General features: G+C 49.9%; 4 protein-coding genes across 13 annotated transcripts in view; all 4 read right to left on the bottom strand.

Annotated features, from left to right (window-relative positions):
- Positions 1 to 3746, bottom strand: part of KRT2 (keratin 2) — a 7833-nt gene extending 4087 nt beyond the window's left edge. For 2 of the 7 annotated variants that reach the window (XM_044915402.1, XM_044915401.1), the window contains exons 1-4: positions 3110 to 3746; positions 1907 to 2121; positions 1501 to 1561; positions 612 to 707 (exon numbers count right to left, since the gene is read on the bottom strand). In XM_044915402.1, coding sequence (XP_044771337.1) covers positions 612 to 707; positions 1501 to 1561; positions 1907 to 2121; positions 3110 to 3667 — 930 coding nt within the window. In that variant the 5' untranslated portion in view covers positions 3668 to 3746. The remainder of the gene's footprint in view (positions 1 to 611; positions 708 to 1500; positions 1562 to 1906; positions 2122 to 3109) is intronic. The other 5 variants (XM_044915400.1, XM_044915403.1, XM_044915399.1 and 2 more) reach the window with 3 other exon arrangements.
- A 19717-nt stretch (positions 3747 to 23463) lies between these two features.
- KRT1 (keratin 1) lies at positions 23464 to 29091 on the bottom strand. Of its 4 annotated transcripts, none has more exons than XM_044915395.1 (10): positions 28434 to 29091; positions 27222 to 27436; positions 26832 to 26892; positions 26320 to 26415; positions 25990 to 26154; positions 25732 to 25857; positions 24942 to 25162; positions 24443 to 24477; positions 24177 to 24350; positions 23464 to 24146 (listed from the first exon to the last, which is right to left on the bottom strand). In XM_044915395.1, the coding sequence occupies exons 1-10, from the start codon at positions 29013 to 29015 to the stop codon at positions 23959 to 23961; spliced, it is 1863 nt and encodes a 620-aa protein (XP_044771330.1). In that variant the 5' UTR covers positions 29016 to 29091; the 3' UTR covers positions 23464 to 23958. The 4 variants fall into 4 exon arrangements, with proteins under 4 accessions (XP_044771330.1, XP_044771332.1, XP_044771331.1 ...); XM_044915397.1 differs by having other exon boundaries at positions 23464 to 24350; positions 28434 to 28633; positions 28709 to 29091; XM_044915396.1 differs by having other exon boundaries at positions 23464 to 24350; positions 28434 to 28693; positions 28742 to 29091.
- Positions 29092 to 37037: 7946 nt separating this feature from the next.
- KRT77 (keratin 77) lies at positions 37038 to 49558 on the bottom strand. Its single transcript, XM_021686756.1, has 9 exons — positions 48916 to 49558; positions 44223 to 44437; positions 43170 to 43230; positions 42551 to 42646; positions 41428 to 41592; positions 39967 to 40092; positions 39626 to 39846; positions 39176 to 39210; positions 37038 to 38595 (listed from the first exon to the last, which is right to left on the bottom strand). Exons 1-9 carry the CDS (start codon positions 49483 to 49485, stop codon positions 38312 to 38314), a joined length of 1773 nt encoding a protein of 590 aa, XP_021542431.1. The 5' UTR covers positions 49486 to 49558; the 3' UTR covers positions 37038 to 38311.
- Positions 49559 to 57165: 7607 nt separating this feature from the next.
- Positions 57166 to 65905, bottom strand: LOC110577408 (keratin, type II cytoskeletal 3-like). Its single transcript, XM_021686736.1, is given in 10 exon segments — positions 57166 to 57407; positions 57717 to 57751; positions 58435 to 58658; positions 59282 to 59404; positions 60918 to 61082; positions 61313 to 61408; positions 62038 to 62098; positions 63143 to 63363; positions 65036 to 65631; positions 65899 to 65905. Coding segments are annotated over 10 exon segments (1770 nt in total).
- Positions 65906 to 69569: the final 3664 nt, after the last annotated feature.

Raw genomic sequence — 69569 nt, 5'->3', positions numbered from 1 at the left:
GGTCTGGCCATGGCTTCCCTGACCATAGCCAAGGCGGTGCGGAGGCATTCCCCCTCCCCAGAGTTAGGGAAATACAGACTCTCAGACTAAGCTGAGTGGGATATGATGGGTGGGATGAAAGCGAGATAACCACCAATCCTCACCCTCTGCCAAGGGTGTCCAGAGAATTATGGGAGAGGAGTCTATTTCTGAGCCTCCTGCTGGATAGCCTTCACCAGGTAGACAGTGTTGATAAGTTTGATGCCCCCAGAAAGAAGCATGTGGATGACAAATGTTTTGGAAAATGTGTGTACACATGGGCACAGAGGGGAGGTCTGAAACACGTTAGACTTAGGGATGGGAAAAGGACAGCTCTTTGCCTAAGGGCAGCAGGACATTTGAGGAATGAAGTGAAGGGAATTTGTCCCGGGTTTCCTGAGCCTTCCTTCATCAGAGAAGATAGTTCTCTCCTCCAAGACCTACACCCCAGAAACCCCTAGTGGCCTGGAATGGTGGCAAGTGGGAGTCAGCCAGTCCATAAACCCCACTCATCCCACCTTTCACCCATTGGGAAGGACTGCTTTGATGGGAAGAGTGAGAAGCAGGGGTCTCACCAGGAGCAGCCTCCTTACCGCCTCAAAAAGGAATTTAATGAACTCAAGCTCCTGGGTCAGCACATCTGCCTTGGTCTGCAGCTCCACCTTGGTCATGTAAGTATTGTCCACGTCCTGCAGAAAATGTGAGGGGTTTCTGGCAAAACTCACCCACGGCTCAAGGTATGGGCCCCACCCTCTCTCTGTCTCTCTCTTCCACCCAGTCCCTGTCAGTGGCTCTCCAACATCGCAGGCACCTCAGGTGAGCCATGTCTCCACGGGGCATCATTTGGCACAGAGTCCACAATGCACCTCGACTACGGGCCGGGTGCCCTCGTTCACTGCTCACGTTCCTCAAGACCATCAGAGCTCAGGCGGGACGAGCTTTGTCAACCATTGTCTCCCTCCTGCTTGAGACACTGTGTGTTCCTACTATGGAACCTAATGGCCTCTGTGGCTTTTATCAGCCCTCAACTCTCCCTCCTGTCTGTCCATCCTACCTCACCTGAACTTCTCTGGATTTTACCCCAAAGCTTCTGCAGCAACTGGGCTGAGAAGCTACATTTCTGCCTTCTAGCCCAAACTCGTCAGCATAACTGACATCTTTAGGCATTCTAAGGGAGGTCCATCCCTTCCTCAGCTCTTTAGAAGACAACTGAAGTGCTTTCTGTGTTTGCATCTTGCAAGGCCCAATATAAGCTTGAAGGAGGTTATTGGTGAGAATGCTCCAGCAAATCTGCAGAGCAGCTCCAGAAGCTTGAACTGCAGACACTTTTGTTTTCAAGAGAACCAGCGGTGGACCTGCTTCACCCTTTTCCCTTAGTTACTGCTGTTTCCACTCAGAGTTCTTCTCCTGCTTGTCTGCCTGGACCCGGTGGGCTTCTGAAGCCTCCTCAGTCCCACCCAGCCATGACATTCCCTTGCTCACCTTTTTAAGGGTCACAAAATCATTCTCGGCAGATGTGCGCTTGTTGATTTCATCCTCATACCTGTGGGGACCCGGGGACACAGCTGTTAGATCAGTTCTACTTTGTTTACTTTTTTCTTTTCCTTTTCCTACTGGACTCACCCCCAAATCTTCCACTCTCTAAGAGTATAAAACACCTTCACTCTCCAAACGGTAACTATGATGTCCCAAATAAGGATGCTTTTCTATAAATTAACTCCCAAACATGTGAAGAAAACATGATCTCTAAAGCCCTCAATGTCTTCCTCACAAATAGTCGGCACACACAAATTATCACCACAAATGCAATGGGGACATGAGTGGCCTCCTGGGGGAACAACCGGATGGCTACGATCAATATTTATTTGGCATTTACTCAGTCACCTACTTCTTCTTAAAATCCTCAACAAGATCCTGCATGTTGTTCAGCTCTGAATCTTGGGATGTTCGTTCTGCAGAGAGCGTATCCACATATTTCTTCAGTTTGGCAATGTACGCTTGAAAGATGGGCTCCAGGTTGGTGGAGCGGGTGCTCACGTCCAGCTGCTGCAGCAGCTCCCACTTGGTCTGTAGCACCTGGTTCTGCTGCTCCAGGAACCGAACCTACGGGGACCAGAGGAAGAGCACAGGAGCTCTGGGTTGCCCTTCCCACCAGTGGGACTCATTTGTCAGAGTCAGCTCTGACCCTGCTTCGGGACATAAAGAAGTCTACTCGGCTTTGTGCTCACAAGTTGGATGCCGGATCCAGCTCGAGCTCCCTGCCTCCACACTTGGAAAGTTCTACAGACCCCTAATGTTACGTCTGGTACTTTCCACACAGAGAGCTCTTTTTCCTACTTCACCACCCACTATCTTGTTTGCAGCTGCTCCCGAGACTCCAGGCCATTTCCTTCTCCCATCCTAGTTGAATTCCCAGCAAAAGTCCCATAAAGTCTTGGGCAAACCAAAAATAAGCGTCCACTGGCACTGCTCCTAAAGGTGCTGAGTGTGAGAGCACCTCAGGGCAGGGCTCCTTGGTCTGGTTTTTAAGAGCCTCGTAAATTTCTTAGGCAAGTTCATCTGCCTTGAAATAGGACAAAACCCTGTAATGCTCAAAAGTGACACCAATAAAGACTTTACTGGTCACAAAACTGAGAATGCTTCTCTTGAAGGCAGGAATTTCATTCATCCCCAAGCAGGTTCAGCTTCCCAGAACTTAAGAGAGTAATAACTTCCAGGGAAGGAAAGACTATCTCAGAAGATGTCTTACCAACTTCTTCCAACACCTGCTGCCACTTGGCCTGAACTACTCAGTCCATTACTTGTCTATAACAGTTTCCCCATGATTTTCAGAATTTTCCATAAATCTTACTTATTTAGGCTGAAACAATAAAGCCAAAGGCATACATAATTCCTAACTGCAGACTGTCTCAGAAGACGCAGCCCAGGAAGCTAGCCTCTTTCCCATTTGGGAAATAAGCCAGGCTAGTTTGACGACACCAAGGGCTCCTAAAAGAAACAGGAGCTGTTTCCTATGTGCTGTTTCCTTTCCAGTGAGTAGTGGAAGTAGGGCATCCTGAGCATCAGATGGAGCCAACTTCTCATGACTCACCTTGTCAATGAAAGATGCAAATTTGTTGTTGAGCATTTTGATCTGTTCCCGTTCCTGAGACTTCACGTTCTGGATCTCTGGGTCAACTTTCACGTTGAGAGGCTGCAGGAGGCTCTGGTTGATGGAGACTTCGTGGATGCATCCACTAGGGAATCCTCCAGGCCCAAATCCGCCAGGACCCCCAAAACCTCCAAAGCCACCGCCACCTCCAAAGCGGCCTCCGCCAAAGCCGCCGCCTCCAAAGCTGCCTCCACCGAAGCTGCCGCCTCCTCCAAAGCCACCTCCTCTGCCACCAAATCCACCACCGGAGCCAAAGCTTCCACCTCCTCCAGCCACACTAATGGAGATGCTCTTGGTGCCTCCAAGGCCAACAAGACTCTGACTGCCAAAGCCACCACCGCAGTAGCCCCCTCCGCCACCACCATGGCGGCTCAAGCAGGAGAAGCCAGTGGCCGATCTCCGGCTCCCACCGGAGACCACGGCTGAGCCACTGCTAAAGCCCCGGAATCTTCCTCCTCCTCCTCCTCTTCGAGATCTGCACGAGATCTGACAACTCATGATGCCTCTGCCCAGCGAAGAAAATTGGGGTTTCCGAGACGAGTTAAGGCTGGAGAATACGCTCTGCTGTCGGGAGACAGTCAGGGTCCCCTTTTATACCTGCCAACTAGGTGTTGGTGTGCATGGGTGTGGGCACACTTATGCATGGGTTTGGTCTGCCTGGAAGCTATGCCTGGTTAGTGATTATCAAGCTAATAGCCATTAAAAGTCTACTAATCAGCTCTATCCCAAAACTTGCTTTGACTGCAAACTTCTCCTGTTTATCTGGGCATCTGTCATGCAATTCAATTTTTGTGAAATCATCGAAAGAGGAGATCAGGACATGGGTTTCTCAATCTGAAAAAAAAGACCTTCTGCAGAATGCCATTCCCTGCTCTGGACCAATCCAAAGGAGGGCAGCTACCACCAGGCCTGTGCTGGCTTGCCACCCGGTGAGGCTGATGAAAGAGGCGACAGGTTTATTAACTACAGGGGCCCCTCAGTAGCAGCTTCAGAGGCCTTGCTTGTCCCTCTGCTCCAGGAAGAGTGTCAACAAGTGCTTTGGGGGAGTACAAATGCAACGTGGGCAAGTATGCATACTCTTACAGAAAGAAGTTGGCCTAGGATGCTTCAAAAGAGTTGTCATTTTTCAAAATATCTTGACTCCTTCCCATATCACACCAGGAGAACACAAGAGCCAGTCACTGAGGAGAGGAGAATTCTCGTTCTTGTAACTAGAAGTCCTTACAGCTATCAACCCTGTCATTTTTCAACATGAAAACCCAGAGGCTGAGGGACTTAGGGAAAGCCTCTCTATTCCTGGGTCTGTCTGACTCTGGGCACTCAACAAAAGGTTGCCATCAAAGGCTTTCCATAACTCTGAGGTCCAAGTGTATATTGATGTAACCAGTCAGTAATCATGTATTATTGGGTGATTCTGCTAAGCAACCAGGAAGTCCGACTTTTCAAGATCACCAGGGAAGGATGAGTATCAGAAAACCCATCAAGTCACCAAATGCAGAGAGAGCATCCACTCCTAAACTCAGTCACAGTCCTTCCTTTGCCTGTGTGGCCAGACACGTGAGTATTGGAATGGAATTTAAGGTCACATGGTCTCCGTGTGAGCCCCAGTTTGTGATTTCCTGGCTCTGTGACTTTGAATTCAACGTTGAGGCTCTGTACTCTTAGCTATAAAATGAGAAATTCACACAAGGTGTTTTGAAAACCATGATATGATACAAATGTTAGGTATCACTACTATTTTGGGTGAAGCAAAGCTATCTCCTTCTCCTTCCTGGTGCTAAGGCCGTGCATTCCACGTAGGCCCATGAGTTACAGAACCAGGATTTCTCAGGGCCCAGGACAGAGAGAGCATAAAATAACATAAAAAAACATAAGTTTTGAGTTTAAGTCTCAGTTTCACCGTATTTTAGTTAAATGACCCTGGGTCATTCAAAATGCTTTTTGAGCCTGAATTTCCTCATTTCTAAAAGCGAATAAGAAGAAGAGTATGCCTATTGCAAAAACAGAACAGAACATGTACCCATGTGCCAAACACAGTTCCTAGGTAGTAGCAGAAACTCAAGAAGTGTCATTTCCCTTCTCCCATCCCCTCCCCGCAACCTCCAATCCTGTGTCTTAACTACATGGCCGGAGCAGGGATGAGGGTGAAGAACAGGGAGCTAGCTATTCATGCTACTTGGTTTGCAGTAAGAGAATGCTGAAGGAAGCAAACCCATGTGTCTCCTTGATTTTTTCCCCCCAATCTGGCTTATATAATCATAATCATGCAAATAAATCTTGAGGCTTAAAGCTTTGAGAGAACCTCAATCCAAAGTCAAACATGTCCTTATCTGTGGATATCTGAACAACGCCCTAATTGTCCAACGTCCTAATCTGTGCCCAGGCCACGTCAGCTTCAGGAGCATCTTAGTCCCTCTGTGAAGGAAAGGAAGGGACATTTATTGAGCGTCTGCTATGCCCCAGGCTTGTGCCGGGCACACAATCTGCATGTATTCTTACTCTGTGATTCTGCTTTTACTCCAAATCTCCCTTGCCATTCTCTCCACTGGGCACCTTCCCATTCTAGACCCAGTTTTTGAAAGTCAAGTTGAAGGAGGAGAGTCCTCCTTTTCCCTTGAAACGTGGAGGGTAGAATTAAGTCAACTTTGATGTCATATACCATTTTACTTCCATACTTTTCACTTTACCTTTTACATAATCTCCATGTGCTTAAATATTAGATAACACTTTACTTCCGTATTTTTAAACTTTTACCTTTTATATCATTTCAGTGTGCTCAGCCAGATAACATGTCCCACATTCTCTAAGGGAGTGCAGTGGGAGTGAAGACTCAGTTCTGGCTGTGATTTGGCAGCTGACTTCCCCTGTGATCCTCAATGCCTTCACCTATAAAATGGGAACAATATCCCCCACAGGGAGTGTAATGGGTTTTAAGCTTTGCTGCCTCTGATAACAGAAAAGGGATCACCCTATAGGACCAAATCCTTCTTTCAATAAGCTGCCGACAAGCACAGACCCCTAAATGCTTTCCCTCATAAGTTTTCAAAAGCCTCTAACCTGGCCAGTGGAGCAGAAAGGCAAGCCCCCAGTGTGAAGGGAACTGTTCAGCCAGTGAGAAATACACATGGATGCTGAGGGCAGACTCTCCCGGTAAGACTGAATCCCCTCTGCCCACACTCCCTTGTACCTCTCTCACAGCCCGTCATGTCCTCCTTGTGCTGCAAGGAGCCACATCCCTGGACGTGAGCCAGGGTCGCATTCATCTTTACCCCAAACCTACAACCCCTCAGCACAGAGCAGTCATTCAGAGAATGAGCCTAAGGATCCAAAAATCATGCTTAGGGTTTGGGATTGGGAATTGGCAGCCTTCCCTAACATGGAAATATGATGCGAGCAGTGCTTGAGTCTTCACAGCCTGCCCTGCACCTGTTCCCCAAAGATCCCACCTGGACCTTGTCTCAGGCTTCTGACTCAGCCCCATCAGGGAGGGGCTCCCCTCCACAGGCCAGCAAGGTGAGTGTCTCCTTCCAAGGACTCAAAGCATCGCTGAGACCACGTGCTTGGATTTCAAAAACAAAACCAACAACAAACCCTCCTCTTCCAGCCCGGCTGCTGAGTTCTCGGTGCTCTAGGGGCTAACAGCCATACAGAGCCCAGTAACATCAAAAAGTTCAGAAAGCCCTCAGGCTGGAAACAAGCCATCCACAGGCCAGCCTGCAGCAGAGACCTGGAAAGGCAGCAGATGTTCCGTCCCCGTCCCCGCACGGGTTGCTAAGCAGGGCATACTCCATCAGAGTGTCTAGATGGGGGCTCAGGGGCCAAAGGAAAGTGGGACAGGGGGCTTACAGGCTCCCAGCAGGAGCCACTTGGTCAATATCTCCCCTGGGATACTTCATTATCAATGAATATCTTAACTCTGCTCACTCAGTCACTAGTCCCAGGGTCATCCATTGCAGCCCAAACCCCTCCTTTCCTACCTTTTTCGTTGTTTTGGTTTTTGTTGTTGTTGTTGTTTTTGCCATGAACCCCATGGCTGTTTTTTTTTTTTATTTATTTATTTTTTATTCTTATGTTAATCCCCATACATTACATCATTAGTTTTAGATGTAGTGTTCCATGATTCATTGTTTGTGCATAACACCCAGTGCTCCATGCAGAATGTGCCCTCCTCAATACCCACCACCAGGCTAACCCATCCTCCCACCCCCCTCCCCTCTAGAACCCTCAGTTTGTTTTTCAGAGTCCATCGTCTCTCATGGTTCGTCTACCCCATGGCTATTGATTTGAAGGCATCCTGGCCAACCTGGTTGGAACTGAGAAGCCAAGCTGGTGGACAGCCAGGCACCCACAGCATGAAGTGCCTAACAGTCCACTGTGTGGACTCCATTTTGGAATGCAGAGTCCTTGGAACATACCACGTAACAGGCTTATCAGGAAATCAGAGTGTGCCCACTGCTCGGAAGTGGCACAGACCCCAGAAACAGTAGGGTAAGGGCAGGGACACTGCCCAGGACATGGCAGGGCCTCGTCGCATACTGCTGGGACTCCAGCACGCCAACCATCATGAAATGAAGCCTCCAGCATAGCACCTGACCCACATAGAGGTCATGTGTAGTTCTCATTTTTCTACTTGGGAATTTTCTAATTCCCAGGAGACCTACGCCAGACAGTGGGAGGTTACTCCTCCCTGCTTCGTTCTCCACCGGGTCAGTGCGCGGCCGCGTGAGCTCAGTTCTGTCATGGCTACCTGCACCTCGCGGGGACAGGTGTCCGGGGGCGTCCGTGCCGTCTGGTTAGTGATACCACTCCGACACGTCTGCCTGTGTGTCCTCACCTGCAACACATCTTCACTCACAACACAGAGAGCTGGAAAATGGGTCTTCATGGAAAGTGCTTGCTGTCCCCAGCCCCAACCCTCATTCCGGCCTGTTTCCCAGACAACGTTTTCCTCCCATGCTGGCACCAATGTTCTTATTCTTGCCCTTTAACCGTATAGCCACACCAGCATGGAAGGACAGACAGCCATCAGATAGTCCCTCCCACCTTGGCTGTGATTTCAGGAAAGCGGGGGCATCATCGATACACCACTCAGGCCTTCCTCACAGTTCAGAGATTCCTCCAGGCTTCCCCAGATTTAATGCTGCCTCCTTCTCCCCCTACCCCTCACTGTCGGGGTGCCTTCCTGCTAATTCGGTATTACACTGCTGTCATTCGCCCTCAGCACCTCTACCTGGATGCCTGCCCTTTCTTCAGCAGTGCCCCATCGAGCTGTCAGCCCACATATGTCCTCCCACCCCCAGCCCCCGCCTCACCCCTCCCCATCATTAAATCTGACCCCCCACCACGTGACCTCTTTTATTTCTTTCAAGGCTTCCTGTGTTGAGCTGGCTGGGGATAATGGTAGGAGGAGGCAGGTGAAGAAACCTCTCCCCTCTCAAAAAACGAGAGAGAGAGAAAAGCATGAAAACAGATAGAATTGTGGACCACCAAACAAATCACCTCTTATTTCAGGAGATTCCTGCTCCTCAGTGTGGCAACAAAGCTCGTCAAGATGCCTTCATACCTGCGGCTCTGGGATGCCTCATTTGGAAGGAATGGCCAAAGGGCTTGCTTCTGGATGATCTGCTTGCCACAGGAATTTTTATTAGGAAAACAAAAGATAACTGTTCAAAATTCTCAGGCCACCTTTTTTTTTCTTTCCACATCGGAAACCATGGGTCTTCCAAACTCTTCTTTAAGAACCTTTTAAACCTTAAGAAAAACAAGTGAAGTCATTGCTAATGAAACAGCAAACGTCTAAAGGACTATTCTTTCTGGATGTGTTACATTCGTGACACGAACTATATTTGTATGAGCCATGGGCACTCTTCTTAGCCTGTCAGGTAGTCAAAGCAGTATATTTGTTTCTATTTAGCAGTACTTTTATGAGGGAAGTTTTGTGACAAACTGGACAAGCCTGTTTGGTTGTAAAGGTCGAGTCCCTCTGGCTGGAAGTGACTGCATGACCATGGTATGTCACCCCTGCTACCGGTCTTCCCCTTCCTCACCTGTGGACTGAGGGGTTTGGAAACCAAGAGGACTAGGAAGAACGTTGAAAGTGGAGTCAGGGGACCTATATCCTCTTGGCAGCCCTGTGACCAACTGACCCTAGAACCTAGGAGCAGCCCTCAGCCTTTCTGAGCCTTGGTTTTCTCATCTGCAAAATGGAGTCATTGAAAATCAGACCCGGAAGGATCCCTTCAGTTCAGGAGTCAATCCGTGCTTCAAATGGACATGAAGGGGTAAAGCCCTGCAAGCTGAGGCAAACTCTGGGAGAACCTGGAGAACAAAACGTACAGACCTAGACCTTTCGCTGATTTTCTCACTGAAAATAAAGAAATGGCAGGGGGGGAGGGGGAGAAATGGCAATAGCAAGGCAGACAGAGGGAAGCCGGAGAGGAAGGAGAAGGTCAAACAGGTATGGCTTCAGCTGGAGAAGGAGAGCTTGGCCAACAGGCAGGACCCGAGACGCCCCTCCAGGCTTGGGCAGTTCGGATCTGAGAGGCGTGATTTCATTCCGTCTTGAGCACCACCCCCACCCCCCCACCCAGAAGCTCCTCCGGAGTTTATATCCCTGTTTTTCAAAGATGCCTAGAAATAGAGTTGATAATAAATAGCCGTGTCTTTGAAATAGCATTTCACCACCTCCAAACGCCAACCACAGCAGCTAAAACCCAGGTCTGCTACTTCTCCTTCCATTCCCTGTCCCGGGACTCAGAGCTCACCTGTAGCCCTGGGAGCAGCAGAGAACTTTGCCTCTTCTTCTGGGACCCCACATTAGCCAGTCAGAAAAATTTTAAGAAAAGTCCGTCTGTCTGAGATTTGGAGCCCTTGGGATGTGAAATCTCCAGGCTCTCTCTCTTCCCTTGGGTGGAAATACCTTTGCCGTTTCTGGCATTTATCTGCCTACCGACTGGTCTGGGTTTGCAGGCTTCAGTGCTGTATCTCTCCCACGCAGAGCAAGAGCCAGAGACCGGAATGTCACAGGACCTCTCAACAAAGATCCTTGGGGGGCGAAGGTGGCGGTGGAGAGTCTTTATGGACCCCATCTTCCCCACCAGGCCTCCAAGTCAGCATTTCAGCTGGCCCTTAGACACCAGAGGGTAATACGCTGACCGTTTCACGGGCCCCATCTTTCAGGGAGGCTCCCAGGCAGCCATGCCCTCTAGTCAAGGCCTGTCCCCTGGCGACCCTCGACTCTATCCATGGAGTTGGCTCACTGTCCGTACGATGAAGTCCCCAGAGGGTCGGGATGATGTCCATACTTCTCTCTGTAGGTTTAGCTCTGTGCTGTCACTATTAAGCAGAAACAATGCTTCTCTGGTAAGAAAGAGAGATGAAACTGACAGAATTTTATGATGGGGATGTTGTGGTGGAGTTGTCTCGGCAAGCCCATGACATTTTCCCTTGCCCCGTGCCATGCTGACGCTCACCAAGGGCACGTCCTCCCCTCCACAGACGGCAGAAAGGAGGGCAGGAACCACCAAGCAGGGCTTCCTCAGGAGCAGGAAACACACCAGCTGGAGGCACTGACCCATGGAGGGGACAGGGGTGGTGTGTCTGCCTGCTTTGGCCTCCTTGGCAGGACCTCAATGTCTCCTATCTGCACAGCACTTTGTTTGTCCTTTATTAGGGGGTTGCTTTCCCATCCCTCATTCTATTCCCCAGGGCATGGTATGAGACAAGGAAACTGAGGCACGGAAGGGTTTGCTGTAAGGACACAGGCCTTGTGCCCAGGACACATGCCGTTGTTCATCACAGGGATTCCCAGTGTCTCTCCAGACACCAGAGGGCCAATAGTTTGGACCGGCCACCCTCCTGGCTCCTCCCCACACATCCCACTTCCCCAAGGAGAGCCTGCTCCGAATCCGATGGACCCCAGGGGTGCCCGCCCCCCCAGCACCACGCTCCCGCTCTGCAGCACCTGTGTCTTGGTCCCCTCCCTTGTCTATGGCACCCCTGTCTCAAGTGGTCAAGCCATGTTTGCCTGTCTCAGCGCACAGACTCCCAAGCCGGGTTCTTGAGCATGAGTGTGGAGCTGAACATAGAGAGACCACGGCGAGGCTCTGGGCAGTTCTTGCAAAGCTGTGTTCTTACAAAATGCTTGTGTGGGGCTGTGCAGTGTCACTGAGGAGACGAGGTAAAGCTCTTCCCGGGTCTCTCTGGGGCCCATGACCCAAATATGTTGACACACCCCTGTCCTGAACTGATCTCACGTCCTTGTGTCTCTTGTCGCCTGCGCCAGGCCCTGACTCCCAGAATTGGATTCGGCGCACGATGATGCCTCAAATGTGCTGACTGACTCGTCTCTCTCAGGCCACTGCTTCGCCGCGGCCCACGGGGGCCGAGGGAAGAGGCCTTTGCTGGGTCAGGATGGTCAGGGATTCTGTTCACACTCAAGGGGGTGGAGACAGTGGGCAGGGAGCGAGGAGGAGGGGCTGTGCATGTGGGCCGGGGGGTGTGGGGCGAGGAGTATGATAGATCATCAGATAGAGTGCGAGAAAGAGGGGTGGTCTCCTCCCTCTTCCCGCCTCCCAGAAAATGGAGGTGTCACAACTAGAAGGGACAGGACAAATCTCAGCCTCCTCCTCCCTTCACCGAGTGTCAATTCAGCTCACAGCCCCTGTGGCGTGTTACTGCAGGAGACAGCAGGGAAGGACCAAGGGTCTCGCTGAGAACAAGTCTCAGAGGCCCTTGAGCTGCTGTCTTTGGGCACAGAGGTGCTGGCACAGCAGTGCTCCAGGGACAGTGCTCCGGGACCAGCGGGAAATGAGGAGTAAATCAAGCACGAGAGTGGGGAAGTTGCCACCTGCTCTGTATCGGGGCCACCAAACCCCCAGGGGAATGGGTCTCAGCACTTGTGGGGAGGCTGGGAGCTAGAGAGTGTTCTGGGGGCTGGAGGGCAGTCCAGGGACAGACACTGGGGTGGCCGTGACTCGATGAGTGAATCCCCCTGGGAGGAGTGGAGCGGGGCCGCAAGAAAGCAGGGAGTGAGGAGCCTGTCCTACTGCTAATCTCAATGCTGTTGAAAGAAGTGCCAGGCTGTCTACACAGTATTTTAATAGCTCCCACACCCTTAGGGTTTGATATCTTACTCACCAGCCGCCCTCCTCCCGTATTTTCCACTTCCCTAGAGCAGCAGCTGGGAGATTGGGTTTAGCTTGACCCCCAGGATTACCCTGAACCTTCCTAACCCTTGCTCCTGCAGAAAGTTCCTACGGCTCCAGTCCCCACACAGACCCTGGTGTGGGTCTGGTGTCCTGGCTCTCCTAGGAGCAAACTGCTTCCCAGACAGCAACCTGGAGAACATCATAGTCCAGCACTTAGGCAGCTTAGATGGTCCTGGAAAAACAGGCTTTCCCTTTGCCTTAAAACTCAGACAACCACCTGCCGGGGGGGAGCAGTCTCCACCAACTTCTCCTGAGAGCCAGGGAAAGGAGTAATGCCAGGCAGTGAAGGGGAGAGATTTAGGTTATGCTGCTGATGAGGCCGGGAGAAGGCAGAGGAGGGGTCTTCACTGGGGTTTTAGCAACAGCACTCGGCTCTCTGCTTGGCGTTGGGGAAAGCAGCCTCCCCTGTGCCCGGGCAGACCAGGGGCCCTTCAAAGGACTGGGAGGGCAAGGCTCCTTATCAACCTTTGTGAGGCTCCTGGTGGGGAAACAGCATGAGAGGGAGCTTCTGAGACTGGGTCCAGGGCCGAGCTGCCCTGCTCTAACTGGGTGGTGGAAGCACAGGCTTCCAGAACTGGGCCTTTGGGGGCTCTTCCTGTCCCTTTGGTCTTCGCCTCGCCCTCTGCCTCCGTGGAAAAAGTGACCACAGTCTCCCAACAGAAAAGATTCTGAGGGGAGCACCTGGGTGGCTCAGTCGGTTAAGCGTCTGCCTTTGGCTCAGGTCATGATCCCAGGGTCCTGAGATCGAGCCCCACGTCGGGCTCCCTGATCAGCGGGGAGCCTGCTTTTCCCTCTCCTGCTCCCCCTGCTTGTGCTCTCTTGCTCTCTGTCAAATAAATAAATAAAATCTAAAAGAAAGAAATAAAGAAAAGATTCTGAGGGACTCTGTGCTCAGGAGGAGAAAAGCTATGATGATAAATGACCCTCACAGAGTGCCATGTAATACACAAAGTCTACATCACATGCTGGTTGACATGGATTCACTGTGCAGTGAATCCTAGCCCTACCACTTACCAGTCCGTGACTTTAAAAGGGTTACCTTCCCTTTCGTGGCCTCTATTTCCTCATCTGTAAAGTGGGCATGATGGTGGTCTTTACTTCAGAGAGCTGATATGAAAATAAATGAAATAATGCATGTGGCACTTAGCACCATTTCCGGCAGGAAGCACATGTTTCTGCTTTCCTATTGCCCACAGCAGTCGCAGACATCTAGAAATGTCAACATTGCGGTAAAATAAAATAAATAAAATAAAAACAACCTCACTACCCAACCCTGCTCTCAAGCCCACCGCCCAGTCCCATGCTCCCTACAGCTCCTGTCCCTTTCCCAGCTGGGACCCCACAGCAGTCAGCTCAGCCCTGCTCAGGTATTAACCAGCCACTCACCGCAGATCTAGCAGTATCAGTTCTAAGATATGAAACTACCCCTGTGGATGAGTGCTTCTTTTAAAAGGAAGATTCTTGAATGCTCCAAGACCCATAAGAATGAAGCCATAGGGAAGAATGAGAGACAGGACTGCACCTTGGTCCCCAAGGAAGCAGCCTTCTCCAGGCACCCCAGCTATGTGGCTACCCACTGGCCCCACCTCGGACTCGAGAGCTTTCTCCAAGAAGAAGGACAGTGGTAGTGACGCACCCTTCCTGTAACAGTTCAGATCACCCTCACAGATGTCACTTTGCTTTCACAAGCTCCTGAAGTAAGTAGGGCAGGTACTATTATGCCCACTTCACACATGAGCAAACTGAGCCTCTAATGTAGTAAGAGATTTGCCTGAGGTCACCAGGTGAGTAATGTGGCTGACTGAGGACTTGTACCAACGTCTTCAGGCTCCGGATCCCTCTGTGAGCCCCACTTCTGCTCCCTCCACCCTCTTCTGCCTAATGCCTGCTCCCCGCACAGAGATTTGAGGAGAGTGCTCTGCCCCTCTGAAAGGCTCTCCACTCTGTTCCAGTATCTGGATTAACAGCTCAGAAACAGGTTAGAGACCACCCCAACTGATACCTTCATTTGTAAGAAGAAACTGAGGTCAATGACCTGTTCAGGTCCCGTGACAGAAGAACCCAGCCCAGCAGGCCTGCCACTGACCCACCTACCCCTGACAGCATGGAATTTCCAGCCAGAAAAGGCCTCAGCTAAACCAGCTGTGAGGGCTTAATAGATACCACAATCAACACTCAATTAGCCACAATGGTGGAAAATAGGAAGTAAACAGGAGTTGTGTCCTTTCCAGGCTGTTAAATCTTTCATTGCAACACTTTCCCTGGGCTGTTAAGGCATCAAACCACCTGCTCCTTCCTATTCACACCTCTGTGGATGGCCCAGGAAGAGGCTAATAGGTTGGGTCCAGGGGCAAGATCATCCAACCCTCACTCCATCAGACCTTCAATAACCACAGGCTGGTGATTGACCTGCCACGGGATAGACTGCATTTCTTGCCCTGGTCCTTCCAGGTACAGTCCTCCCTGTGGTAGCAACGTGGCAAGTCACAAGTGCCAATGAGGTGGCATGATGCTCCGACCACACAGCCTTGCCTCAAAGTCTGATGTCCTCACCAGGGAAACCTTGTTTATGCATTATCAAGCCAAGAGAGAGGATTACTGAGGAGAAGGCAGCCAAAACTGGGTGTTTCCCCTGGAGCCCAGAGGAGTTTCTCTGATCCCAAGCATGCCCTAGCAGTGAGCGTAGTGTGAGTGAAGACATGTTAACCAGTGAATGTTGATCAGGAATGGTTTCAACTACAGGAACGTCTCAAGTTTTCTTCAGGGACACCGAGGTAACACACTCTTGTTTTCTACTTGCCCAAAATGTTCTTCCAGTTCCACCAGGTATAGAACAAAAGGGAATCAACTGTGCTGACAACAGGAGAAATTTAAGGCTGGTAATAAAAGGGACTAATCAACTACCCTGTTGCATACAGAGTAGGAATGAGAAGAGTAGAAATGCATAGGTTGTTGGATCCAGAAAGCTAAGCCAGAGACCCGCCCGTCCCCACACCCCTTCTCATCTTCCAAATAACTAAAGTTAATTAGGGACACCTGTATGTAGCTAGAGGGTCAAGATGGCCTCACCTCAGTCCTTGCCTCATACACACCCCACCGTGAACAACCCATGCTCAAGGATTGAATTCTGGCATTTTCTCAACTGAACAAACAAAAATGTTCTCCAAATCACCTATCCGATCAGTTCAAACCAAGATCACACTTACATGCTTTCTTAAATAACAAGTCGAAATATTCTGGAAGTTGAATCTGAGACTTGGAGAAAGAAGAGAGGAAAAAGAATATGGAGGATATGGGGAGATTATGGGGGAAGGAAGAAGGCGGTCTCAAGGTTGGAAGTGGTTCCATTCATAATTGGCTCTCTCCTGAAGTACCCCGGCCTTGGGAAAGGCCAGTCTACTCATGTATCTCTGGCGGGGATTAACTTGTCATCTCATGGGGCATCTCTTACCACCATCAGACAACTAAACAGGGGTGAGAGATCTTCTTCAGAGGGACCCCTGTCACTGCCAAGCAAGAACAGGCCTCACTCTCTTCCTTCAACAATGGTGTGGTCCATCTTCAGTGAAAGTGACCATCATGCCTACGCTCAGTCATCTTTGATCTCCTTTCAAGTCCTTCCTTTGCCTCAGTTCTTGCCCCTGAGTTCACACTAGCTTTTCAGGGAGTCACTCAACCTTTCCAAATGCTCAGGATTGAACGTCACACTGGGGGAAGACCTTTCCCCCACTACCAGAGACTCCCTGTACCAAGAAGGATTTAACTGCTTCCTTATGTCTTCATGACTAGCAGAACAGAACCAAGAAAAATGTCTTTTTATTATTCCCAAGAACTTTCTGAAATACTCAAATCACGTGATCTTCACCCTCACTGCCCTTGGGAATGACTGCCTTGCGATAACCAATACAGGCTCCATGGTGTGTAAAGGAGCCTTTGTGCCAGCAGAGGACACTCTATGCTGCTTAGATAGAACTAACAGCGCCTATTGACAGATTGGAAACTGGGCGTGGGCATGAGGGAGGGGTGGGAATAACCCAAGGTGAACCTGGGAAGGTCATAAGTTGACTAAGACTGCTCCATTTTTCTGATAATGGGTGGCAGGGAGTGCCACATTCCCTCCAGCAGATATGGGAGGGACAACACAGTGACACAGAGCATCCCAGTGCAGCTTGGGTATCCATCCTTCCAACAAACACCAAAAATTGCTGGTGCCACCCAAATGTCTAATGGGCATCTTTACCCTCCCTTTCATCTGGCACAAGACGCCAGCAAACTACGACCCCCTCAATTTTATAGACCACTTCTCTGGCCTCCCACTGTAGCCAGCCTATTAGCCACATCCTCTTCACAAGGGAAGGGGCCAGTAGTGCCCACTTCATTCCTTTCACCTGCCTGAATCCTGATCATGTTTCTAGGCTCTTCTCAATGTGTAGTTCCTCCAGGAACCTCCTGCTCACACTTGACTTCTCTTCCTGGCTGTTTCTTGGACTGTGCTCCTTCCCTCTTGGTTTCCATGACATCACGCTCTCATTTCTACTATCCTCCATAACTATTCTTGTACACTCTACTGATTTCTCTTCCTTTTCTGTCCTTAGGAAGAATGGTCTCAGGAGTCTTTTCTTGATTCTCCTCTTTCTCTCCCTTTTTTTTTTTTAAAGGGAGTAAGTTTCTTTAATTGCAAATGAAACAGAAACTAATGGAAACAGTCACACAAATCAGGGGTCCATCTCTGAGATGGAGATATAGCTTTTCCACATCTTCTCCCATTCCACGAGCACGCGTATGCACACACACACACGTACAGTTGAAAATATGTACCTCATATTCCCCCCCGGAATGTCCCAGCTTCTAAGTGTCCTAAAGCAACAGTACTGTCAGCCACTCTTTCTGCCCACAGGTCCTGTCCCTGTGCTTTAATAAAACCACCTTTTGGCACCAAAAAAAAAAAAAGCAACAGTATTGCCCTAGAAATCTTTTGGAAATCTGTGGAGTCGGTTTTTTTGCTTGTCACTGTGATTTGGGAGAGCTGCTACTGACATTTAGTGAGCATGATCCAGATTACGCTAGACTTCCTGAACAACTTTTGAATGCCCCACCATTTATAATGGCTCAGCCCAGAACCCAACTCCATGTCATAAACACACACAAAGTGGTTTTACTCAGTTTTCTGTTCTCAACAACTGAGTTGTTGAGGAAAGCAACAGCTGTGTAAATCAAGAGAAGACTATATTTTCTTTTCATTAGAAAGCTTACAGGAATTCTCACCTTTTAGGAATATTGTGTTGGTCAGTGGCAAAGTTGCTCATAGTATTTAGATTGCCAGAACAGCAGACCTGTGTCAGCCTGCATTTGTAGCTGGTTGAACATATGGCGATTCCATCTGTCAGTGCAAACATCTAATACTTCATTATGTTTTCTAATACAGTTCTGTCTGAGAAGCTACAAAATGAAATATAGATGATATGATTCCAGTATTTTCCTTTTTGTGTCTCCTTTATATTGCAGTTAAGGCACTGTATTGATTTGTATTAATTATATGTGATTGCAAGGTTTACCATCTATGCTTTTCTTTTCCTGATGGTGAAAGGGTATTGTTTTAATTTTTGTTATAAAACAGAGGGCAATGAGACTGATAGAATAACTGACCTAAAGAAAGAATATTCCTTTTCAAAGTAAACTTTTATCAATGTCCATAAAGCCCCGGTTAAGATTTCCACACACGTTTTTGATAGAACAGAGTAGTTGAATGAGACTTCCTCATAGTCCCTCCAAGGGACAGACAGAAGGTCCCCATTCCAATGAAGACTGTCCTGGGACGTTATGGTTCCTAAAGTTCCATGCAAAGCCATAGGCTCTGGCTCAAGATCATCTTTTGAATTTTCTCTCCCAAGGGCTAGTGAACAGTCCCTGAGGCTAGTGAAGACCCTCTCCCAAGGGAGGGAGTGGAGATGGCAGAATTGAGCTAAGCTGAACTAGGACTGGCGAGGTTGCAGGCAGAGTTGCTGGATTCTGCTTTTTTCCCACGGCCACTAGATGATTGTCCAAGGCCTAGAATTGTAGGAGAAGAGGCACTCAGTGTGGAGGAAGGGGAGAAGGTGGGCAGGCCATTCTTCTTCAGAGTTAGATGAATTTCAGAACTCTATTAGGGATGTGGCTGTGTTCCAGCCACACAGTTATGAAAAGAAACTTCGGCCAGTTTGGAACTTTGGAAGAGTGGCCTTCCACTGTGTCTGTGACACTGTGACCATTCAAGGAAGAAGAATGGCCCAAATGGAGCCCCAAGGGCTGATGGAAGGATTCTGTCCCTCCAGCTGAGACATTTGGAGTGAGACACGTGGATCTAGACCCAGGGAGAGGAGCTGGGTGTAGACAACTTAAGGTAAGCGCTAAAGGTTGAAATTGGTTCATAGGCTGTGGCATGTAGGCAGAAGCCACAGCCAGATTCCAAAAGGCTTATGTGCTGAAGAACATGCAGTTCAAATCCCAATGGAGACAGTCAAATCTGGTGGCAGGCTGGGGGGCAACCAGTGTGGCAAGACCTCTGAGAAAAGAGAATAAATATATAAGTATATTTTTACTTGCCTGTGCATATGCACATACCTTTGGAAGGATACCCAAGAAACTACAGTTGCCACAGAGAAAGGGAACTCAGTGGTAGGGGATGAGAGAATTTATATCGTTCAGTTTTACTTGTAGATTTCCACCCTTCTGAATAGTATTATCTGGATAAGCACCAAGCATCAAATTCGCACTGGACTTACCCAAGGATGAAATAAGGGAATCTAAGGGACTCCTGGGTGGCTCAGTCTTTAAGCCTCTGCCTTTGGCTCAGGTCATGAACCCAGGGTCCTGGGATCGAGCTCCGATGCCTGCCTCTCCCCTGCTTGTGTGCTCTCTCTCTCTCTCTGACAAATAAATAAAATCATAAAAAAAAGAAAGAAAGAAATATGGGAGTCTAAGATTTTGAGAGGTTATCACTAGATCTGGGGGACCCCACTGTCTTGGCTGGAGAGCCCCCAAAGAATTGTGTCTGGTCTCATGGCCTTTAAATTTTCTCCTTTTGAGCAAGCTCCTCCCATGTCTGTTTTACTTTCCTACTGCGTGTTCTCCGCAATTCTCCCTCTACTCCTTCTTCCTGAGTTATCTCATAGTTTAGCTTTCAGATTTTGATGAAGTTCAGTTTACACCTCTAGCCCCAATAATTACATGGATAGAATAGAGGCACCTCAAAAGACCTAACTCATCATTTCTCCACACTAGCCCTCTTGCTACATTATCTGTTATTACCCAAGTCAGAAACGTGGAGAATTCCTCAACTCTTCCCTTTGTGTCACCCATCCCCAACCCACATACCAACCCATCACAAAGTCCTGATAATTTGAATCCTAACTACCTGTGGAATGCAGATCTGCACCTCATTTCTGGCCACCCACCCACCTCTAAGGACCTGCACTTAAGGTGTGAGACTTTATCATCTTCTGCCTGCACCTTTGCGATTATTCCCTATCAAGTCTTCCCACTCCACTATGGTCCCCTCCAATCTAGCCTGAGTGATTCCTTTAAAACACCCATCTGACCATGCCAGTCTCCTATTAAATCCCTTCACTGGCTCCTTCTCACCTGTAATAGCTGTTTTAGCCCCTAAATACCTGGGGGGGAGGCATTTCCATGAGCAGATCTCCCATAAGCAGACCAGATTTCTTATGGGATACTCATGTACAAAACAAACTGTGGTCCATGCTCAATTTTTATTCCACCAGCAGTAAAGCAATCCCTCCATCTTCCATTGTCCCAGTACATAGTAGGTTGCAATAAGCCCATAGGTCCAAAACCACACCTAAGAATTTCTGACCCACAAACTAGAGTCCAGATTCCTTTGATGCCTACAAGGAAGGTCCTTTCTGAGTGGATCTAATGAACTCTTCACCCTTATTTCTTTTTTTTTTCTGTTTTATTTTATTTTATTTTATTATGTTATGTTAGTCACCATACTTGACATCATTAGTTTTTGATGTAGTGTTCCATGATTCATTGTTTGCATATAACACCCAGTGGTCTATTCAATACGTGCCCTCCTTAATACCCATCACCAGGATAACCCATCCTCCCACCCCCCCTTCCCTCTAAAACCCTGTTTGTTTCTCAGAGTCCATAGTCTCTCATGGTTCTTCTCCCCCTCTGATTTCCCCCCTTCATTTTTCCCTTCCTACTATCTTCTTTTTTTTTTTTCAACATATAATGTATTATTTGTTTCAGAGGTACATATCTGTGATTCATCAGTCTTACACAATTCACAACCCTCACCATAGCACATACCCTCCCCAATGTCTATCACCCAGCCACCCCATCCCTCCCACCCCCCCCCACTCCAGCAACCCTCAGTTTGTTTCCTGAGATTAAGAATTCCTCATATCAGTGAGATCATATAATACTTGTCTTTCTCTGATTGACTTATTTCGCTTAGTATAATACCCTCTAGTTCCATCCACGTTGTTGCAAATGGCAAGACTTCGGGGGTTTTTGATGGCTGCATAATATTCCATTGTATATATACACCACATCTTCTTTATCCATTCATCTGTTGATGGGCATCTTGGCTCTTTCCATGGTTTGGCTATTGTGGACATTGCTGCTATAAACATTGTTCGCCCTTATTTCTTGTCACTAACTTCATGCTCCTTCAGATGATCAAACGCTTCATGTAATTTCATTCTTCCATGTCTTTACCCATATTATTCCTTCTGTCTGGAGTGTCCTTCTCTGCCTTGTCTGCCCAACAAATTCCTGTTTATCCTCTAAAACCCTGCATGCATCCCTTCCGTATGTATCATTTCTACACCTTATGTGTGTGTTTATCATCACCTGGGTCGGGTGCATTGTAACAGCACATATGCCTACACCCCAACACCCAAGCCTCTGAGCTCTTTGACAGCAAGAGCCATGTCTTGCTCATCATAGTATCCCCAAACATGTGGACTTGTCCCTGACACATAGTATGTGTGTAGGAACTGTTTGTTGAACTGAATGGAATCCCAGATTTTTCCTTGCTGTCTCTCTAGTACTAATGCACTTCATATTAGTCGATTTAGTTCTTCAACTAATTATATACTGACCTACACATGGTTTTCATTTAGTCCTCTGACCTGACAGGTTTTGATAAGTCTCACTGTAAATTATAGGGTCTGTGTTTTATGTCTGACCTTACCAAGAAAACCCAAGTCCAAACAAGATGAACAAGAGTATCTCCAATGTAAAATATAACTAAAGAAAGTTGTAACATAAGAAAGAAGTTAGAAAATGTGTGCCAGAGTACTAGAACACTCTCATTGGTTCATTCACTCAGTAGTATCCCAGGTGTTGTATCTAGTGGGCCCAGAAGTCTTCTCTCCCGTGGAGGAAAGTAAACCATCTCCCTCAAGGCCACTCAACTCCCATTGTTCTAAATCAAGAATCACCACGCCACCTATTCTGACTAACTCAGTTTAGTCAGGTATCTTGATAACAGGATGGGGAGCTCTGGTATTTCAGTCACTGAATATGTCACGAACTAATACATGGGCATTATGGTTCACACATCCATCACTTATGTGTTTAGTTCACAAATATTAGTCCTCAGAAGCAGATTCAAATTGGGTGCACTACCAAAATCAATTCTACATCACTACAGAGCTGTCTCTGGGCCACAGTGACCATGCCAAGGCATTTCCCTCCTTGGTGCCCTCGACAGCCAGCTGTCTTCTACTTCTTTGTCACTCCCTTTTAATTTCATGCAACTACTTCTGTATAACTTATTCACAATTCACAAAGCATTTCACATTATGTATTTTATCCTCTTGATGTCCAGAAGCAAATAGTCTCATCCCCATTTTATCTACAAGGCAAGTGAAGCTCAGAAAGGCCAACTGATTTGTCCAAGGATCCACACATCCAGTGAGCTGTGGATTATTTTCCTTAACCCGCCCCTTAAATACCACAGTAGCTTAAACCCAGTTTCTCTGAATTGAAGTTTGTTCTTTTTCACATCAGTCCAGACAGGATTGGAGAGGAGAGATATACCTCACCAGGTTGTATTTACATTATACTCTTGTTGATCTATACTCTCTTTATTCCCTTCAGTTCTGGTTGACACTAGAGCTAGGAAGACTTTTCTTAATTGGAAGTTATGAAAATTAATCTTCAGGAAAGTTGACTGACCTTTTCATGGTCATAGAACCCCTTGGAAGCTGATGTTCATTGGTCTTTAGAGCAAGCATCTACTGAGCTGTCTAGAGACCAAGAAGCAATGTTACAATAGCCAGATCAGCAGTAGCATTACTATCAAAAATGGCACTATCAAAAATACCGGTGCTAATCCTTACAATAATTCCCACAAGGAAGGCATGTTATCCCCATTTTAGAGATAATAAAACTGAGGTACAGAGAGATCTGTAACTTGCACATTATCACAAAGCTAGTAAATAAGGTAGTAAGATCCAAACCCAAGAATATCTGAGTCCAAATGCCCATGCTTCTGATCACTATGCTTTCCCGTTGAACTACTTCACAAGTACGAGCTATATGTGCACAACTGAACTTCTTAGATTGAACAGAGCTTTGGGTAGGGGCCTGAAAGAGGAGAAATGGATACATGACCACTCTTGGCTCTTGAACTCCCAAGCCAAAGTCTGTATTCTGGCTGTAGCACCTGTGGTACCCATGCCCTTCTCATCACTGACTGTTCCACATGACCAATTACTTTTCCACACCATACTTTCCTTTCTTCTCAATACCAAACTCCTCCTTCCCAAACTCCTTGCTCACTGCCCTTTCCAAGAAAGACGTCTCAGATGAATAAAAGTTTCTCGGATGAATACTCCAGTCTCTCCATTTCTCCATGACATCTGCACACTCTGGGAAAGAGTGTGTTGTATTTAACTATCAAATGCTTAAAGATGAATGGTGCCTGACCAGGGTCCGCATCTTGCCCATCATTTTCATGTGTCCCAACTCCCCCATACGCTACATGGCTCCAAGGTCTTCTTGCCCTCCCACAAAGCACCCACTCAGGACAGACAGTGCCATGAACAAAGGAAATTGAGACTCAGAGAGAATTTCAAAATGCAGTTTATTGCAGCAATACAAGGAAGGGGGCAGTTTAAGACCTCTCCACAAAAGACAATCAACTTGTTCACACTTTATATACAAAACCAAAGCAGCACAGAGCTTGCTCCAAGAAAGAGGGTATTAAGGAGTGTCCAGAGCATGTGCTCCATGAACAGCAAAGAAGCTGTGGTTCTAACCAGCCCTCATCTGACTGACTTAAGGAGGTGCTTTGAAATGTAATGTGTGTAGTGGTCATTGCTGAACTGTTTCTCGGGTAAAGCACAAAGCAGGGTCATAGCCAGAGGGACTGAGAGTGCCACTGATCTAAAAACTTCTTTGGGAAGCAGAGAAGATAGGAAAGAGCTGGGGAACTGGGGTGAACTGGTGTAACTAATGAAAGCTCTTTTCTCCAGTGAGGCTGGGGCAACTGACCTTGGTCTTGCCAAGCATATTTGGCAGTGATGGAGAGGGAGAGCTAACAGGATGGAGGACACCTCTTTATCTGACTGCTCTGGAATAGCTGGTGGAAACAAACTTCACGCTGGAACTGCCACTAGAGGTCTTGGTACGGCCAGAGCTGGATCCCCGGCCTCCGGAGCTCCCTCCGGAACCCCAGCTGCCCCCTCCAGAGCCGCCTCTGTGGCCCCCACTGCTGCTACCGGAGCCGTAGCCACCCCCGCCGCCACCTCCAGAGCCGTAATTGCCACCGCCCCCGCCTCCGGAGCCGTAACTGCCACCGCCCCCGCCTCCGGAGCCGTAACTGCCGCCTCCAGAACCATAACTGCCGCCTCCAAGACCGTAGCCACCGCCGCTGCCGCCGCCTCCGGAGCTGAAACCACTGCCTCCTCGGCCACCACCTCCACTGATGGTGGTGTGGCTGGTGTTCACAGCTGCAAGGGGACACTCAGTTATCGTCAGCCCACCTCCCTTTCCAGCCCAGCAAAACCTGCACGTGCCCCCCGGGAAAGCAGCTTGTACTTACACACGCTCACGCTCGGGGTACACTCTCCAGACATCCTGTAGGAAGAAGAAAAGCAAATCCCTCATGACTCTCCAGCTGCCGAGGAAGAGATTCTCCCCATTTGGGGCTCCTCCTCCCCACTTGATCTGAAACCCCATCCAGTCCCCTTGGCCTCCCAAACTTCTGCCATCTTCTCAGCGCGAACACAGAGAGAAATCTCCATGGAAGATAGACAAGAGTCGTGAAGTGAGTGCCATTACCTTTAGACCAGATGACATCTGAGCCAGCCCAGATGGAGAATAGATTATTCCTTCTCAAAGCGCTTCATGGAGATGTGATAGCCCTCCAAACAAAGTTGAGGTCCCAAAAAGACCAAGTCTTTCCTCCTGCGCCCTATACCTCTCCTCTCCCCCTACCCAGGACAAGCTGCAGCCTCTTGGCTGCATGCTGGATAGCAGTCAGCTTACAAGGGAAGAAGCACCGTAAGAAATGGCCAAACTGCCCAGGGTTCTGTCCTCACCTGCTTTCCTCTCCTTCCAGAAGGGTTCTGTAGGTGGCGATCTCCATGTCCAAGGCCAGTTTGGTGTTCATCAGCTCCTGGTAGTCACGCAGCAGGCGGGTCATGTCCTCCTTGGCCTTGTGCAGGGCGTCCTCCAGCTCGGCCAGCTTGCCCTGGGCATCTTTGAGGGCATTCTCACCACGCTGCTCGGCATCACTGATGGACTGCTGCAGCGCGGAGATCTAAGAGAGGAGAAGCCCATATGTTACACACTGTCCTATCACCTAATCCCACCCTTGCCTTCGTATCTCAGATTACTCTGTCCACCTCAGTGAGGCTGCTACCCTGGGTCCAGCAGAATCACAACAGTTTTAAGTCAACTCATGGCTCTGGATAACACATCACTGCCTCTGGATAGCTCGTCACTGCGTTACTTCCTTAAAAGCCCTTAAAGGGAAAGCAGCAGCCTCTCCTGGCCCTGACTTGAAGCTTTTCTAACCCTTACACACCTGACATTCTTCTAAACTCCTACCCTGAAACCTCCTGGCCGCCTTTCCTCTCATTCACCACGTCTTTGCATCATGAGCTAGATCACTCATGACCATCACATCCATTTCTCTGCCAGGTCATTTTCACAAGCTTCCCTAAAGAGAACCCAGCACAAAAGCTGAATTGTGGAAATCAGAATGATCACCAAAGGCTTGGAGCAGATTGCAAGATTCAACACTAGGAAAGTGTCCTCCAGTTACCTGAGCCTCCCTCCCCAATGCCATATATCTACAGCTGAGCAGTAGAAGGAAGGAACAAGTACCTGCTTCTTGACACTATCAATTTCAGATCGAAGTCTCTGGGCCATCCGATTTAGCTCTGAAATCTCCATCTTTGTACTTTTCAGATTGTCCCCATGTTTGCCAGCAGTTATCTGGAGCTCTTCATACTAAAGATGGTGCATAAAGTCAATTAGATGTGGCAGAGCATACCATGGCTCACACATACAAATATAAGAGAAAACACAGGACAGCAAGACAAGACATTTCAGGAAAACTGGCTAGACATTCAGCTCATTCACCTTGGTCTGGTACAGTGCCTCGGCCTCAACCTTGCTCTTCTGGGCGATCTCCTCATACTGAGCTTTGACCTCAGCGATGATGCTGTCCAGGTCCAGGCTGCGGTTGTTGTCCATGGACAGGATGACATTGGTTTCGCTGATTTGAGTCTGCATCTGGGACAGCTCCTGCAAGACATATTAGTTCAGTGACTCTTACAGTGTTAAAACAAAACACAACTTAGAGGGAGGAGTCAGGAGATGGAAGATGTATCTTTGTTCTTCTGGATAGTGATGGGCGTAGGCTCAGAGGCTCTTCATTTGGGTAAACGTGGTCAAAAGCAGAGGACTTACTGCCTGGTAGAGCACTGTGAGGAAATCAATTTCCTGCTGCAAGTTGTCAACTTTGGCCTGAAGGTCCACCTTAGTCATATAAGCAGCATCCACATCCTAGAGGAATAATGGACATCGTGAAGTCATGTTCTTCCCAGGGCAAGTCCCTCTCACCAGCTGTAAGGGGCCTCTCCAAGTAGAACAAGCATTTGGAGTCTCCTCCACACCTTCCTACTCCAGGCGGATCACAATCCCTAGACTGCCCCACCCCTTGGAATCACAATCACAGGACAGCTCGCCTGAGTCGCTGAAAACTTGCCTCCCTGCCTCCTCCATGAAGGCCTGAGAGAGCTGGAGAAGCAAATAGCCTGGATAAGCCCAGGTCCATGATAATGTGGGGGGCAAACTCTATTCGGCTATTCATCAGGCCCCCCACCAGGTTCTCCACGTCATGACTTCCTTCTGCTTAGTAATTGGAGACCCTCTTATATTCTTTATTTCAGATGTGAGGTCCATTCTACACATTTGCTCACCTTCTTGATGGTAACAAATTCATTTTCTGCATTTGTCCGCTTGTTGATCTCGTCCTCATACCTACAAGGAAATCAGAGGGATTTCGATATTTGGAGAAGGTGAGACCTAAAGTTCAGCTTCCCCAACTGAGATTGGCATCAGCTGTCATTGCCTCCTGTTATTAGCCTAGGACAGCTTGGCCACCTCTTCCTCCTGAGCAACAAAACTGCTAAGCTGTTCCCAGCTTCTGAGAAGAGGAAGAATTCTGAAAATGCCAAATTAATTGGTCTCTAACCTAAGAAAAGATATCACTACATACAGTCTTAGCTTAAGACTCATAGCCTTAGCTTGCCACTTTCAGGAAATATTTTAGAACACAAGTCAAGGATTGCCTGGCCAGTCTTCCTTACTTGTTCCGGTAATCTTCCACCAGGTCTTGCATGTTCTTCAATTCTGAATCCATACTAGACTGGTCATTCTTCAGTTGGTCCACTCTCCTTCTAAGATTGTTGATGTAGGACTCAAAGTAGGGTTCTAAGCTGTGGGTCCGAGTGGAGGTGTCTACCTGCTGCAGCAGCTCCCATTTTGTTTGCAGCACCTGGTTCTGCTGCTCCAAGAATCGCACCTGAGAACACAAGCCGCCATTACCAACTGATGCAGAAATGGAGCCCACTGGCCACTGAGTGCCATAAGCTACCCCACAGTGAGACCCATGCCTCATTTGGAAAAGAATTTGTTCTTTCAAGTCCTGTTTTCCTGGCCATGGCAGAGAAATAGGAAGAAGATCAAGTTAGCATCATTTTTTTAATAACAAAATCTAACTCACTGTTAATTCACAAAAGATTTGATTTCCTGAGAAGGGTAATTTTTATACTGTTGCAGCTAGAACTTTCGAAGGGAGTAACTAGACAAATACCAAACAGCAAAGCCCTATATAAAATTACTGCAATTACACTTGAAGTGGTTACATGATGCTTAAGAGATTTGCCTTTCAACCTTTTTAGGTAGATTGCCATAAACATTGGTATGCATTCTGTAAGCATTCACACATTCAGAGGTATGTTGGGGAAATCTAAAATAGAATTTGAAATCTATTGTGGATAACTTTGAGTTGACAGTATAAGTATAAAAAAAAAAAAAAAAAAAAAAACTTGTACCAAGGTAACATTTTCAGAGGGCAGAGCTCCCCTCCTGAAAGCAAAAGATGTTTGGTGCGACTTACTACATCCTTTCTGCTACAATATCACAGTGCACTCTATTCACCCTCAACTCCCTTTTTATGGTTAGGAAGACCTTTCCAGAACTCTCATTTGCACCCTAGAGAGCTGAGTTAGCCCCATTTCTATTGCCTTCATTCACCATATGTAAGTCCCAATTCAGCTCAAGAGCTGAATGAAAAGACACTTTAAGGTGACGTCACATTGACCCACACTTATGTAGCCCACGACCTCTTTGTTCAAGAGAGAGTTTAGTCATTAGAATCATTCACAAGAATACTTATAACATATCTCCCAGAAGACAATTCCACAAAATATCCAAACAGAAACTTGAGGCTGAAACCCAAGCAATCCCAAATGGACCAAGAGCAGCCCTCCACGTGTGCACTGAGCAGATAAACTCACCTTGTCAATGAAGGAGGCAAATTGGTTGTTGAGTGACTTGATTTGCTCCCTTTCTCGAGTCTTAACTCTTTGGATCTCAGGGTCAATCTCCACATTAAGGGGTTGCAGAAGGCTCTGGTTGATGGTGACTTCCTGTATGCCACCAGGGGGGCAGAAAGGCCCAAAACCGCCTCCACCAAAACCGCCTCCACCAAAACCACCTCCACCAAAACCACCTCCACCAAAACCGCCTCCACCAAAACCACCTCCACTGCCAAAACCTCCATAGCCGCCACCACCAAAACCACCACCCCCAAAGCCACCACCACCATAACCACCACCAAAACCACCATGTCCACCTCCTCCGGCCACACTTATGGAGATACTCTTACTGCCACCAAGGTTGACAAGGCTTCGACTTCCAAAACGACCGCCACCACCACCACCTCCACATCTTCCCCCTGAAAATCTCCCACCACCTCCCCCGCTGTGGCGCACAGAGCTGCTAGTGGTCCTGCGTTGGAAGCTGACTGCTCCGGCAGAGCCAGAGCTAAAGCCCCCTCCACTCCGGAACCCAGACCTAGAACTAAAGTTTCGATTCATGCTGCCTTGGAGAGAGTTGGAGCAAAGTCGGAAAAGGAAAGGAGCTCACACTCCTCTACCCCAAGCACAGAGACTGTTCCTTATATACAGGGAGTGCATGGGCTTGGTCCTCGAGTCAGCGGGACACAGAGCCTGTCAAGGGTTTGGTTTGCCTGCAGCCATACAAGATTTTTACGAGCCTCAACAATACGAGAAACACTACACACCTAACTCCCAGGATAGCTCTCAAAATTGCTGTGCATGCAAGATCGATTATGTGGTAATCGTTTTATCAGACAAGATCTCTCTTCAAGTGCTTGTGACTTTGGGAAAATAGGACCCTGCATCTGCCACCTGGTGCTTCTTGGTAGGATTTCATAACCTCCTGTCACAGAGATAGGTATGTTCCCATTCTTGCCTTGCCCTTGTAAGCTGCTAAGCACACTGTCCCCTCAGGCCTGGCAGGTGCAACTCTTCACGCTCGAATCGGAGGAGGAACTCTCCGGCCCATTTCTGAGATTGCTCTCTAGAGCCCAGAGCTCACCAAGTCATATCTCCTGACCTCGAATAAGAGCTTTAATAAGTGAAAAATTAAAAGAACATATTTTTATTACATGTGCATTAATATTATAGGAAGAGACACTGGCAGAGAATAGGATGGATGGGCAGGTGCTCTGGAAGGGCCAGAGGAAAAGACATGTTCTTTTCTAAGTTTGCCAGTTGTTCCTTTTCCTCGGAGACAGGCTGGGGCAGGAGATGGAGACGCCAGCAAAAGGAAACTGGTGCAAATGGAGGGCATGCAGATGCCGGTGGGAAAAGCCAAGAGAGCTGGGAGGTAATGGGGAGAACCTAGTCCATACATTCTGTAAAGCAAAGGGATGGAAGTGAGGCTTCACAGGGGCTTGGGGCCTGACACCAGATGACATGGAAAGACGACTGTAGATTTGGAAGGGAGGACAATGATGCGAGTCTGGAAAGCCTGATCCGAGAAGTGAAAACTGTTTCCGGACAATAGTAATGGCAATAGTAACGGGTATGATAAATAGCTAAGATGGACGAAAAACCGGCGCAGGACCAGGCACTGTTCTACAGCTTTTATATGTATTCACCTATTTCATTTTCACAACTCTGAGACAGATGCTATCATGCTATCCGTTTTTAAAACAGGGAAACTGAGGCACCAAAGCTCCAATTTACAAAGGTGGTAAGGGGCATGGCGGGGAGTTGAACTGAAGATGCTGAGTGACAGTGTGCGGGATCCTAACCAGTGTGTTGTCCATTGTCATGGACAGAAGTGGGGTTGAGATCTGGAATGACCTGAGCCCCACATAGACTTCCGTTCAGAGACTCCTTCGAAGCCCAGCCTGCTCCCCACACTTGCACATGAACACAGAATTGAAGACTCGGTGAGAAGCCAGTGCTAAGTTCAGTGGGCTCTGCGCAGCTCCGAGTGGTAAATCACAGGCCTGTGTGGGAGGTCCCCACTGTGGGATACAAGACACAGGGGAGAAGGCCCTCCGGCCGGGTGCCCTGTGCTCCTGAAGCAGCACAGCTGGATGTCAGCCCTCCCCAGCCCCACCTCACCGCTGAGCCTTGTCCCTTCCTTTCTCCCACAGGTTTTGCACACACCCTCCTCCAGAAAGTGCCCCTCACCTCTCCACTGGTCCCCCTCTCACCCCTTATCTTTGTGATGCTGTTGTCTGGGACTCGGTTCTAACACTAACATCTGTGGGCTGCTAAACCAGCCATCTATCTGGGGAATGAGTAATTCAGATCTTGTTCCTAACTAGGAATAATGGGACCTGGGACGGTCTTGGCATGGTAATGACTGTTGCCTAATCACCTCCTGACGAGCAATCAAAATTCTTCTAGTTCAGCACACTCCCTTGTGAGACTTGTCGCTCTGCACATTGATTCCTTCTAGCAGTTTGGAGGGGTGTGCCCCTGTGTGTGCATGTGTGTGTGTGTACATGTGTGTGTTTATTCTCTCGCCTCTGCCAGCCAACAACAGATCTCTCGGGGACCCGTTCTTCCATCCCCAAACTGAGAAACTGACAGTAAAAGCCAAGAGGTGGACAGTCGGACAATTGATAGACAATTTACAGAGCTGCAGAACTTACTGTAGGGGCTACGGTGAGGAGGGAGAGTCAGAGGGAAAAGAAGAAACGAGAAGGTATAAAAATCACCATCAGCTGACATTTTGCGCACTTCACCTGACCAAGCGCATACACCAACGCTAGCCCCACGGGAACCACGAGAACGAAGCAGTCAGACTGTTTGGACCCATTTTACAAAGTGGAAAACCAAGGCGCAGGGAGATGAGGGGACTTGCTTAGACACTCCAGCCCGGAAAACACACACCTGGGACTAGAACCCGAGTTTCCTGGTTTCAGTTCAAGTGTTCTTCCTTCTAAACATGAGAAGAGGCTCAAGGACAGGCAAGTGGAACAGGTTCCTGTACATGAGCGTCAGATGACGACAGAAGATTCCCATCTACAGGGACTCAAAGACCACACCATCTAACCCGCCAATCAAACACGTGAGAAGGCAGACCCAACGAAGTCAAAACATGTGTCCAAGTCATGAGATCCATTCCTGGGAATCGTCCAGTTTCTGAATCAAACTCCCATTCTGTTCCCATGGCTCACTTTTGCGGGAACCCAGCGGGTCTGGAAGCTGCGATGCCACCAGCCATCCCAGCTCATCCTTCCCTGCCATGTCCCCAGGACCTCAGTGAGTGTGCAGTGATAGTAAAAGGCAAATGTGGGAGAAAAGCGTGAGCCACGCACCCTTCCTCCTGGCTTCCTTGCAGGCCCTGCATTTATAAAATAAAGAGAGCATGAAAGAGGAAAGAGGCACCCACATCCACAGGCACCGACTATGAGCTAGGAGCCGCATCTCATCTAAACATCACCCAACGTCCTCACCATGGTCACTAGGATTAGCCCCATTTTAAAGAAGAGACAACTTAGGTCCATGGAGGTTAGAAGACATGCCCCCAGCTGGGAACTGACAAGCCAAGCCTGTCAAACTGCAAGAACATGCCTGCCTCTATCCCAAAGGCCTCCTCGTGTCACGGGCCCACCCCCACGGCCTACAGGTTTCCTGCCGCCCACTCGCTGAGCCTCATGTCTTGACCTTCCCACTCCCATGCTTTACCCAAACCATTCAACCCTCTTCCCTCTTCCTCTGTTCCTCTCCATCTGACGAACCCACTCACACTCTTCTCTCCCTGATGGGTCTTGCAGCCTGTCAGTGACCCACTTCAAACCTCTACTCATAAGCAAGCTCTGGGGGCACCCACAATCTCCATTCCTGAGCATTTGGGCCTGAATCTGGATTTGTCCATCAGGCCTTGAGAGCAAATGCCTACATCTCCCCTGCTCCGCCAGGCAGTGGACAAGGCCCACTCTTCCAGGGAGTTTTCCTTGATTAAAGCCACTCGGCTGCTCCACTGGTTTCTTTTTCTAAGCTCAGTTGCTGCCAGATTCAAGTGCATATTCACATGTGTGTGTATGTGTGTTTGCTAGTCCCTCAATTGCTCTGGAAGCCTTTTGAAAGCAAAACTAAGTCCTCTGTGTCTTTGGATGCCCTCCTCGAACACCAATTGCTCCAGCCTCCCACATAGTCCCCTGCACCTGAAGGGTACCCCCACCCGTGCTGGATATCAGAGTGCCAGAGCACTTCCAATCCCGAGGACCCACACACATACCCCGGAACCGATCACTGGGATGAAGCTGCCACAGGCAGGCTGCGGGCATGGGCAGGAGCAAGGGTGGTGATGTTTTGATAGCTTTTTGCAGGATGGGACTGAGTTGAAGAGAGACATGCAATGACAAGCCATCCAGCCCTGCGGGACTCCACCAGGGACAAGAGAAGGAAATTTTAGGGGAGTGGGGAAAGCTGAAGCCTGGGGGGCATAAAGGAGAGTCGCAGACAATGGGGAGGCGGGGTGAGATGTGGAAAGCCGGCAGCCAGCAGAGGAGGGGCCGAGGCTTTTTATGCAGAAGGAAGAGGTGCCCAACTAGGGAAGCCTAGGACAGATAGCAGGGAAGGAGGCCCCCAGTGGCTTGCTAGCAGGTTTGGCGCAGAATAGAGGCCAGGAAGGAGGAAGCCAAAGATGAACATGTAGGAGAGGGGAGGTGGATGTTGTCTGAGCTATGGAGTCAGCCAGAGACCCGCTCTTGACTGCAAATTTCTAGCTGTGTGACTTTGGGTAGGTCACTTGCCCTCTCTGAGCCTGAGTTTCCTCATCTAAAAGAGGGACTGCATCTACCTTAGAGGGAAACCAAAGTGTAGTAGATGCTAGATAGAGGAAGAGGGAAGGATTCTCTCTCACTATTGTATTTGGAAGGATCCAGAAGATGATATAACAATCAGGAAAAACTTTGGAACAAGACCCGGTTTCACTGGAAACTAAAAAGACCTGGAAAAGCAGCTTAAGTTTTTGCGATAAGGTCATCTTGTGGGTGAAAGCCTTGGGGGAGGAAGGGAGCATAAGTCTGTAACAAGGAAGGTAGGGGCCCATCACACACAGGAGGGAATGCTGAGTGCACCTGCAGCCCAAGGGGGCTAGGCTAGCTGGGAATTACCGTCACTGTGGAATACCTGTTCTGTAGAGTGGGGACAAATCCCCATGCTGAGCATGCTGGGACAGGTGTGGAAGCTGGAACACACCCTCGGAGCCCCCAGAAGCCCTTCCAGCCGGGCACTGGGACATTCAGAACCATTCCTCACAACATCCCAAGTTCCCAGCTCAGTCTTCAACAGAGTGTTGATCAACCTGAAGACACACAGTTTCCTGGACTGATCAGAAAGCTGATAAAACCAGGGCAGCAGGGGCGCCTGGGTGGCTCAGTTGGTTAAGCGACTGCCTTCGGCTCAGGTCATGATCCTGGAGTCCCGGGATCGAGTCCCGCATCGGGCTCCCTGCTCGGCAGGGAGTCCGCTTCTCCCTCTGACCCTCCTCCCTCTCATACTCTCTGTCTCTCATTCTCTCCATCTCAAATAAATAAATAAAATCTTTAAAAAAAAAAAAAAAAAAAACCAGGGCAGCAGGTCCAACCAAATGATGGGAGTTACACCGAGCTTGAAGAGGGCCTATCAGAGCATATGGCTCATGATTGGAAGACGCATCCTGGGCCAAAGGTCCAGTAATGGAGGGTGAAGCAACACTCTTCACAGGCTTCCTGATATCGAGGACTTTCCCAGCCCAGAAACGTACACCTTGTCCAAGGTCAGACAGAGTTAGAATTTTATTGAGCCAATGGTTGCTCCTTCCATCACCATGTTCCTAGATGATAATCTATGTAGATGAGAAGCTGGTGGAATTAAATTTAGATTCCCAGAGCGCCCTGCCCTGCCCTGCCCCAGCCTCTCAGCTGGAGGAGCTGCGGGCAAACTCCCTGGGAGTGGCCTCCGGCCCTCCTTGGTGCTCCCTCCTGCCCGCCCCTCTGTTGCTTGGTGGATGGGCCTGCTTGACTCTCCCTCAGAGTATCAGCGCCATGGGAATAGCACTGACCACAAGCAGGGATGGAATGCTTCCTGGCCCCTGGAAGGATCACAGGTGTTCCCCCAGCCCTCCCCCAGGGCCCATGAGAACCGTATGAGATACCGCACGTGGAAGCATTTTGTACATGGTTAGAGGGCTATGGGATGGCTCTTTGCTGTCACTGGGGTGAGCTACACTGAGATTCATTTGCTCCTGATAGGATCTCATTGTCTCTAACAGGAGTATTGTTTATACCAGGAGGCCTCCTCCCAGCATCTTTTAGTGCTGACGCCCTGGCTCAGGCCCGGAACATGATATCAAGGCCTTTCCTTGGAGTCCAAGATCCTCCTTGGCTAACTCCTCTCTCCTTACCCTACCTTTCTCATGCCCCTGCCCTGTGGAATCTCTGTTCCAGTATTCTAGGATTCAGGCATGTGATTCCCTCCATCTGCCCCCCAGTTCTCCATGATTGAGAAGGTCAAGGTTTCTGAAGAGAACAAACAGGGTCATGTTTTTTGGGAAAATCCCAATTACTGCCCAGAAGGAGAAGGATGGGCAAGATGACCTCTGATCCACCTTGCCCTGTGTTTTTATCCAGAGCCAGCTTGGGTTTCCTAAGCACATCATATGCGCAGGCATGATCCCGGCGAGAATCTAATCCACACCCTGGACTAGGTCTGTGGTGTCAGAAAACTTGGGTTCATTTCACCATCCTTGGCCCTTGGGCCCTTGGCCTCTCCATGACTTGATCATTCCTTGGCATCTGACCTTAATTTTCCCCAGTATAAAATAGAGAGTAAAACTTTTTTCTCAGGCTCCATCACATGAACTCTGAGGGCAGCAAAGGGATGAATGGCTGCCATACACATATTCCCACGTATCATTCAGTCCCTCCCTCAACCTCCTGCCAGATAGTTAGCCAACCTCTGCTTGAAATGTGCCAACTCCTCACGCCTCTCCCATCTCAGGATCAATAAAAATTGCTTCTTACCCTGAGCCAAATCTGCTGCAGTTCCCACCTGTTCATCTGGGTCATCAGCTGGGGTCAACCCCTCTTTGCCAAGGAAACTCTTCAAATCTTTGCAGTTAACTGTCACATCTCCCCCCAAAGACATCCAGGGCCTTCTACCGTCCCCCTGTGGCCAGGTTTCTGATCACCCACCCCTGCCATCCTAGCCACTGTCATCTGAATGGACTCCTCTTTAGTAATGTCCTCAGAGCGGTCAGACTACAGAAGAGCCAAAGTGACCTTGGCACACTACTCTCTTCCTGGTCCCCACGCTTGTCCCCACTGGCCACCAACTGCTGTTGGCTCATGCACTGTCACCATCGGCAGCTGAACACTCTAAACCAAGTTTACACCCACTGCTGTTTTTTCTCTCCCCATCCCTGTCCCGTGCTCTTGGGTTTTTGTTTTTTTTTACTTCAAGTGTGGCATGGCTTCTGTCTACGTCCTCTCTCCTTGCCTTCGGGCAGCCCCTCTGCCCACCTCTCCTTTCCCAGCCCGTTCCCCCACAGGTCTGCTGCCAAGGTGAGATGGGGAGAAGCCTCTCAGAGAGAAGGTAGGCACCTGCGTGGGAACACACTGTCTTATCAATATGGGCTGCAGTCATATTTGAATGAATCCCATATCCAACTATCATCTGTACTCCTTCAGGGAAGAAAAACTTAGGTCACATCTTTTATGCAACTCCTTTACACAGACTCAGAAATATCACATAGGATAAGGTGGTAGCTTAACTTGCTCCATTCTTGAATGTCTGCATCTATGCTTCCCCCAGAGGCATGGATTCCAGAAGACCCTGCCCAGGACCCCCACTGGGTGAATGGGCTCAGTCTCTTATCTTCTGAGCTCCTGTCTCCTGGGAGCCGGACCTCTCTCACTCACACACATTCAGTCTCTCTTATCTTTGAGTCTCTGGAAGACTAGCCCCCTGTCTGAAGGGCCCTTCCCTGAGGCCCTGCCCTCACCTACTTCTACGGTTTTCCCCAGGCCTGTTCCACTTTCTAGCCCTCTAGGAGGGCCAAGCTTTGGGGTGAAGCTTCCCTTCCCCAGAATTGGCATCTACTGCAGGTCCCACAGCTCCTGCAATGGAGGGTCTGCCTATGTCCACAGGACAGGCCTTGCTACCACCTTCAGGCTAAAAGGTCCGCAAGGACACATTGCTCTGATTTCTCCTCCCTCTGAACTTTCCCCTCTGCCATAATCTATCATTTGGGTTGTGAGTACCTGAAGATTCAGAAACGGGTTCAGCCAACATTGCATTCCCAGGCCGAGGCCTCCTCCTGGCACGCGGCCAGAGCAGAATGAATGCATGCTGAACCAATGTATGACTGACTTCGGAACGAGCGGCCACTTTCAGCACTAGTAAGATCATGTCTGCAAGGTCTTTTAAGATCATGCAATAAAAAATAATAAAAGTAATACTTCCCAGATATGAATAATTGCAGAGGCCTGCAGAAATTTAAGAAGAAATCACTTATCTCTGACTGAACAGCAGTTTGAGATCACAGAAAATTTTATTGTAGAAACACCAGAAATGTCAAGCCCTTCAAGGTACGCCCTTCAACCAGGAAATGATGCGGTCACACCACTCCGCAAGGGACCCCCACTGAGCCCATCCGATGCCCCAGAGAGAATCAGGGACTTGGAGGTTGCATTAGGACTCAGCAAGAAAGCAAAGGTGACTCCAGTTCTTAGAAGCAACACCACCCTCCCCCTCTGCAGGCCTGCTAGTTGGCTTATAGTTTCCCCTTCCTGTCCCCTCCAGCGCATCTCAAACATTGTGTGTAAGGCCTGAAAGGAAGGGTTAAATTCTCAGGAAGTGCTCAGTCACAGAGAACAGGAGGCAGAGGGACTCTGAGAGCCCAGGAAAGGGCTCCATGCTTCCTTACACATAACAGGCAGCTTCCGGACTGATCAGGATTGAACCCTCCCAAGACCCATGCTTAATCTTCCAATTCCTCTGGGCCTGGCACCTGGACACAGCAGCTCTAGGTGGCACGTGCCCAGCTTCCTGGACAATTCTCAGGAGGGCCATTATGGAGCAGAGCTCAGGAAGGGCCAGGCTGCCAAAGAATTGGAGCTGTCAGGAGGGGCAGGACAGAACAGAACTCCATGGTTTCCCCCACTGACTCCTCTATTTGGGAATAATTAGTCCTCCCAGGGGACAAGGATGCATGCCCTCTGAAATATTCCCACCTTGAGCTGTTAGCCCAGAGAATAATGCTTCTTAAGATGGAGATGCAGAATCAGGACCAGACATACTTCAAGGTGTCTGATGAGGACAGCAAATCCATACTCTCCATCAACATGCAAGTATGAGGCTAACAGACCAACAGACAGGAATGGGTCCCCGGCACAGAGGTTCCTCTTGCCAAGCTACTCGCCCAAAGGCCTCGTTCTGTGGGTCCCCTAAGGGATGGATTATTGTTCACAGGGCAGCCCAGGTGTAGGAAAGGGAGCCTGGGGGTGAGAAACCTGGTGTCCTTGACATTAACTCTCCATTATCCGCTCTGTAGATACTCTACAGGCTCTTTTTCTCCAGGGCTAGACTGGGCCCCTGGATGTCCGCAGGGGCAGGGGCAGGGCCAGCAGAGTGGAGTCTGAGTGGAGAGCGGTCTGGCTGTGATTCTGTCAGCCAGCCAGCGCCCTCCAAAGACAGATCTGCTGTTTGGGGTTATCCGCCTGCTTCCCCAGCTAGCGTGGAACGCGTTAGCAAAGCTGCAGAGACCCATGAGGGAAAGGTAAGTGAGAGGGGTTCAGAAAGGGCGCCGGGGAGGAGACAGGAGAGCGCCCTGCCGGCGGGGCTGTGTGAGCCTCCCTCTACTCCACGATTCGCTTGGGGGAAGTGTTGGTGGAGGTCTGGATGATCTGCACGCGGGACGAGCCGCCGCCGCCTCTGCCCCCGTACTTGCTGCTGCTCCGGCTGCTCCCTCCGTAGCTCCCGCCGCCGCCGCCGCCGCCGCCGCCACCCGCGTATCCACCTCCACTGGCCCCTCGGGAGCCCCCTCCGTAGCCGCCGCCGCCGCCCCCGCGGGAGCCGCCGCCGCCGGAGCCTCCAGAGCCTCGGCCGCCGCCGCTGATGGTGGTCTGACTGCTCTGCACAGCTGTGGGGAGAGGGCAGCCCGAGCTGGGGTCAGAAGGGCTGGCCGGGGGACCCGCCTGCACCTCCCCCCTGCACCCCTCTGCACCCGCCCTGGGGCAGCCTCCTGCACCCTTAGTCGCAGGCAGCGTCTGACTTGCAATACCATATAGGATGAAAAGGTTCCCCTTTTCCAAGTATTCTTCATAGGACAAAGCCCTGGGTGTTTTACGGAACTAATGAATCGTTGAACACTACATCAAAAATCAATGATGTACTATATGTTGGCTAATTGAACATAATAATAAGTAAAAAGAAAGACAAAGCATGTCAGGACCCGTTTTCATTAGCCATATACCTTGACGAGTTCTAAGCTACTACTGATTATTAGGTCTCATCAACATTAAGATACATAAGCACTAAAATCGGAACAATTTATTTCAGTGAATTTCTCCAGGCTCGGCAGTCTATTGGCTCACTGTGGTTTTTCATGGTGCAGGACTAGAAACTAAATTGCTGACTGCCGGTCCCTGCTGGCCTGCCCTCCCCAGCCCTCCCTCTGCCGGGGGCCCCAAGGAGCCCCCCGCCTGGACCCTGCTACTTACAGATGCTCACGTGGCTCTGCAGCTCCCCTGACATCCTGTAAAAAACCAAAGCACACACATCGGTCAGACCAGCAAAGCCAGGAGGAAGGCAGGTGACAGCCTGGAGACATCCAGAGCAGAGATAGTCCCGTAAAGTGAAAAACTGTCCCCAAGCTTTAGGGAAAGGTGGGTGCACAGGCCAGGAGGTCAGGAAGTGAGGGGCTAGAAGGGGTTTTAAACAGTTTCTGAAAGCCATTTAGCACTGGCTGCAGTGCCTTAGGTTGGGGTATAGGGACATTCTGCTCAGAGGCAGGGGAATGATGCCAATGACACATCCTCTGCTTCTGATTTGAATGTTTCTGCTCAGCCCGGGGCTACCAGTCTTTCCAGAAAACAGGGATTGTCTTCCCTCCAAATAGTCCCACCGCTCAGGGATGCAGCCTGCATGCTGGCCCCAGAAGCATGGCCCACCTGCTCTCCTCGCCCTCCAGCAGCTTGCAGTAGGTGGCAATCTCCACGTCCAGGGACAGCTTGGCCCCCAGCAGCGCCTGGTAGTCTCGCAGCAGTCGGGCAAGCTCCTCCTTGGACTGCTGCAGGGCCTCCTCCATGTCCTGCAGCTTCTGCCGCGTATCCTGAAGGGTCTGCTCTCCTCTCTCCTCTGCATCCGAAATGGCCATATGCATCTGCTCAATCTACTCAGGAGAAAGTCGCAGAGAAGAACCGAATGGGGGGGTGAGTTTCAGGAGCCCCATTTGGCAGGGCCCTGTGGGAGGCGGCATGCCTGGTCAGCCCACCCTGAGCATCCTTCTCACCTGCTTCTTGTTGTTGCTGATCTCTGCCTGCAGCCTCTGGATGGTGCGGTGGAGCTCAGCGATCTCCATCTTGCTGTTCTTCAGCTTGTCTCCGTGTCTTCCCGCTGAGATCTGGAGCTCTTGGTACTGAGGGTCAAAGGCAACATCATGGTCAGCCTGCTGCGCACCACGAGGCCTTCCACGAGGGAGTGAGTCTGCCTTCCCAGGCCCTGCCCAAAGCTGCTCTCCAGGGACAGTTCCCAGGTACGCCCCACCCCAGAGCTGTGATGCCCGCCATACACACTCCCGTACCAAAGCTCCCTCATTTGAGCCATGACATCACACACACACAGTCTTGTTCAAGCCTCCCTCCTTCTCATCAGTCTCTGGGCCAGACCCACATCCCAGACAGACAAAGCTGCTCCTGGATGCCCTTTTCCACCTACTTGTTCCCCCATCTAAGCCTTACTAGAGGCCCTTACCCACACGGGGACCTCTTCCCTTTTGCCACCATACCTATATTCCTTCCTACCCTTTTCCAGGATGGTTTCCCTAGCAGCCACGACCTTATTTCCTCAGAGGCCCTCAGCATGCCCCTTGTTTATTCCCATTCTCCTCTCTATGTCATTTCTGTATCTACATGGCCCCATCAGTAGGCTCCCCTGGGCAGGGCTCTGGAGGAAGCAAGGGGCGAAGGGTTGCTGGTTCAAGGGAAGCTCTGCATTCTGATGCTTTCCCTGTTGACCATCTGCCTCCCCGGTCTGATGCTGAAATCCATGCCGCTCAGAACCCTTGCCTGCAGGGCAGTGAGACAGAGGCCCGCCAAAATTGGAGTTGAGAAAGCAGATCGCAAGTGTCAGGAGCTCAGAATGTAGGGACCGGCCTTTGACCCTTAACTACAGTCTTCGCCCTCCGAAAAGGTCCGAGTCCATTGATATTAAAGAAGTAATCAAAGATGTGCCCGAAGACTTAGCCACAGAGATGTTTATCTGACAAAGGTAAATTCTTACCACCGAGCATCATGCTGCTATTAAAAGTGACATAGAATATTTAATGTCACAGAACGGCATTCACAAGTAATAAGTGAAAGAGTAAAGTACAGAACCACAGCTTAAAAGATCTCATTATGAAAAAAGTAAGAATAAAAAACATTATAGTGGTTTAGGGCATGGGTTTGTAGGCGGAGCACCTAAGTTTAAGTCCTGCCCCTGCCGCTTACCAGCCATAAGACCCTAGGCAAACTAGGTGAGTTCATACTCTACTATCTTCAAAACAGGGGTAATCAACTCCTTACCTCACAGGGTTGTTGTAAGGAGTAAATGAAATTTTATATATATGTATAAAATGTATATAGATACATGTATGTATGTGTGTGTGTGTATATATATATATAACTTCCAAAATAAGAGAAAGACAATAGAAATTCTGAGGCTATGTCTGGTTTGGGGTACCAAGTCTGGGTGGAAGGGCAGCAATGCCCACCTTGGTCTGGTACAGCGCCTCGGCCTCATCCTTGCTCTTCTGTGCGATCAGCTCATACTGGGTCCTCACCGCATCGATGATGCTGTCCAGGTCCAGGAAGCGATTATTGTCCATAGACAAGATGACATTGGTGTCGCTGATGTGGGTTTGCATCTGCGACAGCTCCTGCAAGGCATAGACCACAGGCTGACTCCTTCCACTCTCCTCCTGGGGCCTCAGTTTCCCTCTACTGTCCCCTCAAGGCTCTTTGGGGAAACCAGAAGCCTGGGCCAGATGTGAGTCTTGGGGAAAGTTCTTTGAAAAGTTGTTGCACCCCAAGAGGTGTCTTAACTAAAGGTAAAGGCCCCCAGACCTAGCTTCTGGGGAGAAGAAAGAAGCGTGAATTCAGAGCTCCTGTAGGCACCACCTGCCCATCATGCCTCTCCTGTGCCCTCTCTCCCCGCCTTACTTGGCTTGGCTGCCATCTTGGGCCCTCTGACAGGCAGACTTGCTCCTTGGGAAATACATGAGCTCTCAGAGCTGTAGAAGGGACTCTCTTTGCGCAGCCATTCCCTCACTTTTGAGCCTGGGCTCTACCACCGACTAGATGAGTGACTGAACTAGTGATTCAGTCTCTCAGTGCCTCAGCTCTCTCATCAGCAGAATGGAGACCAAGGCGGGCAAAGCTCCTTGCACAGCATCTGGCCCAAAGTAGACATGAGCAACAGTAGGGCCAGGGGTGGTAGAAGGATATTATCCATCACACTGTAGGCTTCGTCCCTTTAGGATCCACACTGTCCTCTCCTACAGAATTCCCCAATAGCCCTATTGGATTCCCAGCACTGGTGAAGATTTCTGGTCAGTTTTGTCCCTGTATGTCCTGGATATTAACCTCATTTCCAGATAGAATGAAGAGCTGCTCCATCTTCTCCCTCAGGACACTCCCTGCCTCCCATCTCCAGCACCTGCACCCAGGAATCTGAGCACTGGGGGTTGGGAGGCTGACTCCAGTCCCAGAGTTGAGGTGACTGGGGAGAGGAGTCCCTAGTGGGTCATGCTGGGTTTCATGCCTCCCCCTCCAACAGCCCATACCCTTTGTGACATGTGAGGAAAGAGAAGGGTTTCTCATGAGGACTGAACTCACCATCTCAAATAAATACTTCAGGAAACTGATCTCTCCAAACAGAACATTCACCTTGGACTCCAGGTCTACCTTGCTCATGTAAGCAGCATCCACATCCTGAACGGCAAGCAAAAATATTCTGACTTTATTGTCCAAGTGTCGCCTGCCACTAGCTCACTGGGTGACCCAGGCAAGTGGCAAAACCTCTCTGGGTTTATTTCCTTGCCTGCAAATTTCCTCACCTCACTCAGGTGAGGGACCTGCAAAAACTCTGGCTTTCCTGACCAGGAAGAAATGTGACACCAAGGCCCTCATCCCAGTCAGTCACACAAAGCACGCCAGGTCCCTCCCCAGGTCTCAAGGCTACACATAACTGATACTCAACGAGTGTCAGTTGATTGAACCTCACATTCAGGACTGTGGAGAGATAAGCACTCAAGGAAGCCTCAAGATTCCTATCGACGTCACTTTCAGACTTAACCCCTTCAGTGCAGGGGCCCAGCCTTCAGGCCACACCCTCAACAAGCTGCCCCCAGCAGTCACCTGTCCACCCCTTGGTCACACGGCATCCCACAGGAGTTCCTCACTCTGCTCAGTCCCCTGGACCCACAGTCCCCCTGGGACCTCCCCCATCCTTCACCTTCTTCAGGACGACAAAGTCATTTTCAGTGTTGGTCCTCCCGTTGATCTCTTCCTCATATCTGTGGGAAGAGGTGAGAAACACAGATAGGCTGCTGAGGCTGACCTTGGCTCCTTGAGATTTCTCCTCACAGCAAGCGGCTTGGAATGTCCCAGATTTTTAGTGTTAGACTTTGGCTATCCCCTACCAGAGGATAGCCATTTTTTGCAGCTGAGGACATAAATAGCCGCTTATACTAAATTGTTTTAAAGAGAAAAAAATGTCACCTACAATGTTGCCCCCCAACACCTTCAGTGTGAATTTCATCTTTCCCTTTTTGAGTCACACAGTCTTGACTCTCTGATTGGTGTGTCAGGGTGATGTCAAGGGTAGCACCCTGCACCCCTAGCATGGGGAGGGAGAAGCCTCTCAGTTGCCTGCACGGGGCTGGAGCAGATGATCTGGAATTAGACAAGTCCCGACCATTATGATTAATAATAGCTAGTGCTTAGTATGTGCAGGCACAGTCTGGGAACTTATTAAGCATAATGTCATCTAAACAAGTGGTGCTCAAAGTGTGCTCCCCAGTCCACCAGCAACACGTGGAAGCATACTAGAAATGCAAACACTCTGGTCGCATTCCAGGCCTACTCAACCAGCCTGCTGCACACCGAAGCCTGAGAGCCCAGATCTGCCTGTCACGCAACCCAACAGGGAGAGTGCTTTCCATCCCCACTTTACTAAGGTGAAAACTAAAGGCTTAGAAAGACAGACTTGCAAGCAGCTAGAAAGTGGCAAAACCCACTGGAACTTGGCTCATCTGGGTCCAGCACCCTGAGGATAGTCTGCCCTTCCCCACCCAATACATTTGAGAGCTGACTGGTACCACCATCCTACCAGAGCTGCCATATGCAAGATGGTGCCCTCTGCCATTGTGTGGTACAGAGCCGGGTGGCTGCCCCTGGGGACCCTGGTCCACCCTTCACATACTAACACTAAAGCAGAATGTCTTGCCCCTGAATCAGTTCCCTGCCATGCTTCCCTCTGACCCCTTTACCCTGCCTGGGCTCTCACTTGTTCTTGTAGCCCTCCAGAACATCCTGCATGTTCCTAACTTCTGTGTTCTGGCGCATCTGCTCAGCACTGAGAAAATCCACCTGCCTCCGCAGCTCACTGATGTAGTTCTCCAAGATGGGCTCCAGGTCATTCGTCCAAGTAGAGGTGTTTACTTGCTGTAGCAGCTCCCACTTTGTTTGTAGCACCTGATTCTGCTGCTCCAGGAATCGCACCTAGGAGCAAGAGACTTCCAAGTTCACCCCAGGCTGTGGGTCCAAGAAGCATCCCCCACGGGTAGGAAGACTGGCAACCACACAGCATATCTGGACCTCAGAGAACCAAGGTGGCCCCTCTTGGGATCTGAGAGCTTCCCTAACTGCGGGACCAGGACACACAGAACACAATGTGGTTTCTGATGGTTGACCAAGGGCTGTAAGGTCAACTTGCCTAAAATTAACACTAAGTTACTAAGCCAACTCTGGTTTTGGAGGCAAACCACCTCCACTGGAGTGCCTTCTTCCCTTCAGCTATAGCCACGGATACCACAGAGCTGTCACTCCCACACTCCACACTCCGTGCCAACGTACGGCAATGGTGATCCAGAGCATCTGAAACACTAACATCTCCAAGGCTCATTTCTCTTTGTGGCTGAAGTGCTTTCTGTGATTGAGGAGAGGAGACAATAAGAGAGAAGAAACTATTTGACTTAGAAGATTATACTGAGTTCTGAACAAACCAGCCTGGGTGCCCCCATCCTGCAGACCCCACCACCTCTGCTGTCTGCCAGTGTGTTTCAGGAAGGTCACCTCACTTAAATGTTAACTCCGAATTTAAAAAAAAATAAATGCTCCCACTTTTTATTTTTTAAAAGGTTTTATTTACTCATTTGAGAGAGAGGCAGAGAGCACGAGCGGGGGGAGGGGCAGAGGGAGTGGGGAAGCAGACTCCTCGCTGAGCTGGAAGCCCGATGTGAGACTCAATCCCAGGACCCTGAGATCATGACTTGAGCTGAAGTCAGATGCTTAACTGACTGAGTCACCCAGGCACCCCTGTTCCCACTTTTTAAAAATGTTGTGTAATGTATGCCCATGCCCCAAAGTAAGGACTTTGGGGGTGTCTAGTGTTTGGGAAATACTCATGTTGCTATTCCCTTCATTAACTTTCACTGATGCAGAAAATGGAGAGTGGGCATCCTCCTATATTCCTACTATCTCTCTTCCGGAAACTGGGCACAAAGGTCAGGTACAGGGTCCAGAGAGCTGACTGGCTATGCTGACCAAGTACATGGATTGTGCTCCGCATGATCATGATCAACCCTCACCTTACCTCTGCAGGTTGCCCTTAGATGGAGCCTCCCTCCCCATGCCTTTGGCGAAGATAAGGGATGCCTCTATGCTTTGCTTAGGTGCGGACACACACACACGTGCACACGCACACAACACACACACGCACACTCCAGGATCCTCCTGGGAGTTGTGTGTGAGGACAAACCCACTGCTTTGTGCAGTCAAAACAGAACCCTGAAGACACTCCCCTACAATGGGGCACCAAGGTGGATGCCCCAAACCCCCGGCCCTTAGGACTGCCCTTCTGAGGGGCCAGCCCTTGTTAACTCCCTTTGGATTCTGACTCTAGGCTAGGAGACGTGCACAGTGAATGCTATTCCCCATGGCTCATTTGTGTTAGCTTCATCAAAAAGCAAGAGCTAAGGCAAGCAGATCTCACAGGTTGTCTCAGTTTGAACCACCCCCCCACACACACCCCGCCATGGGAAATTCCTGCCACCTGGCCTCGTTTTGCTCTAGAGGCACTGCCAGAAGGTGGACAAATCAAACAGGGGTCTCAGCCCTGTGCTCAGTATTGTGGGAACTGAAGGGAACAAATCTCATGGGCCCACAATAGAATCTCCACATCAAATAGACAATGAGGGGCAGATGAGCCAGAGCACTTTCTCCCCCTGCACACAATACCTCGGAGCACATCAGCAAAAGAACCCGGGGTTCTCATCAGGCCACCCAAACTGCAAAGGCAGAGACTGGCTGCGGGGAGCGCCAGGCAATTTTAGTAAGATTTAATCTCTAGAAAAATCACTGAAAGCCGTTGTGATTTTTCCCAGGCTCCCCAAAACACTCCCGGGCTCTGTCCCATCAGCACAGATGAAACTTAGCATCATACTGAGCTCACCTTCGTGCTGGGAAAAGCACACCCCTCTTGGCTTGTCGTGACCCTCTTGCTTATGACACTCCGGGCCCAGGGACCTCCTGCTGCCTCCAGCAGCCCAGATCTCCCCAGCTCTTTGCTTGGCTATGCCCTATTTACCCTTTTGATCTCAACTAAAGTGACGTCCCCCTGTTTATAATTGAATCTCCCACACCCAGAATAGTCTGGCACATGATAATTACTCAATAAATACATGTTGAACGACAAATCAAATCAGCCCTTCGGGTGTCAGGCTTGGACACTCAGAGAGTAGAAATGGACACAAAGGCTTTTGTAGAACCAACGACAAGGAAAAGGGACCTCAGGAAGGAAAGGGATGGGGTGCATCTCTTCCCATGGGGACACCGGCCTGGCTTTGTTCAGCTGAGCTTGAATCCTCTATGCCAGGTGGTGAGTGGCCTGGATAGTCTACACCCGGAGGCATGTGAAATATCTAGTGTGTCATATGGTCTTAGGGACAATGGAGAAAAGTAACACAGGGATGGTGGACAGGGATGCTGGTGTGGGGGTGCTATTTTGAAAAGGGAGATCAGGGAAGGCCCCGCTAGGATAGTGGCATCTGAGAAAAGACCTGAAGGAGATGAGGGAGCGAGCCAGACCACTCTTGGGGAGGAGGCATTCAAAGCAGAGGGAATGGCAGGAGCAAAGGCCCTGAGGCAGGCGTGGGGTGGTGGAGGATGCAAGCACGCAATAGTGTCCTAGTAAGCAAGAGAGAAACAGGAGAGGAGCACGGAGGGACTGTAGGGTCACTGCAGACAACGAGTTTGTACCCTGGGGAGCTAAACTCCTGCCCTCACTCTGTTCACTAAACTGTGCAGCTTGAGAGATGTTCCACCCAGTGGTAGCAATGTTGCCTAATTCTCACAAATGCAAGCCAGGGGTGAGCAGTAGCTGCGGGGTGGAGGCCAGATCACACAGGGCCTTATAGGATCTTGGCGTTTATTCCAAATGAGACGAACAGCCAATGGGGGATTCAAAAAGAGAAGTGATGCAATGTTTTTAAAGAATGCCTCTCGTGTGGCTCTGAGGATGGACTATATGAGGTTAAGGGTGAAAGCAGAAAGACCAGATCAGAAACTAGAGTCAGAATCCACTGCAGTAGAAGCCTTCTCCCTTCCAGCCAGGCCAGAGTCCTGGGGGCTCTTTCCTCTTGGTCATGACAAGCCTTAGGGAAGGACAGGTTGCCACAGTCTCCTGCAACTTCGCCTCTGCCCATAGCCCCACACCATAAAATGCAACGAATGTCCTATATTAATGGTAGGAACCACAATCAAATGAGTCCCAGGAGATCAGTTACCAGTAGCCCATGGCCATTGCACTGACCTCCAGCCCTCTCTTCTCCTGTCTTCTCCTTTAGCTTAGTCTTGACCTCCAGTGGTGTCACCTCCTTACTCCAGTCAAGCTCTCCAAGTCCCTGCCCTTGCCTGAGGTATGATGATGTTCAGTCAAATTTCCCATCCAAGGTGATCAGAAGTAGCCAGAAGCACTTTGTTCTGTTGAACTCCTGTTTGGCTATCTTTGGGCCTCAACACTCTTACCCCTCTTCCCCTAGCTCACACACTCTGTCCTTTCCCAACATCTACCCAGATATCAGAGACTATATATACAGCCCAGTGGTTGATTTTAGCCATGGTTAATCTGCAGTCAGACCATAGGTCAAGCTCTGGTCTCAACACTGAATTCCTATGGGACCGAGGGGAAGTCACTGAGCATCCTTGGGCCTCTGTGCCCCAGGGTGCTTCTCACCATATCCCCAAGAACAAAGAACTTGCTGGGGAGCTTACAGGGGCTACTGTGCCTCCACTTCTGGACGAAAGGAAATGCTGGAGGAAGGTCTTTACCATAGACCTCTACCGGCCTCTGCTTGCTGATCTGGGTCTGGACCAGCCCTAATCTGAGGTTTAATTAGGGAACTAAGGAGAGTGGCTACAATGGCTCCATCTGGCCCATTTTTGGCCTTGGATGAACTAAAACAAGGAACACTGATAGAATCCTACTTAGTCTGCTTTTCACTTTAGCCCCCAGTAATAACCTCAGAGCATTCACCTAGGCTATGTCATGGCTCCTTGAAGACAGGACCTGTGTTCTAGTCTCTCTGTAGTACCTGGCACTATATCCGACATATAGTAGATGTTTAGTAAATATTTGTGGGATGGCTGTGTGGATGGATGGATGGATGGGTGGGTATATGGAAAGTGAATAATGATGAATGAGAATGAAGTCACTACACCATGTATTTTTTCTGTGGGGTATTTTCACACTTCTTACCTGCTTTCCTGCCAAAAAGAAAAGATAAAAATAAATCCCCTCAATAAGTCAAATTGAGGCCTAATGAGGTAAATGCTTTCTTAAGGTCCCAGAACATATACTTCTGGACGTGATTGGTACCGCCAAACTGAGATAGTACAAGGTGGTAAGAGGTGGCAGGGCGCAAGGCCCTCTCAGTTATTTGATCAGGGGCCAGAGACTCACCTGCCCTTGAGGTACTCACCTTGTCAATGAAGGAGGCAAACTTGTTGTTGAGGACCATAATCTGCTCCCGCTCCTGGGTCTTGACTCTCTGAATTTCAGGATCCACCTCCAAGTGAAGTGGCTGAAGTAGGCTCTGGTTAATAGTAACCTCTTGGATGCCCCCTGGGGGACAGGAAGGACCAAAGCCCCCAAGCCCAAAATTGCTACCCCCCAAACCACCTCCTCCATAGCCACCACCTCCAAAACCACCACCCCCAAAGCCACCACCTCCAAAACCACCTCCCCCAAAACTTCTGCCCCTTCCTCCAAATCTCCCTCCTGCTCCCCCACCCTGGCAGAAACCACTGGCACTTCTCCCCACTAAGCTAATGGAGATGCTTTTACTGCCTCCCAGATTGTAGAGGCTCCTAGAACCAAACCCCCTGGCATGGCTTCCATACCCACCACCACCACCACCACACCTGCCTCGGACCTGACACACAGACCCCACAGCTCGACTCCCCCCACCAGAGCCTGCAGAAGAACCAGCGCTGTAAAACCGCCTGCTCCTGGAGCTAAATGCCGACTGAGAGCTAAATTGGCGGCTCATGGTTACTAGAACATCCAGAGAAGTAGCCAGAAGAAAAGTCCCAGCTGGAAGGAGGCAGAGACCCAGGAGGGAAAAAGCTCTGACTCCTTTAACAAGAGATCTGGCTTAGTCCTTATATATACATGCATTTGCTGGGCTGGGCACCTTCCAAATTCTGGGAGGGGAATATTTATGTTTAGTTTGCCTGCCAGCAACATCTGTTTAAAACCTCACACCTGGGGCGCCTGGGTGGCTCAGTTGGTTAAGCAACTGCCTTCAGCTCAGGTCATGATCCTGGAGTCTCGGGATCGAGTCCCACGTCGGGCTCCCTGCTCAGCAGGGAGTCTGCTTCTCTCTCTGACCCTCCCCCCTCTCATGCTCTCTCTCTCTCAAATAAATAAATAAAATCTTAAAAAAAATAAAAAAATAAAAAATAAATAAAACCTCACACCTATGAGTTGCAGACATTGTACTGTAGATAAACTTCCCCAACTTGATCATTTATCATTCATCTCTTGCCATTTAGAGTTCACAGTGCAATAATCTCTCAGGACCGAGTTGCTGGAAACTCCTATACAGTTTCCCCCAAATCATTAGCTGATACCTTCCTAAGAAACTCCACCACTGAATTGTTTGTCTTGGGGTGTGACCAGGAGATCTGGGGCAAAGCTAGGGGTTGTCTAGCTGACTTGTGATCACAGCTGGGACAGGGGTGGAGACATCTGCTGCCATAGCATTACCCTGATCAGATGAAAGCTTTGTTCTGACCTCCCCTCCCCCTGCTTCTGCTCCCTGTTGTCATTTATCACCACGATGAACATCCCAAATTTTAATCACATGAAAACGGGGTATTATAGTCATTGAGTGCAAGTGAAAGCCAGGAGACTCTGCCCAAGACTGTTCACATTTTGCTGGGTGCACCATGTGTTGCTCTATGTGCCTCAGGCTCCTCCCCTACAAAGCAGATGAGGTCCTATAGCGCTGAAGATCTGTGGTTGCAGGTGCATTGAGCATCTACCAGGACTGAACATGGTCTTCTAGACCAAAAGACAAACTATCATGAAATCTCTCTTTTTTTTATTTCCAATGTATTTTAGACCAATGCTTTTGTAAAATAAAATTTTAAGTTTCCCATAAGAGATTTTTTTAAGATATACAATATATGGGCCCCAATTTTTATTTTTAAATTCAATAGACATAAAATTGTTCTATTGTTAAATGGGAAAAAATTAATTTTCCAAATAGTTATTCTCAAATTCTATATTTATCTCTTCTCAAAGCTGCAACAAAGTGCCCATGGAGCACTGGTGTATGGGCCCACATTCTGGAAAGCACTGCCAACAAGCATGAAATGAAGCTCATTCATTGAGCATCAGTGTCAGCCAACAAAAATGTGTGTTTTCCCTCTGGACTCAGATGGATGGTGGCTTTCACCCAAAACTTAATAAAAACAATAATAATAAAACCATAATAAATAATAATAAATAATCTTAAAAATCCAGATTGCTTGCCCATTTGGATACAATCATTTAAAATTATCTGCAAGGAGACTGAGTAGGAGCATTGTTGAAAATGCTTATGATACAACATTAAATGAAGAAAGCTAAATACATGAGGGTGTCTGCGCTATGAATTCATAAAAATTAAGAATGCACAGAAGGCAGGCTTAAAAAGTAACCAAAAAAAGTACATCAACTTATTAAGAATTGTAGAAGGGTTTTTTTTTTCTAATATTTTAAACGTCCTTTTCCTTTGTATTTATGCAATAAATAAATATTTTTGCAAAAGTTGAAACTGAAACCACAGCTGCCAACAGCTATAGAGGTGGGAAAGGCGGGTGGTGGGAAAGAACAAGAGAGGTGTCGGGGAGCCGCAGTGAGGAGAAAGCACCCTAGGCTGGGAGGGGCTCTGTGGGCAGCTTCAAGCATCCACACCTTATCTGCTCAGTAACTGCTTTAGTGGACCATCTCCAGGAGACACTGTGGGAGACAGAGAGTGAGCCTGAAATTTACAGTCACAAAGACTGGTTTCAGCTCCCAGCCCTGCTTCCACTACCCTGTGATCTTAGGCAAGTCACTTACGCCAGAGCCTCAGATATTTAAAGGAAATCAGAGCAGCTATTTCTCAAAGAAACTTCTCAAAGCTATAAGGCATGTGAAAAAAGCACAGAACACTATAATACACTAAACAAGCATAGATATAGTTACTCTCAGAACCTGGTAAGATGACCAAGGGTCCCACTCTGCCTGAACTTTCAGTGCATAAACCAGGATAGTCCCAGGCAAGTCAGGACAGTTGCCACCCTGGTCTGGCATCTCAGATCTAGATCTACACAGCCCTCGTCCTGACCCTAACCCCTTTGGGGAGCTCTTGGTAGAAGAGGGAAGCCAAGGCTCAGCTCCCAGGCTTAGGAGACATAAGGAGAAAACCAGCAGAGCCAGAGGAAGGAAAGGGAAGTGGAGGTAGGAATTAGGATGGGTCGTGTAAGAGAGGTACCTGAAGGCAAGGATTCTGAGTCGGGTAGAGGCAGAGAGAAGAGGCAGAGAAAGCAGAGGGTATATGGAGAAGGGATGGTAGGTCCCAGGCAGGAAGCAGCAGTGGTGTGGGGAAAAGGTCCTTGGCTTCAGCTTCAAATCCTGGCTCCACCCTTCCTGGCCCCGTGGCTTACCTCCTTGAACCTCACTTTCCTGGGCTATAAAGAAAGGATAATAATGCCAGATTCACAGGGTGATTATAATGAGTAGCTGACATCAAACATGGAAGAGCACGTTGGAAATTCCAAAGAGTCATCCAAGAGGGGGGCCTCATGCAGCCTTCCCTGAACACCCCAGAGCATGTGAGCCCACCCCTTGCTCACCTGCTACAGTGCTCTCTTTTGCCACTCACTTTCAACCCCTGCCATGAAGAATGCACATCATTAACCCCTTCACACATCTCTCCTGCCAACTAAATAAATAGGAAGTTCACCAAGGTTTATATTTACCCTTATGGTGAATATGGGGAATTGCTAAATTATGATAAGAGAGGCATCCCAGACAGAATTTAGAAAGCTTCTTGGGTCTCTGGCTGTGACCACCTACCAGCATCCAATGTCAACACCCCGGTCTATCTCCTGTCAGCTGGATGACCCCCAGTGGACTGCTGTCACTCCTGCGAAGGCCTGGGGTGGGGGACCCAGCATGTACTACTCCCTGAGCCTTTGCTATAGGGTGACGGCTATTCTCTACTCCCTCGAAGTAAGAGAAAATCGGGTCAAGGTGAAGCATGAGAGATTTTTACTTGTCCCAAAGGAGAGACTTTACCTCAGATCAATAGTCAATGCTGGATGAGGATTCTGGGATAAATTGCTATCCCTAAAGGAAACCCCTCAACTGGTTGGACGACAAAGAGCAGTGCTTGCTAAACTTACTACATGTCGGGATTCCCTGGAGAGCTTCAGCGACCGCTGGTGCCTGTGCCTCCTCCAGCTTCCCTCACCCCAGACCGGGATTTCACCGGTCTGGAGTGTAGTGTGGGCTCTGGAATTTTTTAACGGTCCCAGAGGGTTTTAACGGGCAGACAAGTTTGGGAACCACTGGCTTGAAGGAAGCAGAAGAACCAATGAAATGGCCTCTTGAGATTCTATTCAGGCCGAGGACAAAAGAATAATAATGGGCATCATAATAATAGTTAACCTCTTATGGAGTGCTTTTTCAGTGGGCCATGCATGGTGCTAGGTCTAAAACATGGAGAGTCTCAACCTAAAAATCAACAGGATAAGGAAGGCGTTCTTATAATTGCACTCATTTTACAAGTGGGGAAAAGGAGACTTGGAGAGATCAAGTAACTTGTTCAAGAACACACAGATGAAAGTGCTGGTGTGGAGATTTGAACCCAAGCACTCCCACTCCAGAACCCACATGTATTGTAGAAGACGTTGTGGGGTCTCTGGTGAAAGAGGTGCCCCCTTCCTCCCCTCCACACTCTGCCCACCTGCCACCAGCACTCTCCTTAAAGGAAAGGGGCAAGTCAGTGGAAGGCTCCAACTTGCCCTGCTGGTCTCCCAGGTACTGAAACCCAGGGCTGCCAAGAGGGTGAGGCCCAGGGCACTTATCAGCCACTGGATCACAGTCTCGGGCAGCAGTGGGAGGCAGAGTTCAAGAGGAGTTACTGGTGTGACTGGCAGGGGCAGCCCCTGCAGATCTGCTCCTCATCTCAGCCTGCATCTCCCAGGTCTGCAAGTGGCTAGCACCAAGCGGCACACACGTGTGACAGGGGTGCGGGGACAAAGAAAGGGAGGGTGGAAGAATTTCAGTCACCAGCCCACCCAGGAAGGAGGGGACAGCTGCAGGCCTGGCATAGTTATGGACGCCTTTAATCTCTTTCAAATGGGAGTTTTTGGACCCCTGGGCAGCAGAGGAAGGCAATGATGTGACAGGGATCAGGGAGAGCAGTGTCCTGGGACTGAATCAAAGCTCCTGGCCTTGGCCTCCACACCCTGAGACCACCATTCTCCCTACAGAAGAATGTCAGACCTGGACGGGTGACAGAGACCACCAGCCCAGAGCCTTCATTTTACAAGAAGGAAATAGCTACAAAGAGTGCAAGGACTTAGTCAAGGTTACAGGGAAAATTGGTGGTGCAGAGAACTAGAGCTTGGGTACCGTCCCTCCCAATCCAAAAAGAACATGAGCCTTTGAAGAATTCCCACAGCCTCTGTGCTCCTGTAGCCTGGGGGAGATGGACATGGGGGAGCCCCACCTCCAACCTCTAACAGGTCCTGCCTGCAGGGGTCAGAAGCTCGTGCTGGGCACACAGGAACACCCCCAGGGAATCCTTCTCCTGATTTCTGGGTTATGGCGGGTGTTTGTAGCACCAACTAAGCCTTCGAGCTTCTCTTCGGGCTCCAAACCAGCCAGGACCCTCCACCTCTGATATCCTTTTGACTAGTATCCCAGGGCCCACCTGGAAACTATCGGGCAGCATCTCTCTTTCTCCTAAAACCTAACAAGTGCCCTGGGGCCACAAGCCCTCCCAAGGTCTGAGAGCAGCCCTGCACATTCTCACGGCCAAGGTCCAGAGATAATATTGTTCTAGGCGTATTAGGCTCTCCCATCCAACACGCTTGAAGTCATGACTATTTATACACACATTTATAAAGCTGGCAACCCTCTCTTGTCTCTGAGGCAAAAGGAGTAGCTACACAGGTGTGGGCCCAAAGGAAAACAAGGTTAGACTGGGATTGACTTCCAAGAGAAACTTCGAGGCCCTGGTAGGGGACTGGGGTTGTCTGGCAGAGGATACTTCTATATGTTGGGTCAAAGAGGAAAATGGGAGAGACTCAAGGCTACAGGGCTAGTTAGTGGTGTAGTGGGGTCCAGAACCACAAATCCAATGGGGGGGGTGGAATATGAGACCTGTGGGAAACTCCCAGATCATGTCTCACCTTGCCCATGATGGGAGAGACACAAACGAAAGGAATTAATTTACCAACATTCCCTCCTTTAAAGAATAGGTGGGTTCCTGAAATGTTGTCCATAAATAGTAATGACACTTTACTGAGCTCACAGTGTGCCAGGAGTTAAAGAGATGACATCATTCAACCGGAACGACCTCATTTTATTGATGAGACTTAGCGCAGGAGGAGGTACCAAGCAACCTGCCCACAGTGACACAGCTTGCCAGTGGGAAGCCCAGATCACACCAGGGCGGCCTGCCTCCAAAGCCTGAGAGCTTCCCACTGTGCTGTATTACTTTCTGCTTCGCGAGGCAGTTTCAGGACACTTTGGAGTTTGGCTGCTGGAGCTTGAATCCTGGCTCCACCACTTAATCTCTCCGTGCCTCAGTTTCCTCATTTGTAAAGTAGAGATAATAACAGAGCTGCCCAGCTCTGTGAAGATTGAATGAGTTAATCCATTAAAAAAAAAAAGCTGTTCACAGAGTGCCAGGCAAATCACAAGAAAGCATCAGTTTTAACAAAGATTATATTGCTGCACAATATATGCAAATTTCTGTGAACCAAACTGGATTTTCCATCCAGCTTCCCTTAACAAATCAGAATGGCATCATGAGTAAGAAAACATGGCCCTGTGGAATTTTGTAAATCATATGAAAGCTGTGGAAAGCTTTCTTCTTTAATCATCCTACTTAAAGGAGTGTGGCAATTTCTTGTACATTTGAAACAAGCCATGGGGCTAAAGGCACCTGTCTCCAGGCTGCATTCACCAGCCAGGGCAGGGGTATGGCCAACAGTGGGTTTGCTTTTGAGAGGGGAGGCTACAGCCTCTGTGAGGACCGGCTGCAATGGGACAGTCCCCACACTTCCCTCCCTCTCTGACCGTTCTGGTTGTTCCAAGGAAACTTTTCACTCTCGAGCTAGAACATTCTCTGTCAAAGCTGCAGTTGTATGTTGTGTTTTGTCTAGCCCAGTGAGCATCTGGCTCTCTTGCAAGTGTGTGTTTACTTAGCTAAGAGTTTCTGTGATCACCATAAAGTGTGTCTTCTCTTTCTGTTTCTCTGACATCCTTTGTCAGTCCTCTTATGCTAACGAGGACCATGATTTATAAGGGAGGTACTCATGCACGTACTCATATGTTTGTTCACCTTTCATTTTGCTTCTCCCAACCTACATGTCCCTGGTTTGAGAGGGACTCCCTGGCCCTGCACTGAATCTGTGTTCTGTCCAAGTACCCCTGGATCCACCTTGATGGTGTGCTATGTCTGGGGTAGGGGTAGGGGGTGACCAGTCATGAGGCTATTCTAAGTTCTTTGTCAGCTCTCGTAACTCTTCATATTGGAAGGTTTCACCCCACATTATATGAAACACGATAAAACATAGCCTCAGCGTATATAATTTTTTGCTATAAAACATTTGAAGTTTTATCATTGCTTTTTGAAAATATTTGTCTACCAGCAACTCATTCAATTACAATTAGCTGCAATTAATGGACAATTTCAGACCTACCTGGAATTACTGAAAAGCAAGGAAATCTAACCTACTTTTTTCAAACGTAATATATTTTTTATGAATTCAAAATCTTATCAATTAAGGAAGTCGATCTGTATCATCCATAGTATCTGGTGGCTGAAAAATCATGTCTGTCCTGCCTGAGAACTCTAGAACTTCCTCCCTAGAGTCTCCCTCCAGTCTCAGGCCAGAACCCTCTGTGTGAAAGGGACTGCCATGACCCACAGGCATGGACATTAGAACCAGTGACCCTGCAATCCAGAATGAAAATTCTGCCACCATGTCTGAAACACAATGCAGTTTATTGAAGATACAGAACAGAGAGTTCTCGGAGTCAAAAAGGGACAAGTACCACTAATGGGAAATCAAAGCACCAGCAGGAGGTGAGGACCAGGGGAGGGGGCGCTGGCTACAAGCTGGGGAAAGAGGTGCATGCAGGGGCTGGTTGGGGCTTTCCCATAAGGCAGTGGGATGTGGGGCTGCAGTGGGGTCACCTGTGGGGCAGAGGCGATGAACCCGCCTAGCTCCTGGGCCCTGCCCCTTAGCCTGACTCAGTGGGGCTAGACGGTTGCTCAACCCAATCAACCTTCTCAGCAAATTTTGGGCCACGACTCCAGTCGTCTGGAAAGGTGGGGCTCCGGGGCACAGGTCAGAAGATGCGCTGGGAAAGGGCCCCACGGGGGTGTGGAATAGCATGCATAGAGCTGGGGTATGCGGGCAGGTGAAGGGGTCCGGGGACACCTGGCATGCCCCGTTCAGAATTTGTGGTGGGACCGCTGGCTCTGGGAGGAGCTTTGCAAGATGCGGCCTGAGCTGTTGCTGCCGCCCCCGCTGACGGCGCAGCAGCCCCCAGAACCGGAGAAGCCCCTCCCCGCCACCACCGAGCCCCGCCCCGATCCCAGGCCCCCCGCGGGCCCCAGCTCCGCCTCCCAGCGCGCCGCCTCCCGGGGCACCGGCTCCCGGGGCTCCCCCGCCGCCCGCCGCTGTTGTGCACCATCTCTGCAAAGAGCATTTGGGGTCAGGGAGCCTGTGGGGCGTCCTCCAGCCCCGGGGCCACACCCGCTCCCCTCAGGTCTTTCCCAGGGTCCCGCCCACTGAGACTTCGCGCAGGGTGGCAGGGTCAGCGGCCAGCAGGGAGAGGAGGGTGGCCCCTCTGGGAACTCAGCCGCGGGGTTACCCTGGCCACCACCCAAGAGCTCTTCCCAGCCCGCAGCTAGGATGATCTCTCACCAGCGCTCGCCCGCGATTTGAGAAACATGATTCCCAGCCGTCCAACCCCTTCCCAGAGAAAGCCCTGCGTCCTCACCGATGCTCACAGAACTCTGGCACTCTCCAGACATCCTGTGGGAGGACCAGACGCCAGTGTCAGTGACCTGTGCAGCTCTTCCCTTCCCCAGACGCACCTTGCCTAGGGCAACAGCAATTGATGCTGACAACAAGAAATAGGATGATAGGTGCTCGAAAAATCATGGCATGCATTCCTTTTTTCTACTGGGTCAGGTTGGACTTCAGTTCTTGCCCTTTCCACAAACACTCCACAGAGTAACAGCCGAGGAGCACTCCCTGGCCTACCCACCCTCTTCCCACTCCTCAGGATCCTCTTTATTCGGTAAATATTATTTGAATCCACATGGGCCAGGGTCTTGTACCCAAGGGCCAGCCTCCAGGAACCTACTCTATAGAAACCTACAATTAAGGCCATAATAAAGAAATGGCCTAGAAATAATCTTTCTGCCTATGACCGCTGTTTGCAGACACGTGTTTTACAGCTAAAACATCAGACAAGAAGGGCTGGGAAGCCTGTCCAAGATAAGGCTCTGGGGTGTCTATTGCCTAGGAACACAGCTCTCCTGGAGGTCTGGCAGCATCTTGCAGCCCTGAAAAGGAGGAGGCTGGGCCTGTGGAGGGCTTACCACCACCTCCAGTGGAGAGCACATACACGCACCCGGTACCCAGCAGCAGGCTCAGGCCGCAAAGCCACCAGGCCACTGGGCCTCTCTGGAACCAGAGGGACTCTGACTAACCTGCACTCCTCGCCCTCCAGGAGGGTCCGGTAGGTGGCCATCTCGATGTCCAGGGCCAGCCTGACATTCATCAGCTCCTGGTACTCACGCAGCAGCCGGGCCAGTTCCTCCTTGGCCTTCTGCAGGGCGGCCTTGAGGTCCTGAAGCTTGGCATTGGCATCCTTGAGGGCCAGCTCCCCGCACTGCTCTGCATCAGCAATGGCTGTCTGCAGGTTGGCATTCTGGGTATGGGGTGCCAGGAGTCCAATTGAGATTCATATACTGAGGGCCTGCACTGTGTGCTTGGTACCTGCATATGGGTCCCCTCATGTAGGGCAAATGAGGAAGCCACGGCCCACAGAGGTTAAAGCCTGGGCCTCCATCTAAGCCCTAGCACATCAAGGAGGGGGATTATCGACACCTGGCCTCAAGGACCTAGCCCAGCTCATGAGGAGGCAGACTCTTCCTTTACCTTTCTCGCCTTTCATGGTAAGAGATTGAGCATCTTCTGAAGACCTCCCTCCTCCAAGAAGACTTCCCGAATTATCAGAGAAACTTTCTCTCTGCCCCAGTGCATCTAGATGTGGCCATCCTAGGCTACTCTCCCAATTCGGTCTTCACACAATCAGCTTCTTTCCCCAACCTCCCCAGTCTTGCCAGTATTCAGTATCGCTGACCCACATCAGCCACCAGACTCCATGGGGACAGGACCTTTATTCAGCACCCAGCCCAGAACTGCACCTGGTCAATCTTAGCACGCTTGAGTCTACGACAGGATTTCACAGGAGTAAGTGCTGAGCCCTGAGTGTTATGGTGCAAGCATAAGCCCACAGTCTCAGACACATGCTCTTCCTTCTCTTCCCAAGTGCTTCTTGACACTCTCAATCTCGGCCTGCAGCTTCTGGATCATCCTGTTGAGCTCTGAGATCTCATTCCTGGTGTTCTTCAGGTTATCCCCATGTCTGCCGGCCGTGGTCTGCAGCTCCCCTAACTGTTTCCAGGAAAGAGTCATCCTTTCAGAAAGCCAGCAGGGTCCTTACAGATCCCCTAACCCAACCCTTCATGCCACAAGCAGGAAAACCAAAACACAGACATGTGACTTGTGCAAGGTGCTCTCTCCCCTGCATCCAGGGACCTGTTTTCTAGCGTGATAGCTGTGTTTGTGGAGCAGAGACTTTGCACCTGGCTCTGTGCTTTATCTCATTGTACTTCACAACCACCTGATGAGAAAGGTATGATTATCCCCATTTTATGAATGGGAAAACTGAGACACAGATTGCTTAATTCCCATGACCAAACTCATCCAGCTATCGAGTGAAAGTGCTGGAACTTGAATGCAAACATTTCAGACGCTGGAACCATCTTCTTAACCAGCAGGCTGTCCCTCCTTGGGCAGAAAATCCAGAAGAGTCAGCAGTATATGGGCCAGCTTATGCCCCATTCAGATTTGGGATGGGAGGAGGAGGACAGAAGTTGTGTCTGGGGTCCCTTTGCTCAATCTCCCTCTTTCTCCCCCCACTTCTTTCCAGACACTGGCTTTAGCCCCTCAGTGTGATCGAATCAGAGCAAACAATATAAGGTCCGGACTGGTGGAGGAGAAATGGAAGTATCTCCAGCAATAAAGGGTATATAGCCAGAGGGATTAAGAATTTCTCGACCTTGGCACTACTGACATTTTGGGCAGGATAATTTTTTGTTGAGGGGTGGGGTCATGCATTATGGGATGTTTAGCAGCATCCCTGTCCTCTACCCACTAGACTCCACTAGCACCCCCATCCCCACCCCAGGTGTGACAACCAAAACTATCTGCAGATTTTGCCATATGTCTCCTGGGAGAAAATCCTACCTCCCTCCTGTTGAGAAGCACCAAGTTACAGCAAAGTCAGAGCTGTCTGGTTAGGAAGGGAGAGGCAGGGATGCCTGGGTGGCTCAGTCAGTTAAGCGTCTGCCTTTAGCTCAAGTCATGATCCCGGGGTCCTGAGATTGAGTCCCTCATGGGGGGGGTCCTTGATCAGCAGGGAGCCTGCTTCTCCCTCTGCCTGCCACTCCCCCTGCTTGTGCTCCCTATCTCTCTCTCTCTCTCACATAAATAAATAAAATCTTAAAAAAAAAAAAAAAAGGCGGGGGGCGCCTGGGTGGCTCAGTTGGTTAAGCGACTGCCTTCGGCTCAGGTCATGATCCCGGAGTCCTGGGATTGAGTCCCGTATCGGGCTCCGTGCTCAGCAGGGAGTCTGCTTCTCCCTCTCACCCTACCCCCTCTTGTGCTCTCTCTCTCTCTCTCTCTCTGTCTCAAATAAATAAAATAAAATCTTTTTAAAAAATAAATAAAATAAAAATTAAAAAATAAAAGGAAGGGAGTTGCCTGTGGGTGAGACCAGACCAGCAGGGCAGGGAGGGAACTGCCATACTGGGGATATAGAAGAGAATGACTCAGAGGTAAGGGCTGCCCAGGTAGCTTGATGGGGGAGCCAGAGTCCCCAGAGTTATATGATGGTGTAACCCACCTTGGTCTGGTACAGAGCCTTGGCCTCGGCCTTGCTCTTCTGGGCAATCACCTCGTACTGAGCGCGGACCTAAGCGATGATGCTGTCCAGGTCCAGGCAGCGGTTGTTGTCCATGGACAGGACCCCAGATGTGTCACTGGTATCTGACTGCATCTGGGACAGCTCCTGCAAAGCCAGGCAGACATGCCCATTCCTGAGCAGATCCAACACCAGGGCTCCCCAGAAGACTGGGAGCCGCCAGCTCAGGAGGGGTCAGGTCTGACTGAGGGCCGGGTGGGAAGGTACCACTTTTGTCAGAATTCAAGTGCCTCCTGGTAAAGGTCTGGTGAGCTCTGCCTTCTCCAGGAGGTGGAAAGTAGGTGGGCCAGGGGCTTGCAGGTGAGGAGCAGACTTACGGCATCGTAGAGGGCCTTCAGGAAGTTGATCTCATCTGTCACACTCTCCACCTTAGCCTCCAGTTCCACTTTGATCATGTAGGTAGCATCGACATCCTGAGGGACAGTTCAGTCACTGTCCCCTCCAACCTGTAGACTGGCCCAGTCTTGGGCCCTGAGGAAGGGGCCACGAGAGCCTGCCCCCCGGGGGCTTCCACTCAGGGGAAATGAGGCCCAGGCAGGCATGTCCTAACAGGACTAGACCGCTGTCTGGCAGGCTGGCCTGGCGAATACCCGACAGAGAGGAGCAAAAGAGGCTAAGGGCTGAGAGGTGAGCGGGGCTGGGGCCACTACACCGGGTCCCTGGTGAGGAGGGTTTGTGAGGAGGGCCTGAGGGAGAATCTAAATTTGCAAACTAGCTCCTGGGAATGTACTCCTGAAAACAACAAAACCCTATTTCTTCTCTTTGTCCATTTTCTAATCAAAACTCAAGGCCTATTCAGATTCATAAACCCCACAGGCCCATCAGAAGGGGCATGGCCAAAGTCTGGTAGGCCCTTTAGAGCCTGCCATACAGAATCTTCAGGCCCTGCTCGGTGGGCTCCCTCCCTGGCCCGGGCCCTCATCCACATGGCGTACAGGAGACCCTCCGCTTAGCAGGACTAAACTCGTGCTTCCCCTCAACCTTTAAACCACTCTGCTTTGTGAGGCTTTGGGCTGGGGCTGAGGGTGGGGGGATCCTTCACCTTCTTCAAGACTACGAAGTCATTCTCTGCAGCTGTACGTTTGTTGATCTCCTCTTCGTACCTTTGAGAAAAGAGTCCCTTTCTGATCCGCCTTCTCCAGGATGTCCCTTTGGCCCCCGAGCACTCCTCATAAGTAACATAGACTCAGGGCCTCTGCCGGTCTAGCTCAAAACATTTGTCAGTGCAAAGCACAGCCTTCCGGATTCAGGTGAGAGTTTATCCAACAGACTTTACTGAGCATCTACTATGTGCCAGGTACCACTTAGTAACAATGATGGCAATTACCGGACACAGGAGTAGAAGCCTCTTCCTAGCAGGGTCCTATTTTGATTAATCCCAGAAGGCTTTCCTGGAGAACTTGGGATTTTTTGTTCTATGAGCTGTTATATGAGCAGAGGGAGATGACTGAGCTGCCAGGAGCTTTCAGGGGAAGGTGTGTGGTGCCAACTCTGTGTATAGCAAGTATGGTAGCCCCGTGGGCTCCCAGTAGATACTTCCTGAATTAATGAAAACCAAGAATGGGTCATTAAGAATGTGCCAGATCCTGCTTCATGAATTATGCTTATATTAACTCATTCAATCCTCATTACAGCAAATAGGCCCCATCCCCATTTTACAGTGAGGAGACTGTGGCACAGAGAAGCTGAGGCTCTTGCTCAAGATCCCAGAGCTCATAAGTGGCAGAATGGGGCTTGACAAAGGCACAGCAAGTTGCTACTCACTGAGAAGCTTATTGACAGGGGAAATAAAATTCCTATTTGGAGGGGAACCTGAAGACTGTCTAGCCCAGGGAGGACATAGGATGTTTTCTGAGTCTGTTAGGTTCATGAATGAGCTTCAGGGTGTCTTGGAACTCCTTAAATTATATGTATGTACCCTTTCATTAAATTCTCAAAAGGATATCTTTCTCAAGCAAGCCATGAGCCTCTCTTTTAAAGACTGGGATATGGAGAGTCAGAGAGGATGGGGTAAATTCCTGCAAGCTTGCGGCCAGCTGGAACAGAGCTAAGCCGGAGCCCAGGCCTCCTGCCATCCGCCCCTCCCCCTCTCCCGCCGTCCAGCCCCACCCCCCACTGCCGTACCCTGGGACAAGGGCAGCACGCACCTCTTCTTCAAGTCTTCCACAGTTTCCTCCATGCCCCTCAGCTCACCCTGCAGCTTGTCCTTCTCCAGGTGCAGCCCATCCAGGAAGGCCTTGAGGCTGCTGATGTAGTTCTCAAAAAAAGGCTCAAGGTTGTGGTTGTTGGTATTAGAACCAGAGCCCTGCTCCTGCAGGAGGCTCCACTTGGTCTCCAGGACCTTATTCTGCTGCTCCAGGAAGTGCACCTGCCGCCCAATGAGAAGAGCATCAAGGAAATGTCTGGGGCCAGCTCCAGTCATGGTGGCTCATGACATCCCCAAACAAAGTCCCGGGGGTCTCCTCGTCTCTCCTGCAGGGCTGCATTTTGAATGCTGTGATAGTTGAGTGCTAACCCCCTGTGGACAGCAGTGTTGGTATGACGTGGGAGAGGCAGAGCCCGACTGTGCAGGTATAAGGAAACTGAAGCCCAGAGATGACAACAGTCACACAAGTCAGTAACAAAACAGGACTGAGGTTTCCCGATACTTACGCTTGATGATCTTCCCGCTATATCATTCATTCATTCATTCATTCATTTATTCCTCCATCATTCATTCCTCAATCATTTAGTATTCAACAAATAGCAGGAGAGTCCAACATCCTAGAGCAGACATAGACCCCAGGAGGAGGTTTGCAGTACAGGTGGGTACATTGCACGAAGGTGGGAAAGAGCAAAAGCCATAGGGAAATGGCTTTCAGGCCGCCCTTGTCACAGGAAACAGGGTCCAGAATCACCTAGAGTCAGCTTTCTCTGCCAAGCCTGGTTAAATGTAGGGCTCAGCTGCATTTAAACTGCACCATTAGCTAAAGATGTCTCAAACTTTCATTTGCTGCAAAACATTTCTGCACACAAGTTCAAGACCAACTGCATAAACACGTGCAATAAATACCAATCAATCGGCCATTCAACAAACATTTGCCAAGCACCAAGCTCATGCCAGGCCCTATGCTGGACACTCAGGGCTCTAAGACCTGGGAATCCGCCCTGAAGGGTGATGAGAGCTGCTCCTGGGCCCACCACTGGGGAACCAGCATGTCACATCACCTTCCACCTTTCTGTGAATACTCTATTGGGACACCAGGTGTCTGCTAGGAACAAGCAGGTCACTTGACTTTGAAGAGTTTCACCTCTACAAAGGTCTGGTATTTCAATGTTAAGACACTTTTCCTCCTTTGGCTTTGCCTAGGACACTGATGTAGGGTGGGGGACCCCAAAGAGTCCCTATGAATCCTCTCTTTAAGGCCTGATATTTTCCCAGGATCACATAATACTCAACAGTATGGTTGAAACACTCAACAGCCACCAAAAACCTAAATACCCTCTGGTGACCACAACAATTATCATAGTGTATACAAATATCAAATGGCCTCAACACTCACAGCTCCTCACCCTGAAGTCTTCCTATGAGAACCACCGAGGAGGAGGTACCCGTCATCCCTACCCATCCCACTTCCCAAAACCTCTCTGCATCCCTCTTCATAGGCTGATGGCAGATGAACTCCTCTCTCAGACAAATCGAGCTTGGGCAGAGTCAGCCTCTCTTTCAAAGGGAAACAGCTCACAACTCCCCTGGCATAGGGAGGGAATTCTGTGTTTGAGTTTCAGAGAGCAACAGTGAGGGGACCTCCATGACGGCAACAAACAATCCCAGCAGTGCCTCTGACAAACCACAGTGATGGAGCATGTGACGGGTGCAGTAACTCCATCCAGTATTTCCATCATCTGCTGTTACACCACTTGCTGACATGCCACAGAGGACGTGAAGTGTAGGATGAACCCACAAGTTCTTCCTCAGGTTCACAATGAGAAGAAGAAAAAGAGACCATCCCAGTTAAGCCAGGTTTCCTCACTGTCCAGCTGTCCCAAGATGGGCTCACCTTATCGATGAAGGAGGCAAACGTGTTGTTGAGGGTCTTGATCTGCTCCCACTCATGGGTCTTTACTTGCCCAATCTGGGGTTCGACCTCCACATTGAGGGGCTGCAGAAGGCTCTGGTTGACAGTCACTTCCTGGATTCTCCCAGAGAAGCCACCTGGACCACCAGGCCCACCAAAGCCCCCACGGCCACCAAAGCCACCAGCTCTTCCACCAAAACTCCCAGCTCCTCTTCCAAAGCCACCAGCTCCTCCACCAAAACCCCTAGCCCTTCCACCAAAGCCCCCACCCATCCCTCTTCCACCACCTCCAAAGCCACTGCCTCTGCAGGCCCCCCCAAACTCTCCAGCCCGGGAGCTGCCTCCAGCCAAGCTGATGGAGATCTTGTTGCCCCCAAGGTCGTAGAGACTCCTGCTGCCAAAACCTCCTCCCATCATGGCACAGGCAGCAGACCCACCACCGCCCCTGCCTGAGTGGGATGTCGAGGAGGACCTGGTGGAGCTGACCCGGCTCTGGCCCAACACCACAGCTGAGTGGGCACTGAAGCCCTGGTGGCGGTCCCCGCTGGAAGATCTGCAAGATTGTTGGCTGTGGCTGCCTGGTGATTCATGGCAGACAGCAAGGTATTCCAAAGGAAGGATGGATGGAAAAGCTAGAGGAAACTAGGACCCCTTCTGAAGTTCTGGGCTGGGGATGGCCTTTATATAGGGCCAGGGAGCTTGGCTGGCTTGTGGTGCCAGCCAACTAATTGAGGTATTATCAGCTTTGGTTTGCGTGGCAGCAAGAGGCTGAGTCCAGAATTCGTAACACACCTTGGTAATCACCCCAAATTTCCAGATTGCTTTGTTTTCCCAGGGTTACTCACCTGACATAAGCTCAAGTTGAGAGAGGGGCCATCCAGCAGGGCTGGACAGAGCCCCTAATTCCTGAGAGATTTATAGTGCTGACAGGTCAGCATTTCTCTGCCTGTCCTGCATCCCCAAGGCCACTCTGCCAGCCCATCCAGTCTCAGAAGATTACAGGGATGGGTGCAGAGCCCCAGTGAGGAAGGGGGGGAGGAGAGGGAAGAAGGGAAGAGCCAGGAGGAGAAAGACTGAGGAGGTGGAGGGAGAAGCCAAAGTCAGGGAAGGGGCAGCAGCTCCCTCTGGGACTCTTGCCGTCCAGGGAGGAGAAAGCCCATGTGTGAAACACACATGAGACAAGTTCTCAGCCACGAGGGCTTTGGAAGGAGAGCTGAGGTGGGGTAAGAGAGAAAGTTCAATCTGAGAAGGGTAGGCATGTGCAGTGGACCGAGAGGAAGTATAGACCATGGCCAAGGCCCATGAGAGGGAGGGGCAGGTGGGGAGAGAGGCCCACAGGGAGGGGAAAGCTGGACAAAGGCCAATCCAGCCAGGAAGAGGGGTCTAGACCACCTGGTCCAGGCCTGAGAAACCACCAGCCTTTCCTCTTCCAGGCTCACGTTAGGAAAATGAACGCAGGATTCCGAAGGCCTCCTCTCCTTGGCTCACCTGAGAGACACCACCTTCCCCATCTGGAAAGGTTGGGTTCCTCCCCAGGAAAATTTAAGAAGAATGAGAACTAAAAAATCACCTCCATTCTCCATTTGGGCACTTGCCGCTGAACTTGACTCAGACTATTTGCAAATGAAGGCTCTCTTCCATCATGAGTTTTCTGAAGTATCTATTTATCATCGTGATGTATACTACAGAGCTGGTTACATCCAACACATCACGATCGAGAAGATTTTTGTCCTAAAATTCTCTACATTGCTCTTTCTTCCATATGAGAAACAAAAGTTTCAGATATCTTCGCACTCAGTGTTCCACGTTGTTGGAACACTACATCAGTATCTCCCACTAGCCTGTAGCTCACTTGGCCTCATCTCTAATTCTTTTCCTAGGACACACTGCCTAAAATCTAGAAATTTTACAGAACACCCATTGAATCTGCCAATTTCCCTTTTCTTATTGCCATTAAAGTTTTTTTTTTTAAAGACGAAGGATGTCTATTCCTCCGGTTATCGAGAGGATCATGTATGAGAAAACCTCTCTCTAAATTGTGTGCGGTGTGAATGTAGGTCCCTTTTATAACACTGTCTCCTACTTCCCTTCAACAGCAAAGACCAGTCTTGATGACTCTGCTCCTAGCAGCGAAACCTGAGGCGCTGTCTAGAAAATGAGTCTCCACAGAGGCTGCCCCCCTTTACAATGAGCCTCCCCTCTCCCATCCCATCTGGCCTCCATGCTCAGACACAGGCTCCCTGCAGAACCCTCTCTCTTCCATCTCAGCTTCTCCCCTCATTCACCCCCTTCGCTTCTGGCCGCTGGGCACCTACACTTGACACCAGGAGTGCAAGGAAACTGCTCCCTTACAAGCTCACTGAGGGAGGACCAGTTTAAACCAGTGACCTGCCAAACCTTGGAGCAGTTCCAAAACCCTTCAAACACGCAAAGTCACAAAGACCCTCAAGGAAGACAGGCTAAGAAAGTTGGGCAAGTAGAGGTTCTGCCTGATCCAGCTCTCCCTCCCTAAGAATTCAGTCCTCAGACCACCAAACTTTCTACCTACAGAGAGAGATGCAAAACACAACACGAATAGCGTGCATTCCCACTAACGCACACATATGTACATACATACTCACAAAACCACACGCTGTCATCACAGTGTCCTGCCCCATGCGTGCTCTCTTTCCCTTTATGTCAGAGATGGCAACTGCCTCCCTTGCCCCCTTCAAAACCTAGGTGCCCGCCCCATCCCTCCAAGGCCCTGATTCTTGCTCAAAGCATCTCGCTAATCTGAGAAACCAAGACACGGCAACTGGGTCTGAATAGGGGCCCAGACTGAGAGCTCACAACGCAGGTGCTGTCATGATGCAACCACCACCTGAGCCTTCTCCTTGTACACAGCTTCCTCCTCTGCACAATTGGGGCTTCAGACTCGAGCAGGGGGCTCATGTTGGACCTGCCTGGGGTTCAAAGGAGGTATGGGCAGGGGAGAAACGGGCCCCAGTGTCCTAGCCTCATTGCCTCCACCGCCTCAGCCTGCTGACATCTGTGATGCTGAGGACAGAGTCAGCCTGGGGAAAGCAGATGGAGGGTGGGTTGGTGACCAGGGGCTGTGGGGAGGGGACATTATAACAACGCATAAAGCCACTGTCTTTGCAGGCCTGTGAGGCTGGTCCTGACTCCCAAATGGTGTTTTTCCAATGTGGCCCATGCCTTCCTCAAAAGAGACCCAGGAGCAAATGAGGAAGTGTCGCACACTGTCTTCCTGCCCCTGCTTACCATTTTCTCCAATCCTTGCCATTAAGGGAAACACGGCAGAACAATTCAGTGATTTCCACCCCTTGATGGTTGCCAATGACCTGGCCCAGTTTGAATATGCTGAGAAGTCAGTTTGCATTTTAAACATCAAGAACAAATCCCAAAGAAATTGGGGTGGAAGTTTGAGGCTCTAATGAGGGCCCATCCCAAATCCCTTCTTCCTGGCAAAGCCCACTGCTAATCCCCCACACCTGCAGACTATAAAGCCCAGCCGCTCTTCTCGGCTGCCTCTTAGGGAGAGGAACAGAGCATGCTGCTGACAAAATTAGCCCAGTTGGGCCTTCCCAGATGGGAGGGCACAGGGGCTTCCGGAGAGACATGGGGCCCTGCAGCCCCTCCTCTCCATAGCCATGGCTATGCCTCCCAGGCTGGTACCATGACCAAGGCCCCCTCTGCTCTGGGGAAGCTGGGCCATCCTTGGGGGAATTAGGGAGGCAGAGGAAAAATTGCTCCTGACTGCAGGGATTCCCGGCTTCTCTGGGGAAACAGGGCAGTCAGATGCAGGCGCTAAGGGTTAAGGAGCAGCTTAGTAACACATCTGATGGCAGCTGGTGGCGGATGACGTGGGCCAGGGACAGCAGGGGGTAAGTGAGGCTGGGAAGGAGTTGAGGAGGGAGAAGCATGCAGGGCTGTGTCAGGATGGGGGGCACTGGGTCGGGGGGTGAGGAACTGAGCTCTGGTGTCCTGTGGTCTGCGATCAGAGAGAACACAGCTCCATAAGGAACTGTTGTCCCACACCAGCTGAGCTCTGATCCAAGTCTCACTGAGGGACCAGCTTCACTGAATCTATAACTCAGCAGCTGCAGCCCTGAGGGACAGGGCCCCTGATGGGTGGGTGGCCTCCTCAAAGTGCCCAGACCCTGCCACCCCAGGAGACCATCAGAGCTGTGCCATGGAAAGCAGCCTGCGGGTGCCTGGGTGGCTCAGTCGGTTAAACGTCTGCCTTCAGCTCAGGTCATGATCCCAGGGTCCTGGGATCGAGCCCCACATGGGGCTCCCTGCTCAGCAAGGAGTCTGCTTCTCCCTCTCCTCCCCACTCGTGCTCTCTCTCGCTATCTCTGTCTCTCTCTCAAATAAATAAATAAAATCTTTTTTAAAAAAGCAGTTTGCACAGAAACAGGAAGCCCTTCTCCTAGGCTCCAGATCCCTCTGGGCCGCCATGTAGCCAATCAGAATGGAGCTGAGAAACCCCTGCTCTGCCCATGGAGCAGAG

The sequence above is a fragment of the Neomonachus schauinslandi genome, chromosome 5, assembly GCF_002201575.2.
Source record: "Neomonachus schauinslandi chromosome 5, ASM220157v2, whole genome shotgun sequence".
In the NCBI taxonomy this organism is placed as follows: domain Eukaryota; kingdom Metazoa; phylum Chordata; class Mammalia; order Carnivora; family Phocidae; genus Neomonachus; species Neomonachus schauinslandi.
The sequence above is the reverse complement of the archived record's forward strand: the minus strand, read 5'-3'. Positions and strand labels throughout refer to the sequence as shown.

Excerpts from the sequence above, each read along its gene's own strand:
- KRT1 (XM_021686672.2), bottom strand. The coding sequence starts at position 29,015 with ATGAATCGAAACTTTAGTTCTAGGTCTGGGTTCCGGAGTGGAGGGGGC. Across the intron at positions 26,416-26,831 it reads AATTTGTTACCATCAAGAAG|GATGTGGATGCTGCTTATAT; the intron begins GTGAGCAAATGT and ends TTATTCCTCTAG. Across the intron at positions 26,155-26,319 it reads TCACAGTGCTCTACCAGGCA|GAGCTGTCCCAGATGCAGAC; the intron begins GTAAGTCCTCTG and ends TATGTCTTGCAG.
- KRT77 (XM_021686756.1), bottom strand. The coding sequence starts at position 49,485 with ATGAGCCGCCAATTTAGCTCTCAGTCGGCATTTAGCTCCAGGAGCAGG. Across the intron at positions 40,093-41,427 it reads AGGCGCTGTACCAGACCAAG|TACCAAGAGCTCCAGATCTC; the intron begins GTGGGCATTGCT and ends TTTGACCCTCAG. Across the intron at positions 39,847-39,966 it reads TCAGCAACAACAAGAAGCAG|ATTGAGCAGATGCATATGGC; the intron begins GTGAGAAGGATG and ends TCTCCTGAGTAG.